This window comes from Leptosomus discolor, chromosome 2, assembly GCF_034619465.1.
Source record: "Leptosomus discolor isolate bLepDis1 chromosome 2, bLepDis1.hap2, whole genome shotgun sequence".
Lineage (NCBI taxonomy): Eukaryota > Metazoa > Chordata > Aves > Leptosomiformes > Leptosomidae > Leptosomus > Leptosomus discolor.
The window spans coordinates 47,576,615-47,648,703 of record NC_141392.1 but is presented as its reverse complement, the minus strand read 5'-3'; the positions used below and the strand labels follow the sequence as shown (position 1 = coordinate 47,648,703).

Sequence of the window (72,089 nt, the reverse complement as noted above, 5' to 3'; positions counted from 1 at the left end):
TGTCCGTTCTTGTGCCTTCAATCCCAACCTGTGCATTCTTGAATCCAGTTCCCAAATCCAGATTCCATCTGCTGCTGAGTCCAGTCTGGGACTTTCCCAGTGCCTGCACTGCAGCACCAGTGGTGACGTTACCATCATTGGGGTGGGGGTTCAATATTGGTTTTGTACATATTTGTATATATTTCATTATTTTCTTACTAATATGATAATATTTTCTTTTTTATTGTTATTGTTGTATTAAAGCCAGTTTAGGCGGGTTTTTTCCAATCCATAAGTCTCTGCCTTGTGCTCTTTCTCTTCTCCCTCTGGGAAAGAAGAAGGGTTAATAGAGAGCATCTGTCATTTATTTATCTCTAACCTGTGACAGGGAACATAAGTGACTCTTAGTTGTCGCACAGGCCTTGTGCAGCCCGTCAGAAGTAAACAATGGTTAGGGTTTATAGATATCTCTGTCCTAATTCAGGCAAAAACTCCCAGAATAGATATTGAGAGTTTTTTCACTCTCCTGAAATTCTCGAGTCCACTTTATGCCTGACCCAAGTACATCACATTATTTCAAGCTTCAGCCAAGTTCTTCTTCCTTTGCTTCCTCACTTCCTCTTGGCTTACAAATTGGCCTCACTCTATGTAAATGCAGTAGGGCAGTCACTGCTAGTAAAATTCATTTGGCTAATTTCAATCTTGAAAGGTGCAAGCCTACTTGGAAATTGATAAAATCGAAATTTTCTCATAGCTAATCTAATTTGACCGTGTAGCTTAGCAGCACAGACTGAATAACCAAGGTAAAATATATCACTGGCGAATTTCTGTACTGGATTACCCGCTTCGCAGATTAATTTTTGTGTGCTCCAGTAAAGACATTGATTAGTTTATTTTAATCAGATTTTAAAAACTGAAAATGAGGTAGGTGTTTTTCTAGGCTTGACCTAAGCACAAACAAAAATCTTTCTGAAAAAAAAAAAAAAATTTAAGGAGTTCGTCAATAATATATCTCAGGGATAAGGTTCAATGGAAAAACGGAGCACAAATACACACTAGAGAAATGAAAGAATCCAGAATAAAATGCATTTCTTGACTGCTTACCAGTCGAGCCCTGCTCCAGGCATCAGGGCCAACTGCTTTTGGCACAATAGGCTAAAGTTAAAATCCATGTAGTAGTTACTACTGTTCTGTTTGTGGATTTGGTTGGTTGGTTTTTTTTCAATATCCCCCTATGCATATGAAATAAATCATGTGAGCCCTTTACTAAATTGCATATTTATAGTGAAATAGATTGAAGTACAGACTCATGGAGACGCAGAGATGATGATAGATACTTTGTTTGGTTTTCACATGTTTTTAAAAACTTGCCTGGATTGTTTTGATGCTGCCTTGTGCAACAGGCTGAGCTTGTTTTTCCAAGTAGTTCATAAGTTTTAGTGTAAAATAGGAAAACAATGGCATTGCAGTAACCTAGTGAGAAAAGTGGAAAAAATTATGCAAAATCTTGTCTCTGTACAGTTCAAGCTTTATAGATTAACTTTGCAGGGGAGAATAGTATTTTTTTTTCATTAAACTTCATGTCAGCTAGTATTTTGAACATTAGTCCAGTGATGACTAACTCACTCTTTAAAGTTTAGTTAAGCTTTTTTTGTTGTTTTGAAGGATGAGCTTTGAAACTGGCATGACACTTTTCAGCTTCATGTTACAGCTAAACCAGAAGGATGATGAGGGCACTATTTTATTGTCTCTGCAGTTTTCCATATTTTTACTTTCACTTCTATAAATATCAGACAGTTATACTGGTTCGGTGTGAGGCATGCAAACTTTTTAGCCAGTAATAATAAGGAGTAACAGTGGACAGTACTCTCATCTGGGCACTTTTGACACACTGACCCAAAAACCCAGGTGCCCAGGAGGTAGCTTACAGCCTGAAACCAGAGCAATATTTCAGTTCAGCCCCAGTGGGTCTTCTGAGAAACAGTGTCCCTGTTTGGAAGTTTAAAAGCAGATGAAAAAGTGGAAGATGGACAGACAGAAGATCTGCCACTTCAGGGAGGGACACATGGCTCCACTACTTTCAAGGATGGCAGACAGGACATGCTGGTTTTCATCTGTCCTGTGGACTGAAATCTCATTGGCATTTTCAAGGCGCGGGACTTGCTTCTGGAGTGCATCTGCTGCTTTAGTTTCATTCAAACAGCACCAGGTTCACACACTCCAGGACAACTCTACAGCAAGAACCACAACATGGATAGTGGGAGTGATCAGGAGATTCCCATTAAAGGCACACTCCTGATCTCACCTAAGACACTAACACAGGTCAGTCTGAGTTAATTTCCTAGTGTTTTGACTTACAGCTTGCAAAATCTAGCAGATGCAGTTCCAGCAGTGCTACAGACAGGAGGGAAATAAAGTGATCTGAAACAATTGTCCCTCTCTCCTTCACTCACTAAATCTGTACAGACAAGGTTAAAATAAGAACTAGGAATTGGCTGGATGGTCGTATCCAGAGAGTAGTGGTCAATGGCTCGATGTCCAGATGGAAAATGGTGACAAGTGGTGTCCCTCAGGGGTCTTTACTGGGATCAGTGCTGTTTAATATCTTCATCAATGATATTGACAGTGGCATTGAGTACACCCTCAGCAAGTTTTCTGGTGGCACCAAGCTGGGTGGTGCAGTCGATATGACAGAGGGACCTGGACAGGCTGGAGAGGTGGGCCCAGGTGAACCTCATCAGGTTCGACAAGGCCAAGTGCAGGGTCCTGCACCTGGGCTGGGGCAACTGCTGGTATCAATACAGGCTGGGAGAAGACATGATAGAGAGCAGCCCTGTGGAAAAAGACTTGGGGGTACTGGTGGATGAGAAGCTGGACATGAGCCACCAACGTGCAATTTCAGCCCAGAAGAGGCCAATTGCATCCTGGGCTGCATCAAAAGAAGTGTGGCCAGCAGGTCGAGAGAGGTGATTCTGCCCCTCTACTCTGCCCTGAGACCCCACCTGGATTGCTGAGTTCAGCTCTGGAGCTCCCAACACAAGAAGGATGTCGACCTGTTGGAGTGGGTACAGAGGAGGGCCACGAAAATGATCAGAGGGCTAGAGCACCTCTCCTGTGAGGACAGACTGAGAGGGTTGGGGGTGTTCAGCCTGGAGAAGAGAAGGCTGGGGGGACCATATAGCGACCTTCCAATACCTGAAAGGGGCCTCTAAGAAGGCTGGGGAGGGACTGTTCACAAGGGTTTGTAGCAATAGGGTGAGGGGTAATCGTTTTAAGCTAGAAAAGGGTAGATTTAGGTTGGACATTAGGAAAAAGTTCTTTAATATGAGGGTGGTGGATCACTGGAACAGGTTGCCCAGAGAGGCAGTGGAAGCCCCATCCCTGGAGACATTCAAGGTCAGGCTTGATGGGGCTCTGAGCAACCTGACCTAGTTAGAGATGTACGTGCTTATTGTAGGGGGGCTGGACTAGATGGCCTTTAGTGGGCCCTTCCGACCCAATACATTCTATGATTCTATGGTTCTGTTATTCGACTCTTCCTTTTGTTAGAGCGTTATATAGTAGAGAGAAAAATCTGTGGACTGAGGATTGGTTCCAGCAGTAAACCATTTCTCAAGGGATCTTCAGGAATTACTATGGTTATAAAATTATGCTCTTTAGTTAACTTGTTCCTTTTGTTCCTTAACAAGTTCACCTGTCTGACTAGAGACACAGTTCCTTCAGTTCACCTTCACCACTCTCCTGCTTTCACCTTTCTCTGCCTTTGCTTTGTGTAATGTCTTTTTTTCCTTTCTTACCCACCACTGCTCTAGATCACATTTGATATACTGTCAAAGATAAAGTAAATAAACTCTAGCCAACACAATTAAAAGTCCCTCGTGGATAAAAACTGGAATTATAAAAAGTAATAATAATTCTGAAACAACAGATTTCTAAATCATCATGTGTCTTATGCATTTCTCCCCTTTCCTGAGCCTGCTTGTTTCCATCGCAGGACCTTTCAAGAGAAGAATCTCTCTTGCTCTCTGCTTACAGAATGGGCCCTACTGATCACTGGAACCTCCAAGAAATACTGCATTGCAATCAACAAGCAAAACAATAGTGCCCAAAAAGAGAAGAATGTGTCTATCAGACAGAAAGATCTAGTTCTTCTATCACTATTGCATAAATGTAATCAGAGTTGACTAAAATTTTTCATTTGAGTTTTCATTGCCAAGGAAGCTTTGATAGATTGTTTTGACCCAGACAAAACAATTACAGAATCGTCTGAACTATAAATATTCCTGTTTATTTCATCAACCTTGGCTTGCATTTCTTTTTCCTCTCCTTAAGCAATACTATTTCATTCTGAAAGGTTCAAGGGGAGTGAATCAAAAAACTAGTAAATAAAACAAATACAAGATAGATACATAACAGAACTCCAATATGGTTTATCTAACTCTCACTAGTCATGAGAAAAGAGTTCTGGGGTCTTACAAGGGTTATATCCCTCGGGTACGTTTCCAAAGATTATGAAGATTGAGACTATAGCCTTGACATGAATTAATGGATAGTGTTGTGCAACCCCCTCGCAGTATGATGTGTTTGTATGCTTATGAAGCAACTTGGGAGGTTAATGAGTACAAGTGCATACTACAGATTCTCCACATAATTTTAATCCCCTCAAGACAAGAAGAAGATGCAAAAAAGCTCTTAGCATGTCCTGATAAATGGTAGCAGAGAATTTTAAAGAAGGAGAACGTACTGCTCCAGGGCCCCCAGCAACCCAGACATGCCATTCTTTGTTACCCACTGCTGAAGACCAGTTAAGTTACAAGACGTATCTGCAGAGGGAAGCCATTCTTCCCCTTTCCAGAAAGCTTATTAAAGCACTTATGCAGTGCTTGCTCCAGCTGTCAGATACTCAGGGCATCTTCTTGCAAAAACTCTCAATCTAGCCAGCTATCCAAATCTCACTGTTCTTGGAAGCAAGTCTGATTTCACGATCAAGCTCTCCAAGGGCTGACGCCTGTTCCGGTGCCGAAGACAATACTTCAGGTTGAATACTGTGGAATCAGCAAGGCAATCTTCTTTTTGATGAGCAAATGAGACCTAGGTTAAAGAGTGTGGTAAATCAGATCAAGGAACTCTGGCAAACAGAAACATTTTCCTGTTTGCGTAGTAGAGAATGCAGCTGAAACTGGATTTGTGACCTCAAAAGTCACCAAAAAAAATCTTTTGTTTGTACTACATCTGCTGCTGGTTGCCTTTTCAGAAACCAAATTAACCCATGGAGAATGCTGACCAACTATACTAATTTCAATACTTACCTGTCTCAGAGATAGTCTAGTCTGAAAAAAAGCTGGATGAAATTCATCAGAACAAGCAATAGATAATCTCTGAGAGAAATAACCAAGCTGGAGAGCAAGATACAAGATGGAGAGCAACAACTAAAGGATGTGATGTGGTACTAACAGTTGGTAACCAGCTGAATCTGTCAGCACTGTTACACAGCTTCAAAAAAACCCCAAACAAACCATGACTGCATATTCAAGTAAGTGTCCAGCCTGCAAAATGAATGAAGTTGTTCTGCTTTCTGCTGCACTGTGTAGACATTGCTTAACAGAGTGCTATGTAATGGGTAGGGCTCTTTATTTCAGGAAAGATTTGAACTAACTGGAGACAGCTGAAAACTGACCAACTGCCTGGAAAATGGAAGTTAAAAGGAAAGATTAAACAAACATATTGGCAGAAAACAGGGGAAAACAACAGTCCTAAATGGCTTGTACAAAGAGTTTATTAGGAGTCTTTTTCCCAAGGGCCATAGTGGTAAACATCTATCACAACTGATAGAGTTAGTCCTGCCTTGAATGTGATGACATTTACTTTTCTACCCAAACATGGCCTAGAAATGACCACTGAATTAGAAATGACCAATGATTAATGTGCCTATACAATAATGAGCAAATCTATATAGTGTTTCAGTCCAATTGTGAATACTTCTGTCCCTTTGTTTCTTTTACAATGTCCTAAATTCAATCCATATTGTCTTCATTTAAATAATATAAAATTGCACTAATTGTTCATGAAATTTTATAGAATAATATGGCACATCTATATGTACATGTCATGTAAAGTTCATGAATGTTTGAAATACTTGAAAATTCATCTATTGACCTGAAAACAAAAACCACATGTTGTTGTGCATCTATGACTTTTGAAAGCATGTGTCATTGATTCCACTTTCCATTTAAACTAGTTCTTTTTGAAAAAGTAAAAATCAGTGCCCTTTGTCTGCATCTTTGACTTGTGCATCTAGTAAAAGATTTAAATACTTCCTAGTTACTACTATCCACTTATTTCTAAATACTATCAAAAAGAAAGTATTCGATGACAGTTTTCCCTAACAGCTTTATCTGTTGTTTGATTCTTTAGTCCCTACAACCCCAATCCCACCTCTACCTGTAGAGCTCTTTGGTCACAGGCTCATAATCTGAGATTGCTATTTATCTGCCAGTGCTCATATTAAACATTTTTATTGCCATATCGAAAGGAAACTATAAATGATACTGAAACACCTTGCTAAACCGTAAGTATCATCGATAGGTAGGGATTGGTTCACAGTAATTAGGCATGGCAAAAGTGTCCTAAGTCACATGTTATGTGATCATTTATTTAATATGTATTAATTTAACAATGTAAATATATACGTCTTCAAAATTAACCATATTTTGCACTGAAAAGAGGCTATTACAAAGACTTTCTGCACTCTTAAAAACACAGTGAGACTGCTGATCTGCAACTGCGCCCAGTTGTGGTGGAGTCCTTGTTTCACGCACAACCCTTTCAGAAGGTGTGCAGGGGTGCAGAGTGATCTCTTCATCCATCCGAACAGAGCTATAGGGCTGAGCTTTTCTTTCTGAGTGTGCATCAGTAAGAGCAGAGATGAGTGACATGAAAATGGGGAAACAATTTTTCATGACTTTTTAAATAAAACACTGATGTTTCTCCATGACAGAACTTCTTGAAGAAAATGGAGAAGCCTCAAGAAGACTGACCTGTGCCATTATCACAACTGGTCTGAAATAGCCAAGAGTCATCTTTAGTGGGATGCCAGCAAAGCTGAAGCTTCATTTCAACACAGCCTGTCTCAGTTAATTCCTTAGTGAAGAAGCAGCAGAAATTCATGCAGTGGGATGACTGCAGTCCAGCTGGAAGGCAAAGCTTGGTATTGAAACAGCACAGGGGGAAAAGCAGCTCTAGAGAACAGTTACAACTTCTGGCTCTAATTCCTATGTGGGATTACGCATCTGGTCTTCTGGTTTCTGATAAAGTGAGCATGAATGCATCTTTAAGTGATGTCTGTGGTTTGCAGATATCTTTCACACAGTCTTTGCAGCTCTGAGCCACCTGGTTTGGCAGGCAGGACTGCTTTTGTGTTTTCTTAAAAGACCAGCAGACTTCATAACCTGGTACGAACCACAAAATATCTAAAATTTTATGAAAGTGTCAGCCCTGCCAAGACTTCTAGACCAGAGAAGTTTGGAATAACAGTGGTGTGCGTCTGAATAACAACGATTTGTCAGGGCCCTGTGTGGTCTGTCTCCCTCCCTCACAGGGGTTCAGCCAGCAGCAGACAGGGCCATCACCCATGGCAGGAGCTGCTGCAAGGGAAGAGCTGGAAAATGCCCTGTTCAAGGCTGAACCCCCTTTCCTTGGGGGCTGCCTCAGACGAGGCTCCTACCCTCAGCCTCACCGTGTTTTCCCACAGCCATGGCTGATCGTGGTTCCCCTCACTGGGTCAAATCCCAAGCCTCACCTGCAGGGACATGTCCAGGCCCAGCCTCAGCCCATCCCCATCCCCAGGTGCCTGATGCCTGGGCTGCCCTGATGTCCCCCCTGGCTGCCCTGCTCCTGGCTGAGCACTAGGGCAAGCCCTGGCTGATCAGCCCTGCCCCAACAGATTCCCATGGGCAGAGCCCCCAGGGAGCTCCACATCAGCAAGCCCTGGCACTGAGCATGGCGCCCAGCCTCTTGCTCCCTCACACGGCTCCCTGCACTGCACAGCTGCAGGAGTGCAGGGTAAGACAGTGTCAGGCAAGACTGTGCCGGGCAAAAGCTGGCAGGTAGGAGAGGGGCAGCACCATTACAGGCAGGAGTAAGGACTGACAAATAGCAGTGACCGTGGAGTAATTGGAGGCTGACCATCCAAATCCTCCATGCTAAATTTCAGCATTTCTTTTTCTTGTCTAAATCCAGAGACTTCTTCAATTCACCATGCACACAAAAAAATCCAATTACAGTCACGTTAAAAAAAAGGCACTGGGAAATTGCGGGAAATGTTTAGGTTTGCTGGTGATTAAAGGGAGAACCAGGCAATCCCTTTCAATTATTTGTTCCTCTACTGATATCTCTGTTAAGTGACATGTAAATTTTGTTTGCTTAACTTTACAGTACCCTTTAAAATCACCACACTGTCAGAAAGATAGAAGTCAAAGATTTGGATCATGAGCATTAGGACTGCAAGACAACCATGAATTTTGTAATATAGGACTTAGTTTTCAAATACTCTCACTTTTCTGAGTAAATCTAGCTCAAAAGGTTTTGATGAGAGTAGCATTAAAAAACAAGTCCCTTTCATCAAGTTGCACAACAGCTTAGTGGCAAGTAAAAATGAAAATAATATACTACACATACTGGCATTGTTTATAGGATTTAGTACACTGAAAGTAATCCCATTATTGTATTCCTGACCTTACTAAAGATCTGTTGTGTATTAAAAAAAAAAAAAACAAACCCAAACCACCAGTACCAACATACATACATCCAGAAAGAACAATCACATTAAAGCATTCTTATAGGTAAATTTGCCTCATATATTTGTTTTACAAGCTTCAGCACCAGAATATCTGAAGCTCTTTTTCAGTCTTCTTTTAAAGTGAGAATATAGCCCATCCTTCCTGCACGGCTCCCCTACTTTTCAAGACCTCATCACCTTACACTTGTACATAATGGAGCTGTTTAACTGTGGCAGTAGGTGGTCTAATGTAATATTACCACACAATTTCTTCAAGGGCTCCTTTCCTTTCTCGTGTCATTTATCCTTCTCAAAATCATAGTGTTTACTTTGGACTGTTTTGCTGGAATTGCTTCTTGGTGCCTGATTGATTTGATGAAAATGAGGACAGGCCACCAATGCCCCTTGGCCCTGTTCGATAGCAGAAATGCTCTTCTGAGGTTGGCAGCCTGCGGTTGCTCTAGGCACTGCTCCAGGTTTTCTCTGAGGAGCAGCTCTCTGATGACACGTAGCCCACTCAGAGGAGTCCTGTTGACATCACCAGAATTGGCTTCCCTTGCACGCTGGCAGTAGGAGATGCAATTCAAAGAGACATAAAAGGCATGGGAGAGCTGGGAAGGAATGGTCTTCTGCGACTTGCAGATCAAATGCCTTGATTCTCCTTCAGAGTCGGAAGCCAAGCTATGGAATTGAGGCTGTTAGCCGGAGCACAGCTGGGACTCCAGCTCAGCTGCTGTTGTTTGTTTAGTAAGAACAATTGTTCTCAGCTAGGACCTTCAGAAATCAGTATGTTTTTGGAGAGGGAGGATGATGATGCTGTTACTGCAAAGTACCAAGTATTCTCATCTCCCCACTGTGATTGCAGCAGGAGCTGAGATCTCTCAGCACTTTGTTGGCAGTGATCATCACCTCGTGATAAGGTTGGTGGACAATTAAAGCTTTCAGATATTCCTACAGAGAAGTGATGAAAAGTTGCAAACATGAGGTTCTGATTCTCACTACTATTATGAAGTGTGACTGTTGAAACATTTATTTCCACTTCAAGTATTTGTCCACATGTGTAGTCCACTATTGGTATTTGTACACAGTATGGGATTGAAATTTGAAAACTTTGGCCAGCAGTATCTGCTGTGGACATTCCTTCTTCTTGCACCTTCTGTGATGCCAAAAGTGTAAAGGGCAGTTCAGGTACAATAGCACAGGTTCTTCTCAGTGTTCATGTTCTCCCAGTACAATCAGTTGTACTATAGTCAATATATGCAGTAGCGTTAGCTTAACAGCTCTTATCAGGTAGCTGTTCCCTGAAAGTTCTTTAGTCAGATTTAGTTTGTAGTCAGAAAGCAAATGAGCTTCCTTCTTTGTTCCTTGCTAGTACTGCTGAATTGAAACATTCCCCATCTTTTAAGACAGAATTACTTCTTACTTAAAGAAAGTACTTCTTTAGAAAGAAGGACCTCAGAAAATGCAAGAAGTAACCAAAAATGCTCTTTTCCTTTTTTTTTTTTTTTCCATACACCCTTCTCTATTCAGTACAACTAACCCTGTCTTTAAACCCACAGTTTAGAGCGGAAGTTCATCCCTAGTCCTGTGTTCTCAGGATTCTTCCTCACTCCTGGTTCAGCAAGCTCTGCTCACCCTCGTCACTTTTATCCTGAAGGGGATACCACTCTCAAAGCGTGTGGTTTTAGGACAGTAGTAACTAGATGAGCAATCTAGATGAAACAGGTATCTCTAATCAACTTTTGTTAAAGAAATCTGATTGGTTTACTCAATCTTGTAACAAAGGTACTCTGCAAAGAGAAGCACAGACTTCAGGAAATGAAAGAGACCTAGTCAGCTTCTGTAGCCATGCCCTTATCTAATTATCCCTGTGGAGACTGGAATAACTTCTAACATTGCTTACAGGGCCCAGTGGCTTTGTTAAGTCAGTAATAGAAAGGGCATCAGCACTGTACACATTTGCTCCATTAACTTATGTCCATGCTGGTCCAGAATGGAATTCATAGCACTGAGTAGGATCACAGTGACAAAGGACATACAGGCTTTGGAAAAAAAAAAAAAAAAAAAAAGAAAGAAAATCCAGTCACACCTGCTCTTAAATGGGCTGACCATTCCTCTAGTATGCCTGCAGCAGGGGACAACCTGATACAGACTAGTGGAAAAGCAACCAATTGTCCAAAAACAAAGCAGGTGGCACTGTACAGAAAAACACCTGTGTTTCATACTGGATGTTTATAAACTGGAATATGGTTTTGCAAGACAAAGCATGCAATCCTTCTGATTTCTTCATAATCAAATTTGGGTCCTATGCATGTAAAAAGTATAAGGCCCTTGAAAACAGTTTAAAAAATACTGTCTATTTTTTCATCTTCGGTTTTTATTCTACTATTCTAAATTTTAATTTAAGTCAATCTTTCTTTGATTTTATCTTTCTCACAATTTATGATTCAAGATTTTTGCACCCACTTGTATGAGCCTCTTCTGTCTAACTCTCCTCACCCTCCACCTACTCAGAGCCACTCTTACTCCTTGTGGTTTGACCCATATCACTTATCACACTGCCACCAGCAGTCTTTTCCCTACTTCTATGCATTCTGTGTGTTCCTCAACATCTGAGGTCCCATCTTCAAGACTCTCCATCATGATTCTGTCGTCTCCAGTATTAAAACTGTTTTGCAAAATGAACTTATTTCATTATCCCATCAGTGGCTAACCTTCATAAACCATATCTCTGAATCACCTTTCCTCATAGTAAGAAAAATCCTAGACAACATATTTGAAGTCACAAAACATGGGTGGTCTATCTGAGCAGTCCTTGAACAGTGGAATCTTCAAATCCAGGGCATTATTTCAGTCCCAACTATAATTACAGTAAAAGATCAGTCAGGGAAATAATAATAGAAGTATATAAAATGAGAAACTAGGAAATATGCTCAACTTCTTTGTGCTTATTTCCTTTTATGGAATGAGATGAATGAAGGGAAGAGTCATTGTGTGCTTTAGCAATTCACATACCAGTGAGAAGGGGAGAAATTCACCTAGGCTATTCAGGCACAGTAAGTGCCTATCTGAGATAATAAAGCCTCTTATCTAATGAAATTATCTAAAGTTAAATGTATTTGAATATCAGAATAGATACAAACAGCATCATTTCCTTAGTTCTGGATTAAAAGGCTTTGACAACCGATGAAAAATCAAAAAATCAGTTCATAATTATGCATTCTGTAAGTTTTTGCTTGGTTGATTTGTTGGTTGCAGGGGGGTGGGGCATGTTTTCTTCAGGGTGTCAAGAAGGAAGATGAAATAGCATAGTTGTCTAAGAGGTTAAAAAGAGCAAAAATGGCATAAAAGACCTCATGAAAGTCTGCCAGGGAACTACCAGACTGTTTGACTATTTCAGACTAGATTCCATTAAAATATAAAGAATACCAGATCCTTGAGTGGCATGATTTTTTTTCCCTAAATCTTTTCCTACCTTTTTCCCTGAATACATACTTGTTGCTTCCATCCATATTAGCATAGACAGCAATGTTTGTGTCCAACAACATGGAGGAAGACAATTAGTCTAAAAGACCTCACATGCTAGCCGACAAACTGAACTCATTCCTCTTGCCTTTCTAAATCCTGCCTAGGACTTTGTGTTAGAAGTTAATGAGAAAGAACAAAAAGTGACATTTAGGAAAATTATATTTTATTCTCAGGTCCTCACTGACCTTCTGTGGAAATGTGGGGAAAATCTCTTACATGTCTATTACACAATTCTCCACCTGCCCTTCCCTCCAATCATGACTGTCCTGGGTTACAGTGTTAAATGTGCCAAAAAAAAAAAAAAAAGTATTCTATTACCATCTTCAGGAGCTGTTGAGACCAGGTGGGGTGGTGCTCCCTGCCTCCCCCCTCTGGACTGTCTTCTGTTAATGGGCACAACAATGCCTTATCGCCTGACCCATCGATAACTCGCTCCTGGACTATCTCCCGTTAATGGCCCATCAAGGAACTGCCTCACGACTCCCCATCCCATTGTGAGATGCTCCGCCCGGGGGGGGGGGGGGGGGGGGGGGGGGGGGAAGGAGCCAAGCAGTCCATGCCAAATAAAAACTGAGATTTCGAACACCCTAGCAGCCTTCTTCCACTGGATTCCCAGAGGAGATTTCCCCCCCACTGGAGTTCCAGTGGACAAGACCTACCTACCTACCACTGGACCTTCGGAGGAAGACCAGACTCTTTTACCTGATTGCTGTTTCCACAGAACTACATCCATCACTTCAGGAGGACTGCAGACACCATCTTATCGGACTGCTACTGCCACCCTAACAGGGTGTCAGGTTGTATTTCTGACTCTGTCAGTGTAAACCAGTGGGTTGTTTGTTTTTTCTCTGCCTTGTGTTTTATATATATATATATATATATATATATATATTAGTAAAGAACTGTTATTCCTATTCCCCATATCTTTCCCTGAAGGCCCGTTAATTTCAAAATTATAATAATTTGGAGGGAAGGGCGTTGCACTTTTCATTTCAAGGGAGGCTCCTGCCTTCCTCCGCAGACACCTGTCTTTCAAACCAAGACAATGACTTCCACACATGCTTGCATACGTGTATCTTTAGTCTATCTTGACGATTTAACAGATTTTCCAGGACAACAAACTGCATCTTAAACTGTGCTTTTGTCATGCCTAGCAAGTAATTCCTCAAGCTTGGCTAGAGCTTTTAGTGCTAATATAGAACAAAGAAATGACAATAACGACAGGTTTTTGATTGTTTCAAATTCCTGTGAACAGGCCAGTCATATGAGGGCTCTCCCACTATTGCCAGCGACACAAGTAACTTCACAGGCACTCATACTAGTGACTGGCTTCCAATGCATTTGTGTCTTTTAGCCAGGTTTTTGCTGAATTTTGACTCATAAGCTTTACTCTTATTAGACATCAAAGAGAAAAAGATCAGAGATCTGCTGGTTATGAGAAAAGATTTCAGTCTTTTTGTGACTTACTAGTAAAAAGAGAATCCATTTGGAAGAGAAATCTTAATCGATCATATCTGTGCAAAAATCATATATACTTAATAATCTTTGAAATGTCTGACAAATTCAACTCTGGCAAGTCAATTAAAACTGGCCAATGAGCTTAAAAGTTCTGCTAGTGATTTACTAGCAGATGATAGACAGATGGACAACATGATCATGCCAGCTTAATTTCTTTGAGAAACTAGGATCGATAAAAAGCCTACTTCAATTTCTAGTTAATTTTTCACTGTAGAATTGGTCTAGTAGTTACAAATCGTGTTCTGTATCCTTAATGGTTTACTCTTTGTCACTGTTTTATTTTTTTTTTATATTTTATATTTTTCTTACTTAGACTACAGTCAAAGTAAATGGTTTTCAATCAGAGTAATAAAGAAGTGGAAGCCCTAGAGAAGAAGAATCATCTCAATATTCTGCAATTGTCTAATTTTCTGATGGAGACCGGGTATCTTGGGACCAATCAGGCAGTTCCATTAATGGTTAAACCCAGGGCCAGCTCTAGACATCTGCTAGACTAAATAGGACTGCACTGTCTTCCTGTGTTTCTCTAATAGAGTAGTCAGGACTGTCTTCCCACAGGACCTATGTAATTTGATGTCCTACATGTGTTACTAAATACAGGTTAAATATAAGATAACCATACAGCCTCACACATATTACTGTTCCCTTTTTTTAAAGTCAGATTTAAGCTCACCACTGAAATCCCAACCTACTTACACATTTTCTTGCTCACTCCAATTTGCTGTTGAAGCTCTGCCATTAATGATGAAGCACCTGAATCCAATGCTTCTAGCAGGCTATGTAAGAGCTCCTTTAATTTTCCATCGTCTTTTATAAAGTCACAGAGAGGCTGAGGTGAGAAGGGACCTCTGGAAATTGTCTAGCCCACCCCCCCCCGATCCAAGCAGAGCCAGCTGGAGCAGTTGCTCAGAACTGATTTTTGGTATAGTGATGAGGTTTCTTATGTCCCAGCAGTGGCCTGTATTTCAGAGCAGTCTTCCTAAATTTTTAGGAGATGATTTATATCTGTTCCAATATTGTTAATATCTCTCGAATTAGCAATGTCAAGTGAATGCAGCTGCTGGGATCCAGAATCACAACCATTTGGGTCCTTCTATCTGGCCAGAATCTTTTTGCTTAAGCTCAGAAATAAGGCATTAATGAGTCATTCTATTCAAACACCTCAACGCAGGGGTGTGAGTAAAGCAAAGGTTAACTTGGATGAAGTTGTTTCAGTGAATACAGGTTCTGAATTAACATAGTCAGGAACAAAAATTTGCTCTATTTGCCTGGGTAAAATTAAGTGCACCTTGAAAAACCTTTATGGAAGGATTTTTTTATACCCCACTAAAAGTGCATAAGAGAAATGTTCTCACTACAAGACCATACCAGAAAAATACAGAGTAACTATAGTGTTATAGTCATTTATGAGCGGATCACAACAGGAGACATGATTTCCTTCTGCATCCTAAAGAATAGTTTTGTAAGTGTATGCCTCTTTTGGCTTTGATCTGCAATTTTCAGATTTATTTGTCCTATTTTATACCTACATTAAAATAAAAATTTTGTTCTAGGAAAGCCTGTTCTTCTTCACTAACTGAAAAGGAAGTATAAAGAATTAAGCCAGGTGTAGTTATCTACTTCTCAGATGGTTAAATCCCATTTCTGGTTTGGGTTTTTTTTTCCCCATTTATTTACGAGAATATAATCTGTCTCACACATCTGGAAACAGAGCATTTCTTACAACTATAGCGGCAAGTGGGGCACTGTGATACACAGACCAAATGGCCAATCCTTTATGACCAGTATTCCTTTGGGAAATAACAGTTGCCCTCAGCTCACCATTAACAATCTCAAATGATTTCAGTTTCCATCTTTAAGAAGCCTCAGTATTTCTTGGGTATGAACATAGATCAGTGGCCTTCACTCTGTTCTGAAAGTATTAAGAAAACAAAAAAAATAATCTCCGGAACAAAAAGTATGTAAGTGAAAAATACCACTTTCATAAGCTCACTCTGAGGAACGTAACTTCAGTATTTCATGCATACATCTAATTCTTCAGCCTGCCTTTGCAGAAGTGAAGCAAGAATTTGGCTCTCTGGTTTTATAATCTACTTAATAAAAAATACACAGCAACAAAGAAAGGAAGAAAGACTAGCAGCTGACTTCTGCTGCACACAGCACTGTAATTCCCCAGGGGATTCTGCCAGGCATCTTAGGTGGTTCAGATACTGGCTGATGATCTCTGCAGACTAGATCCTACATTTCTGCAAGTACTGAATATGACTTTGAGCATGGTATTTTTCTCCCCCTGCCTGACTCTTTTGTGTGGTTTGTCAGTCCCTATAAAACTTTGTGTAATTTTATTGCTGCTGCTTTCCCCATGCTCATTCCTCTACGCCACATCTGATATGTTACATGTCTCCATCTGAGAGATTTCTGCTGGCTTTCCAACAGCTTCAGTAACGTGATATCGGCACAGGTACTTTAAAAAAGCAGAGGCCCCTTTGCAGCACAAATCATCACAATATGTCTCCACCTGCCACTGAGCCAGTAAGTTCAGTACTGAAAATGCTATGCTTTTGCTAACAGGAATTGTGCAAGAGGTTCATTTTCCGTTGTGAATTGCATGCAAACCCCTGTGCATACAAGCACTTACTTTGTCTATGTCTACATACAGGTTTGTCTATATGCAAGTGTACTTAAAAATGGATATAGGCACAAATGGTTTGTGACCTACCCAGGGTGAGAAAAATTAATGTCCTTGACACAATAATCAACTGAAAGCCTATATTAATAGACTTTAGTAATAGAGTTTCCCAAGGTTTTGTGCCTCACAGTTGAACCACACAAATTCAGATGCTCTCCCCACTCCTCACCCTGCATTATCTCTGTCTCATCACAAGGGTTGAATTATATTCTTCCTCCCATGGCAGCATCTCTGGCACTGACGAGGCTCTCTACTGCTTTCTGAAAAAATAAAAAAGCTCTCTTTGACAATTAAACAATTCTCTTTATAGTATGCAAATAGATATAGTATACAAATAAAATTTTTGCAATGTACTCCCTGAAGTTCTACCAATATCAAAAAGTGAAGAGTCATCGATGGAAGAGAAAGAAAACAAAAAAAATCCTTTGATAGGTCGTGTGACAAATACATTTAGCATTCACGGTTTCTTAATAGAAGAGTTTTAAAAAATCCCTTTGTCTTAATACACTTCAGGAAATCAACCTGAAGAAAATTTAGAAACCCCTAAAAGCCCCCATCAGGAGCTACTGTTTGGTGCTGTGGGCCCTGGCAAATAGCTGTACAGATTCCTACTGTCAGTCTTTTTGTCTTCATCCTTCTCCAGTTTCCTTCTCAGCACCTGCTGGTCTGTGACGGTGGGAAACTCTGCCTCCCACTGCCTTCATGTTGCTGTGCATTTCTGAGAGCTGTGGCAGGCAAAAAAAAGGGAGGATTTTCTACCTTTCCTATAGGTCATCCCTGGGAGAAATGGAACAATTTCTTGTGTAATAAGAACACCACAGTGCAGAGCGTAAACATGTGTCAAAGTCCCGGATGGATATGGACAAAAATATGGATATAGCAGGAAATTAAAATGTTCTGATATTGTTTCCTTTTGAATTAATAACTCTTTCCATGGCTTCAGTTTTATTTTACATTTCTAATGCAAAACACTTGCAACATAAGAAGTGTCAGGCTTTTTGCTAAAAGATGATGTGTGTGCCTCAAAATTATGAACATGTGTAAGAAAAACTGGTAGTCCTAACAAGGAAATTTGACAACACTGGTGTATCCCACATGGTCACGTCTATGCAGAGTAATGACTGAACAATAGAAGAGATAAAGATGTCTCAGATACTTGCCATTTCTTACTTCACTTATTAATCATTTCGGAGTGAAATGTTTATAGTTTCTTCCAAATATTAATCTTTCTTCTTGAGAAATACCAGTTCTGCATCTTGAATTATTTAGACATCACAGCTCAAGGGTTTTCTGAGCCACTTTTCAGCACTAAAATATTTCTAGAGTATTGCAGGAAAGGGGACACAAATCTACATTGATAAAATCTTTTCTATATCTTTCTGGAAGTGTCAACATTTTAAAATTTGTATTAATATTTAATCAAAACTAAAGAGAAAACTAAACTTTTTGTTTATAAGAAGGCCACATGTGCAAATAGCATTAATTTATTTCGAAGCTATAGAAATTACTGCAGTAGTTTTCCAAGTAATCTTTTATTTCTGAAAATACTGCAAACCCAACAGTGTCTCCACTGTGTTTTGAGGATTGGGCAGGACCTAAATAGCTGATATGAAGTAATAGCTAACATGAAATAGGCTGTGATTTACCAACTGCATTGTTAAATCACAATATTTCATGCTCTGCTGGGAGAAACAATACAGGGAAAAATGTATGTAATTATGGAGGTAAATAATGCATACTTTTTTGAGAAATAGCAGCCACCACATTATGAACTCATCCTGGACAGGAATGAAGAGGCAGAAGAGGCACAAGTAACAATCCGTCACAGTGCTACAACACCACAATGCTTTGCAGTGGAGTTTAAGAACTCTTTCAAAATATTCTTTTATGCTGTGGGACGTACAAGAGCATTATGAAGCCCCAGTTCATAGAAGAAAAATCAACACTGGCATGAATACTCCAGAAATACGCAAGTAAAACTGTTTAGTTTTAGTCTATATACGTCATAAGAAAAAAAATTCTTAAGCACAGCATTCAGGTGTTAAATCTGGAACCAGATTGTAGACAGATGCATTGGCATGAGGATAGGGGAAAGTATTTTAAGTACAGGCAACACAGCAGCCATAGAGCTGATCTGCAGACCTCAGTGTTTGAAGTAACTCTTTGTGGGCTTAGCACATTTTCCCCCTCTCCTCTGTAGGGGACTGTGCATGGGATAGCCACATGCAGGATTTCTTACCTTGGCTATTTCTTTGGCTGTCGCAGTGGGTCAAATGGAATCATGCCACAGGTGCCAGCTCCTGCTGTCAGTAACTCAGTTGTACTATTTCTCTCATCAGAAGGCAGTCAATGCCCACTGGTGGAGAAGAGTTCTTCCTCTCTGCGGAAGAGAGAAATAGTTCTGGCTAGAATTTTCCTTTCCAAGACGTGTGACTTCATCAAAAACTTAACCAGGCATTAGGTCTTCCATGCAGTTAAGAATGATTGCTAATAGCAAAAATCAGTTTCTCATTTTTATTCACAAAAAGTTTCCAAAGATAGAAACAGAACCAAAATAACCTAAGAGCTGAAAAGATTTTACACAGAAGACCCTTCAATCACTGCAGAAAAGTGGATGTTATCCACTCATGTTCAAATGTAATACAGTAAATATTTCCCCCCCCCCTTTGAAAATATTCCAGAAATAATACTTGTCTTACTAATAAACTCAGATAATACATTAAATACCTGGGTCTTTTGTCAAAGTAGCCATTAGTTCTGAAATATTGTTCTGTACCAAAAACCGGAGATACGTTTCAAAGTCTGGGCCTTCCAGTGTATATGCCTTGATCTGCCATATCTAACAAGTCAGCAGAAGAGCATTCTTTTGCTCTACCTCTTCAGCGTAGTGCCCCATGGTTGGATGAATAATCAGAACTTTCAGATGTAAATAAGGGAATACGGAAGCATTAAAACAAGATAATTTTTGTGATTGTCTGCCTTCATTTCTCTTAAAGGAAGGTTAATTCTTTGTTAGAAGGAGGTCCAAATAGGAAATAACGGGAGCTGATATTTCCATATTGCTGTCATAATGGCTCGTGCCTGTTTGTTTTGAAATGGATGGTCTTGTGATAAAGATATTGACCTAGTGCTCAGAAGACCTCTGCTTCATTTCTGTTCAGCCACAGTTTCCCTCTCCGTCATGTTTAAGAGGGAGAGAATATTATCTTCTCACACCACAGGAAAGGCTGATGCTAGGCATGAAGAGCTATAGGTTTCTTGATTGCCCAGTGATGAAAGATACAGTTTCTACTCAGGTTGGGCAATCTTCTTATCTATAACCACGAATGTCAATTTCTTTCCATTTAATGAACAATACTTATTTAAGGTCTATTTCAAGCTCTGAACACCAGTCTTCAATGGAGACATCATGCAAGATGATGTGAGGGAGTAATATATTATCTTTGACCATTTTAATATTGCTGAATAAACCAAGAAAACTATAAAGTCTTCAACTGAAAGCAAGGAATTTAATCCTATGGAAGGATTTGGTGCTATATAAATAATAGTCCTCCCAGTTCCCTCTGTGTACAAGAGGACACTTCCTTCTCAAACAAGTGGGAAATTTTTATTGAAGTATTAACGAAAAAAATGAATGCAGAGTGACTCTTGATATCTGCCTTTTTTCTGAACTTAATTAAAAAGAATCTCCAAGAAGAAAAAAACAAGAATGTAGTCTCTTGCCATTTTACTTCCCATGGATGCTCCATTTCTCTGAAAATTGTGCAAATCTTAATCTGAGCATTTAACAATGTTCTGGTTTTCTCCCTGCTCCTGATCTCCTTACAAATATTGGAACATCTCTCTTTAAATGGAAAAGCGCTGCTGTCTAGAGCAGTGGTTGCTAATATCTTTGTAACTGAATCTCGCTTGAGAAAGCTAGTGATCTTCCACATGTCACTGGTTTCAGCTCTAGACATTGTCCCATATCATCAAGGCTGAGCTACTGCATATAGTTAAACCCACTGAATTACGTCCACAACCAGCTGGGTAGTCCTTTACTTCTGACTGCAAAATCCTAGAGCAGAGACACTGCAGCTGAATCAGCTTGTGCTCCACGCTCTAACTCTAAAGTACTCGAGTCTCACCAGCAAGGAATGTCTTCACAATCGGTAGCCACTGCTCCTGAATATCTGTTAAAGCAAGCAGAGAGATTGCTTTTGCCATATCTTGAGTCATTGTCTCTTTATGATTGTCAGATACATCCCTAAAATTTCTGTTGGATGTTGTTGTTACTTTCAAGAAGGCAGCAGCAGTAGCTCCAGGAAGAAAACTGGATTGAATGAACAACCAGAAGACTATCTGAGAGAAACCTGCCTCACATGAAACTGAAAACTCTGGGTTTCATTTTCTTCACATATATAACAAGGCATCGGTCAAAGATTCCCCATTGCAGCAGCTGACAATGCCTGCAGCTTTCCACACTCTCCCTTATTTCCTTTTGTGTCAGTGTGATTTAAAGAGAAGAAATCAGCTCACAAAGAGAGTGTCAGGACTATACCTCCTAAAAGTTACTGAATGACTATGTAATCTCAACAACTAAAAACAATTTGTAAATTACAAGTTGCCTTATTGCAGCTGTTGCTGTAATAATTTGAAGTGTGATTTGCAATGCATGCCCCAGCATCCAGAGACTGATGCATTCAGCAGTGCTGAAAAGAGTCCAGAAATGTCAACAGATGTCTACACAAGGGCTAGATATGCAGGCTTGGAGAAGGCCATAACCATAGCTAGCATCCTGTACCTGAACAGAATTGCACGTCAGCTGATCTTTCCAGCAAGCAGAGGAAATTCTTCTACCTTTGATGTACTGCACAAACCCATTACAGACACATGCACATAAGCAGTAAAAGCAAAGCAGAATTTTTTTTCTAACATACAGTTTTATGATGAAATATATACTATTCACTCCTTCCCAAAGTCTGTGAGAAATAAAGCCTGTCAATGAAACTAAACAGTAACAGAGCTGAAATTGGTAAAAGGAAATTTATACTGTATACCATGTACAATCAACTTCCAGAACTCTCAATAGGCTGAGAAGGGTGATTAAAACCCCAAAATATTTATATGAATAACAGGAGTATTTGCAGTTATGTTAGTGCAAAATAAGCCATGCAGGCACAAAGGCAGAAACTACCCATTAACTTCCTGGGGCTAGGAATGATGTTTCCCATCTAGGCATGCTAATGTGCATTTTTTAATTATAAAGATTTTACACCTTGCTCTGGTGCCTTTGGTACTTGGAGCTTTCAAGAAGCAGAATAATGGATTAGAAGGACCTTTGGTTTAATCAGTCCCAGCTTTCTTTTGCTTCAAAAAAAGCAAAAAGTCCCCCTTCCAGATCTACAAGGGTGGTCTTCTCCACATTGGGAACAACCCTGTGCCAAGTTATTACATAGTTATTTACTTTTCAAATGGCTTTAGAGAGCAGATGTTCCCATGTGAGCATTTGAGCTCTTCCTCTATGGACATTTACAGCAGAAGTTGAACCCTGAATCTCATCCAGATACCCCTCAAGCCCATAGCAAAGCTCCCGCTGAGCTGACCAAGACGGGGATTTGGCCCACTGACTGTGACCGTCTGTTCAGCTCCTGCCGCCATCGTGTAGCTAGCAAGGAGTAGCCACAGATGCCAGCATTCATGATGTTAATATTTGTGCTGCTTGATGTGCGAAATCAGAGGTGTAATCTTTGGGTGGATTTTTTTCCTTCCTTTCTGGAAGAAACCATGGTAAATGTGCTACTCTTATAATGGACAAATCTTTGAATGTTGTGAGTTCAGCTTAACTGTCCAGAATTCAGAAGCTTATCTGAAGTCTGTCCGAAAAATCTGCGTTTTAAAAGTGGTCAAGAAGCATCAGAACTTAATTTCAAGGGGGTTTCAGGATTTCAGTATTTCCTGGATTTTATTTGGCTGGCCCAGCAACAATAAGATACATAAGACTTATCAAAATGATTTTAAAAGGGAGGAAATGTATCATTGACTTTTAGTATAGGGGAGCCTGGTGCTCAGAAAAATGAAAAAAATTCTGCCTAGTATCATGTAGAAGTCATGGCAGAACCAGCACCTGCTCTACTCTGCTTCCCCTTGTGAGAAAAACAGTCTCTCTCCAGGGATTTCAGGCTTTCTTCCATATCCCTCTGGGAACCAGAAGTGCAGAGCCTGCACAATTTTCAAATATGTCTGGTTTTCGGTTTTGTGGGTTTTTTTTTTTCACAAATTACCCAGATATTCCTGAATATCTTCAAAAGCCTGTAGTTTTTGAATGGACAGAGGTCTGAGGATGCCACTGCTTTACATGAACTGGCTTATTTAAGCATAGCATTTGCTCTTTTTGTCCTTCCCTCTCTGTTTTTCTCAGAGATCTTGTACTAGTACTGAAGTGCTGCTGTTACGGTTTCACATGTTTCCAGTCATTTTATATCCCTGGGTCCCTTTCGTAGGGTTTTGTTTGGTTGCCGTGAAGGGATTTTTTTTTTTTTTTTTCCTTTGAATCATCACTGTATTCATGCTCAAAACTTTCTTGCAGATCCATAACAGAGATGCAAATGGGACTCTTGAGAACACAGGTAACAAGGTTTTGATCACTATTACCTGAACAATGTCAATCATTGACATCCTTGCAGCATAAATAAAAGAAAGCCAGCTCTCCACAAGACTGAACATTTGTGTTAGTTAAAAGGACTCATCAAAAGATTGTGCTGAAGACTATGCAGCTTTCTTGTGTGATGTTCTGAGTACTTGCATTGGAACCAAAAGCCAAGGAATCTGAATAGCTGGGAGAGTTGTAAGGCTAATAAAAGTTAATAGTTGGGATATTTGTAAGAGTAGGACTTGAGTTCACACATCAAAATTAGCATTCTGGCATGCCAGACATTCTTACTTTTCCTATTTCAATTAAAATTGCCCTCCCTGGCAGCAGTTCATACTCATGGCAAAGATCTCTCACGCTAAGAATTTTATTCTGTTTGGTTAGTGACGATTCACTGGTTCCTGAAATTCTCCAGCAGGAAGACAATCCTCACTCACAGCAACATACCCGAGTGACTCAGATGGGGCTCACAGCAGAAGCAGCTACAGAATAGGATTGCACCAAACACAATGGACAAGACACAATACAGAGAATGTGTGTACGAGTCCAGCAAAAAGAAAAAAAAAAAGCAGGACCAAAACTTCTCGTTGCAATGCCATAGATAAAACAGATAAAGACTTCATGGGGAATGATGTGTTGTCAGAGAGACTAGGAAACCTGCTGTTTACAACCTTAGAAGACAGTTGGTGATTTGTAACCAAGCAACATAGTTGCTGGTTTGCTTGAAATGAACTGGTTTATAGCAAGGCAGGAGGTCGATTTAACTGAGGACTTTAGAGCATGGAATATTTTCTTTAAAGAAACAATTTAACTATAAAAAAAGGTAAAGAGAATTTTGTTTATAAAACCTTTTTACAGTTTATTTCCTATCATTAATTTCTTAATATATATATAAATGAGGATCTAACTAAATGAATCAGGACGTTAAATGATAAAGTTCCGTCCATGTAAACAAATAAATAATTATTTACAATCTTTGGCAAAACAAAATGAAATTTCATTGATCTCACTCTCACACACACTTGCAAGAAAAAATAAATGAAAAAGGTATTTAAAAAACCATCATAAATAATTTACATAGAATAGGAAAATTATGATACAGTCCAAATATTAACATCTTCATCCCAACACTGATGTCTCTCTCTGACAAAACAAAAAACCCTACACAGCCATTACAATCATTACATTTAATGAAGTCACCCTCCCTTCCACTTGTAACTTGGGGATACAATTTGAAACATCAGAAGTAAGAAACTGAAACATTTAGAAGCCTCATGAAGAGGATCTGCAAACAAAAACAAACAAACAAAAAAAACCACCACAAAACCAGAACCAAACAGCAACAAAACTGAAACAAAAAGATTTGATAATATGAACACTATGAAATGTGCAATAAAGCCAGCAACTGTGGATTCCTTTCTTATGAATACAGCAACAAAAATCTATTTCAAGGCAAAAAAAGTTGATTCAACATTTAGCTCACTGTGCCCTGTAAGAAGGCAGAGGTACTGTATTATTCCATTAGTTAACCCATCTATGAAAAAAAATTACACCAGCATGTGTTCTTTTTGTGAACAAAGCTCATACAACTTAAAAGAAAAAGTGTTAAACATGTTTATACTATTGTATATCTGAGTAACTGTTGTATCTGTTTAGAATAAACACTGGTATCCCTTCAGCATTATTTAAGAAGTTCTATATACAGCAGACATAGGTAACAATACAAAATATTAAAATTAGGGTAACTGGATATATATTAAGGTTCCATTTATAAATTCCTTATTATTATTCATTTAACTTTAAAGCATACATGAATATATTCCATGAAACTATACTTAGGTGTGTATCATGCTTTGACAGTATCTACATATTGCGATATGCTTTTAAAAATAGCTTTAAAATATCATTTCTGAATGTATTACTGATGCATTATATGACATGCTTTAAAATAAATTATCAGAGAAGATAGCTCAGTGTTATAATCGTAATAAATACTAACAAAATACTTATAAATGGAACCTTAAATTCATACGTTACCAAATTAAGTAATAGTGGCGTTGCCACCTTTTCAAAAACCCACATCAGGATTCAGGATGTCAAAGTGCTTTTTGCAGCAGAGGTGGGAAAGTGGTTCAGGTTCATTTTGCTCCACATAGTCATGGTATGTTCTTTATTACAAGGGAATGCAAAATATGATGGAAACAGAAAAACTGGAAATTTTTTTTTTTTTTGAAAGTCAAAACAATAGTTTTGGATGTTTGGAGTGAATCACTTTTCACTTTCATATGGCAGTTTCTAGTTCAATTCTGTTTGGCCTGAATTAAGCCTCTACTAGATAATGCTTTAGGTTGCAAATTTGACATTTCTACCAACTGTAACTTTAATGGGTGTTAAAAGCATCCTCATCAGCTAAAGAACATCCTTTTGGATCAAGAAATGTTCATAATTGATCTTTACTTTATTATCCAAAGGCATTTTCATTGTTATTATGGATACTGTTGGTGTGGCCCTCCATTACTTTGCTAAAAATAGACCCAGAGGCTTTGTGTTCCTGAAGTCCAGTCCTGATCAGAGCAAGGAAGTGTCAACCTTATACCTAAAAAGTTATTCAAATACATTTTTCCTTACTTAAAGACAATGACTGATAATTATCACCCCCCCTCTTTTTCTCATATATATATAAATACATTAAGTAATTACATTTTTTATATGTAAACGTCATTCCTTAAAAAAGACAAACAAACATGTTTTGCTAAGTTTTCACTTGACAAAAGTGTTCTAATGTGTCAATCTGGTTTTGCTTCAGTGGTGGGTTGGACGCTCACGTTTAGGTTTCATTAATCCTGGCTGTGAGAAGGCACTTAGGTGGAGGGATGGCTGAGGCACTCCTGGCAACAGGGAGGTACCTGGTGAGTGGAGCACGAGGACAGAGGACAGGAGGTACACGAAAATAAGAACTGGGAGTACCAGGATGTACTGAGGTGACTAGGTTGCATAGCATTTACAGTACTTTGCTAGTAATGCAGCAACCGTTGATCAAGCATCTGAAAGAAAAGGGAAAAAAATATTAATTGTGGTTGTTTTATTTGGTTAGGCAGTCAATCACACAAGGACAGAGCTCCATCATGACAGAGTACAGGTATGCAGCACAATGTTTCCCATTCTGCATTTTCCTACAAATGTGAGGAGATTTATATAAAAATAGGTATCTGCCTATATAGATAGAGACACGCACATACCTGTATGTGCACATATGTATCTAAATGTATTGAAAAAAATTATATATAAAAAACCTGGGAAAATATTTTCTGTATTTCAAAACATTTCAGACAAGGCACTATAGACAGACATGCTCATTAAAAATATCTGCTCTCTCCTTCATGCCTCTTGAAAGCAGGGTAATCCAGAAGCAGTGCTCTGCCCACAGGACACACTGAAATAGCCTACAGAGGGAAGTGAATATACAGAGAGAATTCTAAGTGCATCTCACTCAGAGATTTCTATCTCATTTTTTCCAGGTGAGTAGTATTAAACATCTGGGTTTTGTTATTCAAATTGAGATTACTACAGGGGCAAAGGGCATTCATGGTATTTCAACAAATCAAGGTTGACTCCATACTATGACATTACAGATTGCTTTCAGTAACTAGAGGACACTTCTCATTTCCATATTTCATGCCTCCTCCACAGGTTATCAAAGGCTTCAGCATTTTCAAGGCATCTTCTGTAACTAACCTCTGCATTCATATTTGAGGTCAGAGAAATAGACCATCTCTTGAGAGAAGACAAAAAGACCTAATCGTCCACCAGCAAAGGTTGTATCATAGATCGGTCCAGAATCCACCATGACTTGTTTCCCTTCATACACTAAAACTCTGTAAAGAAGAACATAATTTAAATTAGACAAGGAGGATAATGCAGTGTCCAGTGCTACAGGCTGGTAACAGTTCCCAAGAACTAAAACAGAATTAATTTTACCAAGACAGCAGAAAACCCAACTTCACTCTAAGGATCACTTCTAATCTGTATCTCACGCCCACCTGGCTGGCAGCCATAACACACTAATCAGAAGCAGCAGAGCTGTTCCATAAGCAATTTTATGCATACCATCTGCAAAAGATTTCCCAATTCTTTATTTAGAACAGTCATGTCTCCTGGAATGAACTATGTAATGTACTAGCATTCATTGATAAGCCCCTGTCCCTGTGAACTCAGAGGTTAGCACAAGACCTTGCCACATCATTTAGCAAAGTCATCTTTGCAGCTGTGTGAATGCCATTTATCTTTAGGTGCAAGGGCCAACATCAGAAATTGGAAGAACCATCCCTTTAGAGTCAAACAAAACATGAATTGGAAACATGCTGAATCTCAGTTTCAGACATTTTAAAAGCTTAATGAAAGCTGAAAGGACTTGGACACAAACAGCTAGACTAATAATAAACTAGAAAAGAAGGGAAACATGGGTTTTATTTTGTTTGGAGTTTTATTTTGTTGTTATAGTGTTTCAGGCATCCACCCTGGAGCCAGAAGACCTCTAAAGATGTCTCTTCATTCTCCTTCTCTATCAGATAGACTTCAGTCCCTTGAACTTGAATTCTCCACTTCTCACGGGAGACCTTGAGATAGTCAAGGTTATTGGGCTCTCAGTCTTTTAAAAAGCTTTTGGGCCAAATAAGAAATGACTCTATAGTCTGTTAATTAAAGCAGTCTCTGGAGAAAGGGTCTATGGTCCTGCTTCAACTGACAATACATTAGTTATACGAAGCAGGATGGCTTCACATGAGGATGAACGTACTTGAGCAACTTCTTATAACTCAAGGGGTAGGGACAGATTTCTACTTTAGGCAGAAATGCATCTCCAGCACTTGCTCTACCTTGAGGTGTTTTATTTTCCGAAAAGTGCCTAAAGATAAGTATGAAACTGCTCCCCAGAAAGAGTAATGGATGGTAGAAAAAACCAAACCAAAACAAAAAACGACCACACAGCAAAAAGAATGACAGGTTCACGTAACCCTATTTAACATAATTCTCAAAATTTCAAGAACAAAAACATATCTGAAGAAATTAATAAATTATTCATCCCACCAAACAAAAATTAAGCAGCTCTGATCATGTTAATACTAAATTGCTATTTCTGTACAAATAAAATGATTTCCTGACTATATTAGTGAAATAATTGATTTTATTTATTTTCTATAAAACCACCTCAAAGAATGAAGTAATTTAATGTCCTGGACCATAGAATTTGTCATGCTAGATTAATCTAATGGGACACCAGTTGAAACATGCTTTGTCTGACACCAAGCAGATTCTGAAAAGGAAGACACAGGTAACAGCAACATGAATGAAAAATTCAAGTTTCCTTTCAGTCAATACTTTGCACTGCAATACTTTAATGCATAAACTCTTTTCTTTCCAAGAAACAGATCACTTAGTCTATCCAAATTTGTCTACCCTCTATCTTTCACAGCCAAATGAAACTCCCCTGATCATAAGCACAAACAAGACCTTAAGAGACAAGGTCAGACTCTGCCCCATGAAAAATGTCCTTTACAGTTACAGCAGTTAGTAGAAGATAAAATTGACATGGACAGTTAATGCCCATTCTTTGGAACATCAGATAAGCAGCTGGGCTCTAAGGAAAGTCATATGCCATAGCTCCTTGTTGTGTGCATCACAGATGTGCTCATGGCTACTTTTGCAGCATCTCATATAAGCCACTATAGGAGACAGGATGCTGAAGTAGACAGGCTGTTGGCCTACTTCCCTGTGGCAATTCTGGTGTTTCTAATTAATTTCATTTATTCAAATTCCAGAGGCTGGGGAGGAATCTCGTGTTCTAATCTTGCACAAAGTTTTGCTCAGGAATTTTTGGTCCCTTTACAGAAGAGCTAGTGAGAAAGAATGTTACTTTTTCTTTAATTTAAGAATATTTAGCTGATATAAGTATTGAACTGTCTAGATTAAATTAAATACATCTGAAAAGGAAAAGAACTTATTCTAAAGACAACAAAACGTCCCCCAAAGTACTGGAACAACCTGTCACACAAGTATCATCATTATCAGAACTAACAAAGAAACTGATAACATAGGTCTTATATCAACGGAGACAAAAGTTTTGCTACTACAAAATAGAGGTGCAGAACCACTTCTTACTTTATTAATCCTGTTTTAGGTCTATGGATCAAATGCCACCTGTAAGCTGTATAATCTTTCCAGCCAATGTTCTTGGGATCATGCCACAAAGTACGCACCTACAGTAGGAATACAAATGCCTTATTAGAAGCAGATTGTGCTCCAGTAACTGTACACCCATTATAGTAACTGCACATGCAGCCAAATCTTATTTGCTGCAGAGCATGAAACTGAAAATAGTGTTTAACATTTGATGGTATGATTAGCAGACCTCTTTTATACAAGGGTGAGTAATGAAAATTTCTGTCTTTAATAATTATTAATCAGTTACTCATCTGTAGTTTCATAGCTGGACTCACTGAATACCACTACAGCATCGAACCTGACTTCTCTTAGGAAGTCCTGCCCCTGTTTGCACATACACACCCCGCTGCCAGAGTCGATGCTACTTTTCCTATCTGTATGTCTCCACCGAAGGAGAAGGACTGCAGCTCGCACAGATGTTACTGCCTGTGGCCTGCTCCTTGAAATCTCTCGCACTCAGTCAAGGTCCTTTTCCTGCAAGGAGCTCTGACGTGCTAAATTCCTATCCATATGCAAAGCCCCACTAACTTCATTTCCAAAAGGCACAAGTGTCTTCCATGGCTGGGCCCTATTTGGAACAGCAGCAGTTTTTCTCTCTTTGTTTTCATTTCTTTTCTCTTTGGCTGTCACTTGTTACTGAACTCTAAACCACGTACAATTCAAACAAGCTGGAATGCCAAAGAAGCAAGTGCCAATACAGAGGTCACAAAGGATTTACGGATAACTGAGACCTCTCACTCCTTTTTCTTTGGAACACACCACATCTTCCCATTTATACATGTAATTTTTTCCATTCAAGATTTTTTTTACACGTGTAATGTTTTCTTTGAAACACATGCAAATGTTATTATTGACACTAGTAATACAGAAATCGAAGAAAAGCTGACAAACATCTGCAAAAATTGAGGCATGGAGGGAAATTCTTTTCGAGACATCTCTCAAAATATTAGACATGCACTGTTGGCCTGAAGTTTCAAATCTCTCACCTGTCCAGGGGTGTTTCCTGTATGCCAGAGAGCATTTCTCAAGTGTTCGCCAGCACCAGTTGTTGAATTCACTACTTTGAGTGACACACCAGAATAGCCATAAGCCCTGGTGGGTTTGTCCTCCCAGTAGGTCTGAGTGACCTGCTTCCACATCAGAACATAAAACCGACTGCTGGACTGATAACCAAACACAAAGCCGGCATAGTCATCATCGCGGTCTGTGTTAACATAGAAAGTTCCACTGAAGTCAACGGAACTGAATTCATCGTAGCCTGGGAGAGGACAAAAAGAGACAAACCATTGAGTTACAATGCTGGGTCCGGCCACCCACACCCAAGAATCCCAGCTCTATCTTGAGTTTTGCCAGGTGTCATAAATTATCTTTTTCCATTTCCTTACCCATAGGAGAGGAGCTAATTACACTTGCCTACCTATTGCAAAAGGCTTCTGGAGGGACAAGGGTGTTAAAGATAGCAGGCACTATAGTTACACCAAGTTCTTCAACTGTGTATTTTGTGTATTACAGTCAGTGATGAGGCAAATGGTCAACAAAAGGCAAGCAGAATTGAAGTGTTTTTTATTTGAGCATATACACTGTCTCCATGTGTCACCCCAAAGCTTGCAGCACAAAAAAGGTGTTTATCTACTTTTTTTCCTCCTTTCCTTATCACCAGATCACTTGTTACTTTTCCAAGGACAATGGCTGACATCTGATACTCACCTACAGCTATTCCAGGATCAGAGTTGGCAGTCTGCACCAGTTCCTTGCCTTGGTGGCGAATAACCCAGTTAGGATCAATCTGAGCTGTTCCCTTGGGGTCCAGGGGGACCATCTGGAACTTTCTGAAGTCAGTTTCGCTGATGGCATTGTTTTCAGGGCATACATCATAAATATCCGGGACATTGTCATTGTCAAAGTCATCTTTGCAAATATCACCTCTGCCATCACCTATAAGCAATGTGAATAAGCAAATGCAATTGTTAGTAATTTATCCAGCCTACCTAACAGCTCTCCCACTGACAAAAGAAATTTACGATACATATGAGTACATTATTCTCTTGTCTCTCAAAGAACATTCCAAATGACTGCAAAAAAAACTTCGTTTTCTGAAAGTCCATTTGAAATGTTGCTGGTAATGACTGGAAGAAGTCATCAATTTAGATAGGGGCCAAAATTGCTCTTAATAAAACTATCCTCTCAGTAGTATATGACAATGATCTATTTGGCCCCAGTCTCTATGCTGCTTTGGAATCGGGGTGGGAAAAGTTGGAAGTTTGCTATGTTGATGTAATTCACTAATGCTTGTATTACATTTTCAGTCTGATTTGTCCCAGATGTGGATACAAGACCACATATTAGAAGTGGGCAGTGCAAATTAATTCAAACAATAGCGTCAAAGTCTTAATCTTCCTTCATATTACTAAATCCTTATATACTATTGAAGATATTCAACTTCTTTCAGACTTTTAACTCTGCCTTAAGATTCCTTCAGCAACAATCCATCTAAGGTGCTCCAGCTTGCAGAAGTATCACCTCTATGTCAAAAGAAAGTGGGGACAGTAGGACAGTATTGCAGTAAAATATGCATACGTGCTTAGTCACTGCTTCACTTGTGGGTAGAACAATTTGTCTTAAATGCTGTGCTTCAGAAAAATGTAAGAAAAAAAGCACTGTATCCAAAAGGACTAGCCTTGGAGGAATGGGAATATTAAGTTTTGTTATATGAATTTCAAGAAGTTTTTTAGAGAACTGTCCTGATTTCAACTGGAATGGAGTTAATTTCTTCCTAGTAGCTGGTACAGCGCTGTGTTTTGGATTTAGGATGAGAATAACACTGATAACACACTGATGTTTTAGCTGTTGCTAAGTAGTGCTTATCCTGAGTTAAGGATTTTTCAGTTTCCTGTGCTCTGCCCACGAAGATGTGCACAAGAAGCTGGGGGGGAGCATGGCCAGGACAGCTGAGCCAAATTAGCCAAAGGGATATTCCACACCACAGGACGTCATGCCCAGTATAAAAACTGGGGGCAGCTGGCCTGGAGGGGTGGGTCACTGCTGGGGATCAGTCAGTGGGTAGTGAGCAACTGCATTGTCCATCACTTGTCTTTTCTTGGGTTTGATTTCTCTCTGTGTTATCTTCCTTTTCATTACAATGATTTTGTATTATTATTATTATATTTTATCTCAATTAAACTGTTTTATCTCAACCCACGAGGTTTAGGTTTTTTTGGATTCTCCTCCCCTTTCCACCGGAGGGTGGGGGGAACAGTGAGTGAGCAGCCACATGGTGCTTAGCTGCCAGCTGAGGTTAAACCACAAGAACCTGAAAATACATCCATACCACTCTGCTACAGTTGTACTTCTGCTCACCACTTACTACACTCACTATTTAAAAAAAAAATTTCCTTTCTATTTACCCATAATATTAGCAGAAACAAGCAGGCATGACTTGCCTTGAATAGCAGGTGGTGAAAGGAGGCATCTAAAAAAAAATCTCTTTGCCAATGCCACTGTTATTCAGTAGCATACAATAGTATAAACACTTAAAAATAAAGCAGAAAAACTTGGCTAGTTAAGTATAGAAACAAATTCACAAATGGCTCCGACTTTTACAACAGAAATCACTGGATATTACACTGGATACTACTGTAAAACCACAATGGCCACCTAATTTGGTTCTATCCTCATGTAGCTGAGCATTGGCTTTTTTTTTTCAAAGTGTTTGTAACTGCTCTAAGAACATGAGAATTAACACAACGGGAAATAGCAATGATCCAGCTCATTCAATATTGACCTACTACTAGATGCTTCACAAATTAGAAAGCTACATCATTATGCCTAACCAGCACAGCATTATCCAAGTATGAAGCTTTCAGAGAGAAAGCAGAATGAGTTTTAGGCAACAGCCAAAAAAAGAAAAAATAGAGAAAACTAAAGCATCTAATATCTCAAACACTTTCTGCAGTTCAGATACATGGTAAAATGGTCCCATTTTCCACCCTGGCAATCAGCCATGGAGAACTCCAAATCCTGAGTTTTGGACCAGCTGTGTGCTCTTATACCTGTTTGTCTTAGTACTTATTGGAGAAAAGAGAATGAATTTCCAATTTTATTCCCTTTGCAAAGAGGTAATTCTTGAGTTACAGGAGAATCTAATTATTCTCTGAAAGTCCCACTGACATTCATTTGGTACTGAGCTGCTGCTGACAACATTGATTTTCTGTCAAGGAAAGTTAGAAAGCGTTTGTTTACCCAGCCATGTCCAACAGCTTTCTCCAGGGCCTCATCTTTACGTGCTATAGCTCACATCAAGAGCGTGGGAGCATCTTTTGGCTTTATTTATCGCTTTTTCAAGATTTCTGTTGGACCTGCTGCTAATGACAGTGACAAAGTGGCTAAACTGTTTAAATTTAAGCTTTTTGTGAAGCCTTACTCCATACATAAAGGTAGTCTCCCTTGCAAGATGCAAGTGACAGATGACTATAACAAACTCTCCCAGTTTGGAGGCACCCTTATTCTGGAATATTTCTGAACTTAAGGAGCTATTCCAGAGATTGGCAAGCAAAAAGATATTCCGAATATACAACTGGACTGAAGGGTTAAATAATTTAAGAACTACTACTGACTAAAAACCAGAAACCTTCTACTGCCAGCAGTTGTCTTACCAGGAAATCAGTCAGGACTCAGGATTTTATCTTTTTTAAAGTACAGAAAACTATATTGTGTAAGCACTAAATTCTGCTTTCAATTTCACCAGTGTAACCATGGAACAACTCCAGAAGCTGTATAACTCAGAACAGAAACTGCTCACCTGTATTTATTGCAAGGGCCATTATTTGTAGACATATTATGCTGGTTTATAAAGGATCATAAATGTTTTCTAAATTACATTTATAATTGTGAAACTATCACTATTTCATTACTGAAATACTGCCAAGCATAGAGAAGGACTGTTTGAGAGTGACCAGCCACATTTTACCACAAACCAGAGAAAAGAACAATTATGTATCCATTTTTTCAAGTGTGACATGTGCATCATCAAGACGTATTTAAAGCTGCCTATAAAGTACATTTGAGAAAAGCTGCTTAGAAATCTTTTTTACAAAAATAGTTAAAAATTAACAAGAATTTTAGACTTTAAAAACCTGGAGAAATAGTCTGTTATTAAAAAAAACCCAAACAAAACCAGAGCAGAAATCATATTTTGTTCCATTTTAATTTTCAAAAGATAACTTGTTTTGAGAGCAAAGCAGCTCATTTTTCATATTTAAAGACATGTGAAATTCAAGTTATTTGAAATATTTTCGCAGACATTTAATATTTCAATTCAAAGTGAAAATCAGAATCATAAAAAAGAATCATTTTTTCTTTTTAAATGTCAAAGGTGTTCTTTAAAAAAGCACGTGCATGTTTAAGCCCCTGTCAAAGAAGTTTCATAATGCTCTAACCCTGGACCAAACTGGCCAGTTCAGTTCCATTGAAGTCCACAGTGTCTTCAAATGTCAAAAGCAGCTCAGTTTGATCCGAAGTCTTTCTGTCCATCAGGTATTAATACTTCAAGATCAGAACTGGATACTAAGAACAAAATGAAATTCATACGTCATTGTTCTTACCATCAGAGTCCTCCTGCTCAGGGTTGTATCTGAGGCGACAATTGTCCCTGTCATCTGGGACACCATCATTGTCATCATCAGGATCACAGGCATCTCCTTTACCATCTTTATCATGGTCAGCCTGGTTAGCATTGGGGATGTAAGGGCAGTTATCCTGGTTGTTCTGGTGGCCATCTTCATCTATGTCCTCATTGTTGTCACACTGGTCACCAACAAGGTCATTATCTGCATCAGTCTACCAAAAAAAAAAAAGAGTAGATTTATTATTGTTACTAAATTCAAAAGTACGGACAGCCTGGTATTTAATTTCTCAAACACTTCTCTTCAAGGACTTCTCTGGAGACAAGTGTTATCATGATGACAACGATGCTTAAAGCACAAACATAATTTCAAAATAGCATGGCTACTTATTCTGCTATCAGTGCATAATATCTGGTCCCCAAGACATTTCCAGCGCAGGTCTTTGGCCACAATCTTCATTGCTGTCATTCTAGAGATCACAGGGGAGCGTCAGTCTGGGCAGCACATTTTCTGTTTGCTTCTGTATACCTGATATTACTTATGTGCACATGGACCAACAAATTCAGGCGTATCAAATGCAGCCCTCAGGCTGTACTCCCTTGCCATGAGGGAATAAAACAGTTTGCCAAAGGTCTGAACATGGATTAAAAGCATCACTCTATTTCCCTTTTATCTGATACAAAATGATCTGACAATCTGAGATGTGACAACGAGCAATACAGATCCACCTCTTCAGCTCTACAGTAAACAGGGACTGATAGCAATTCTTGTATTCTTTTCTCTGCCTTTGTTCTGACATTAGCATTAACGAAACAGTCTCCAACATTTACCTGGTCTGGATTATGCATCAACGGACAATTATCACACTGATCACCAACTCCATCACCATCTGTATCACTCTGGTCCGTGTTATAGACATAAGGGCAATTATCTCGTTCATTAAAAATGTCTATGAGGGGAAAAAAAAAAAAACACAACAAAAGATTAGAGAAATCAGAATGATGTAGCATCCAGCACAGACAATCCACAGAACACAGGTGCCACCAGTAAAGAAGTGAGGCTCTTAAGGGGTTCATAGACTTCGATTGCTACAACATGAAATAGTGAAAAGACTATCAGAAAGAAAAATTTTGGTATAATTTCCACATCTCTTGCTATGATAAAGTCTTCTATATTTGTTTTCCTAAGAAATGTTGTTAGAGTAAGGGCTAATTACGTCTTAAGCATTCATCCCTTTTTCACAGAATAACAGATAAAGGGGTGGGGTATTTTTCCTTTTTAAATAATTTGGTTTGGATTTTCTTCCCACGCTTTAAGAAATGGCATAGAATATACAGCTATATCATGGTGGAATTTCTGAAGAGTTTTGTATAGGAAAAACTCCATTAATGTTCAGTTGCCTCAGCACTTAATAATTCAATTTTATCAGAGCATGTGCATCATATGTTGTACAGCATGCCAAATTTTCCAGAGAAACTGTTTCTCCTCAGGAAACTTTATTACACAACCACAACCTCCTTCAAAATTATAATATGTTGAAAAGAAAAAAAAAAAAAACACAACCAAAAAAACAAGACATGTTGGCATATCTGTCTGGAAAGGATAAAAGGACCCTTTCCTACATTATAAGCATCCAAAAGTTTAAAGTGTTACTGAAGGAAATCCAAAACTAGAATTCTTCAACTTCTAGAACTTCTGGATTCTCATAAATTTGAAGCACTGCAGGGGTATGATTTCTGAAAGACATTTATGTGATTTTCCCTCTCCTTAATTCTGATCAAATCTGGCTCAGATAGGCATGTACTGGCAGATGAAATAAGCACCTTTAATAAAGTCTTAAGACACACAAAAAATGTGTATGTGAATTACTGTGGGCTTTGCATTACGTTCATAGAAAAGCAGATTACTCTCCTACAGATATTGTCTTAACAGCACAGATGTTCTGATGTTCTTTTCCCTCCCTAAAAAGGAAAAAAGTCAACAAAAGTGTTATATTAGACCCTGATTATTTTGGAACACAGATAAAGGAAAGAATTTTTAAGATTACACTGATAGAAGACCTGCTGTGATTTATTCTTCAATAATATCCATTGTAGTCATTTAGGGACTTATGGACAACTATACTACACAGGACACGTGAAACTCAGTCTTCTCTTTCTTCTCCTGCATTTTTGAGCTGCTAGACTCAATTTGATTCTGTGTATAAAAGCAGGTAGCCCATCTTACTGGACACAAAGCAAAGCGTACTTGTGGAATAGCACTTAATTCTCAAAACTGAAAGCGTACCATCTCCGTCAATATCCACAGCACATGAGTCACCCTCCCCATTATTATCTGTGTCAATCTGAGCAGGGTTGTGCACATAGGGGCAATTATCACAGCGGTCACCAACTTCATCCTTGTCATAATCAAACTGACGAGGGTTGAATAGAAGAGGGCAATTGTCCTAGTAAGAAGAAACAGAAGATTTCAGAATATAAATCACAACTCATGAGAGCATACTATGAAGTGGTAATTCCTCCTGTTCCTCTTGGACAGAGGCCAAAAATTAAAATATTAATCCATTATTTTTTAAATGGACAAGCTCTACCTACACTTAAGATCTTGGTGGTAACAGGACGGCATCTGGACAGCCTGGCTTACTGTCTGTTTTCATACAAGGCAGGTGAAATGTTTTCCAGATCTCACTAGGAGAGCAACAAGCATTTCAAATTGGATCTGTACTCAGATATTTCAACAGAAGTGTATCACTGGTACATGTGTTTTTTAAAAAAGCTAGAACATATTGCAAAATCAGGCCAATTTCAGCTGCATATAATATTTTTTTTGAAAAAAAAATAGAATTATTACTCTGACTTTTTTTGGAACAAACTAGTACCAGTATTCCACTTTTAAACCACATTTTGATTTTTCAATTTAAAATATTTTTTTCAATTTAAAATAATTTTTTGTGGATTGTGTAATATTGCATATGATAATAAAATGTAAAAAGTTTCAAAACACAAAGTTAAAATTAAATACTCTCATTGACCCAAAATATTTTTTCCCTGAAACCATTCCTTTTAGGAATTTTTAAAATTTCATTCCAGTTTAATCCCTAATTTGAAAGTCTGCCAGAACAAGAATTCTTACATTTCACACATACCCAAATTACACATGGACTTTTTCACAGGCACTGAGGAAGTACTCAGTGTGGAAAGCAAAGAAGAACAAAACCAAATCAAAGCAGTGGGAGTGAGGGCTACATCAGCATCATGGAATCTGAAGGGAGGTCATATGGAGAAAAAAAAAAATAAATGAATCTTTAAATTACTTTTCCTCTGCTAAAGCAAAAACCATTTACTAGGAAATATTTTTTTTAGCACATTTTAAACACCTCAGAAATACATTTTATATATTCTAGGACAAGATATAGAGGCAAGTTAAAGTTTTCTACTGCTCATAAAACAACTTCTGCCTACAATTTTTCAAATATGTACTAAATCTTACCATTTTATCAAATGATTCTTTGATTTTTGAAATATTATAGATAGAGGCTCCGTGAACACAGTTCTAACCCAGCTTTAACCATTTGAAGCCCTAGAGCACCTAGGCTCCCTCTGAAGGGAACAGAGGAACAGTAAATTCCTAAAACAAATTCACTCATCCCAAACACGTTCAGAAAAGGCAGGGTGAAGCCCACTCTGGAGCTGCCTCTCTCCTTCTGCCGAATGTACAGGGAGAAAATATTTAGACTAACTGCCTATCTTTTAGGGTTTGCAGGTAAACGAATTTCAGTCTTGTGGGCAGCTGTAAAGGAAAAGTATGAACCAGGCTAGGTACTTTCCTCCCATCATTTCCCCTTGATGATGTTGTGTTTGTAGCTATTATTATTCATCATAACTTGTTTCCATCATACCTCAGATATAATATTTACCAGCTTTTCAAATACAACGGACCTATCATTCTCCCACTGCAAAATAAAAAAATCCAATACCACTTGTCATTAAACTGTTTTCATGCACACAACTGAACACAGAACTGATACGGAGAACATAATTCAGCCCCAGGTTCCCCAGGCTGCTTTGCTCTGCACAGTGCTACTCTCCTTTGACCCAGTTCAGCTTTACTCTGCACCAGATATGATTCAGGGAAGGCAGTGCAAAATAACTCAGCTGAAGCTTTGAACAATAGCAGCTCATCTATTATAATGGTTTTCCTTGAAACCAGATGTTTAGGTCAAATATACTGAAGTACAGAAACGCATCTTACTTTGTCATCTTCGACACCATCATTGTCATCATCCTCGTCACAGGCATCTCCTTTGCCGTCTTTATCAAAGTCTTCTTGGCCAGAGTTAGGCAGAAGGGGGCAGTTATCCTGGACAAAAGACATAATCGATACAGTACATTTACATTATGTCAGAATGACTTGCCTGGGTGGAAGACTAGATATAGTACACCAGAGACTATAAAACAAGAATGATCAATCACAAATACTTTTTAAAGAGCCTGTTTGTTTGTTGCCAAAGATAGTAGTTCATTTGCTGCTTTCATATTGTAAAGTAAGTGAAATGCATCTGCAAATCATTCTATTTCCCAGCTCTCCTTCTGTTAAAGGGATGTTTCCAGTAAATTTTAGGTGAAACTATCTAGCAGAGAACAAATACACCACACACACACACTCATGCACTCTTACATCAACTTTTTATAGACAACTCATGAAGTATGTTTGAGGATTACATATAAAACGACCAGGTTTGGTTGCCAGAAAAATAAAGATACAAGCCAGAAGATGGTCTTCACAAAAGTTGTTCATATGGAAAGTTACTGGAATGAAGTAGTACACAGCAATGAAGGGAACACTGTAAGAAAGGGTTTTGAAAAACATGCCTTTACATTGTTCTGCAAAACAGTACCTTTGCACTCCCATGGCTTTGAAAATAAAAGGCAAATGTATCTCTATTTCGTATCACAGCTTTGTAAAGAATGATTATTTTAAATAAGCAAGTCTTAGGTTACACTGAAAAAATAAGAAGTGAAATACTTTGCCAAACTTTTAACATGTTCTCCTTTTTAAAATACTAAAATCAGCTAAAAATAGATTGCAGTTCTACTACTGGCTAAGAATACATCTATACCCCCCCCCCCTCCGTATTCTTATAGTCTGTATCTTCTTCAGAGCAAACTAAATCTGCCAGTAGAGTACAGAAATACCTTTTTTGTAACACATTCCCTAAGAAAACTAATGTTATAGTAAGATTCTTAGCCCTGTTTTCAATCTCAATGGTTCTAACAGTACAGATAATTTAAGAAAAAGATGAGGAGGTCCCCTTAAATGAAGTACTTGTGTCTATTAGATCAACACATGTATTATAGAAACCATGAATCAAGCTTTGGAAACAGGTTTTTTCTGAATGCATTCAGCATGTTGGGTTTTTAATGAAAGCTAATAATTTGCATTACATCTTGAGTCAATATGTTGCAGATTCTGATGATATGAACCGAAAAAGAATGTATGAACTGCAGTCGCTGAATTGGCTGGATCACAATGAACAGACATCAGCTATGGTGAAAGATGATCAACATTTGAGGCTCAAATTTCCATCCATGTCTGACACTCTTTTGCTAATAAAGCTCAGATTCACAACTTGAAGTGGATTATAGCTGAGTGACTTCTGATTCTCTCAAGTCTCTGAAGGGTAAGAGAGGCTGAATCTCCCACCCTCTTCTGAGCTTACACAATAAGGAGAACTCCCCTGCCTAATTACTCAAATTCATTCCCCTTTCAGGTTCCTATTGCCAAAAATTACCTCAGGCTCTGAATCCAGTTTTCACAGAGTGTGACCTGCTTAACTCTTTAAAAGGAAAGGGTAGCCCAGGAAAGGATTTAGAACTGTAAACCTTATGTGGCCATCAGTGTCTTGTTACAAGCCTTGCAGGTAGGATTTCATGCTCAACCACACCCAGAAATTCCTGTTTAGTTCTGACTAGCTGTGTGCTCCACACCCATGCTTTAGGCAGCTCCTGCTTGCTGTGTAACTCAGTTCACAAGCATCCCAACCTTCCATGTATTCTGAGTAGGAAGAAATCCTAAGCGGAGGGTGCTGGATTTCATTTTGAGAATCCCTTACTAGATCTAGTGTTAAGTGAACACACATTTCACAGCATCTAGAAAATGAGCATGCTCAGTCCAAGCTCAATGAAAGCAACCACCAGCTTGATACTGAAAAGTGTTATTCACAAGTACTTAGGGAAAAAAAAAAAAGAAAAATTCGTTATCACGTGTCATTTTTACCAACCCTTAACTTACCTTCACACAATGGTATGTTGCATTAGCAGCACAGACCAAGTTATTATTAGGCCAGCCATCCAAATCCGAATCCTCACCACAGATGCGTCCATCACCAGCATAACCTGTTCTACATTCACATTTGTACATAGGATCACTGAAATGGCCCAGATAGATGCACTCTGCAGACTTATGGCAGCTGTGTGTCTTGTCCTTGCATGGATTCTCAGGTTCACAGACCTGTAACAGATAGAGCATACTCACTGAAAATTGATGATATTCACAGCCAGCTGTGTGTGCCTCAACTTTGTCAAAATCAGGCCAGTTATTTAGATGCCTAAAGACAGAAGCTTTGTTTAAATTAAATTTGTGGCTAGTAAGCCATACTACTCTGTCTCTTCACAACTCCAGACAATGTGTACAATGAAAATAATTAAAACAAACCAATGGAAAAATTGGATGTTATTCAACAGGCAATGAAAGTGATTAACATTTTCAGAACTCTATCTGCTTTCTTCCAAATGTCATCAATGCCCAGAAATTAAGAGCAACTGAAAGCAGACTGTACTCGCCTCTTTCCTTTACCATTCTGCCTGTCAGTGTGCAAGGACTACCTTATTTCTTAAATCAAAAAGACCCTAATGCATTCTCACATTCCCCTCAAGTCAGTTTTTGTTACTTCTTTCTTATCACATTGCTTATTTTCATTGACAGTGCCTGAGAGTCTTACACAGATGTTTTACATTTAGACTTCAGATGTTGAGCTAACCATAGATCAATTCAACAGCAACAAAGAGAAGGCATCCCATGACATCTGTTTTAGTGGGTTTGTCTTGTCTATCAAACCATAGTCTTCAATATCACTTCCACTTCCTTCTGTCCTTCAACACTGATAGGTGTTGGTCCAATGGAATTTAGGGAATGAGAATTTCAGACATGTCTGATGACACCCACATTAACAGCATTATATTTACAGAGAGAACAATCCTGATTCTTCAGTTTCCAATCCCCAGAGTAGGTATATACACCTGACAGAAAGGAGTGCAAAGCAGGGGAATGTTTGCTCCTGGCATTTTACACTCATTTGGTGCAACAGTGCAGATACCTAGAGAAAATAAAAACCTTAAAAATCCAACCCCAAATTCAGTGTTTTCTTATTTGAAACAAAAATACCCTGGAACAGCAGTTATCTATTTCAGGTTACCTTTGTTTAGTACCCACGTTTATCACATGCTTTCATTCACAGATATTTTTAGGTGAGAAGTACTCAGTTTCAAAGCCATCAAATTCTCTTTGACATCACTTACTTGCTTCTCTGTTTTGGCAACTTCCAGCCCTACCCCATAGGGCTGACTTCCTTTATAGCGTGGAGGACATGGCAAGCAGTGGAATCCTGGATTTGTGTTCACACAGCGATGGACCTGATTCACCTTAAAGCAAACATCTGACACAGCTATACACTGCAGGAAAAGAAAGAAAATTAGATGACAGAAATAATGGAAATTTCACAGTGATTTCCTGATGCTAATGGAAACAAAGTCAATACCTCATCAAGATCCTCACAGACGGTACCATTGCCAAGATAACCTGCTGGGCATGGCCCACATGACCAAGACCCATCTGGGTAACTGTTGCATTCTGCTCCAGGAAAGCAAGGATTTGACAAACACCCATCTGGCAAAGACATGCATAAAAGGCATGTAAAACTTCATTTAAGAAACAGGTATTCTCTCTTCATTAGCTTAAATCACATCTGATGCAACAGACTTATATAACCCCTCAGAATCAGGGTTATTAAATGCATTTAAATTGATAGGATTATGCATTTAACACAAAAATATTACAGATGGCTACAGTAGCAGTTTGCTACTGTGTCATCAATGCAGTTGAATACATTACAGCATATTGAAGCCCCTCTAAGAAACAGATTCTTTTTCAGAAGTCAGTATTAAAGATATATATAAAATCCCACTGATCTAAACAGCACACAAAATGGTTAAATGTGCTTTCCTGAAACAAAGGTATAGTTAGTAGATTTCTGTCGTGTCAATACATAATTATCCATTGAAGAAATAACAGCAATAGTAATTACTCAGACTGAACAAAAAAATTACCGAATACCAACCAATTGGGCAATCCTTCTTATTGCACATATCATGCTGCCTGGTATCTCCCACACATGGCTTTCCTCCATACTGTGGCTCTGGACTGTTACAGAGGCGAGACCTCTCACGAATTCCTCCTCCACAGGTAACAGTGCAGGCAGACCATGGAGACCAAGGACCCCACCGGCCATTCACTAGGATATGCAGAAGTGAGAAGAGTGTCACAGGCAATATACTGGAGACAACATCTGGTGCCAATGATAACCCTTTCTTCAGATCCCCGACTCACTACACACATAGGAAGAAAGGTGCTGGCAAAGACACTTTGCAAATAGCAATATTTCAGAAACAAATGAAAAATACCCAACTGCTTTATAGTAATTTTTTGGCCAATACTTCAAAACAACATGCTGTGCCCACTGGCATGGCATATTTCCATTGAAGTTGATCAGAACAAGTACGGTGCCTTCAAAGCTCCCTACTAAGCTTTCACTTTGTACAGAAAGCAGGGTGTTACCACAGGATACAAACTTCTACTGAGCCAAACCCAAGCTCTGTAGGGTCTTTTTTATGGCAACAGTATGCTCAGTACAGTTGCAGCTATTATTCTTATTTTGTAATTCATTCATCAGTGTATCTTAATAATATTGCTTGATTCTGGGTAAATAACGTATGTCAATTATTATTTTGCACGTTTTATATTGCTACAACTATACTGATAGTGTTGTCATCAACTCTGAATTTTCTTGAAATACAAACATCTTTGAATCAAACTCTGTTAGTTCTTGGTACTGCAAAAGAATGTAAGGGTGATGGTGTGTTCTTAAACAAATAACTTTTTCACATGCACAAGTAATCAAAAAAATAGATGAAGTGTGTGTATCTATTTAAGTACTATTGGGTTAGAAGCTTGACATCACTTTCAAGCTCATATCCCATAAGTAGAAAGGAAATGCTGAACAAAGGAGGAAATGAAGATACACAAAGGGAAAAAAAATGAGGAAAAATTACATGAAAGGAGAGTGAAAGTGAGTGGATGGTCTCTAAAATGGATAAATAGTGTAGATGAAGAAGGAATTATAATAACAATTAAATGTGTTGAATGTGTAAAATATGTAAGCACATTTTTAAAGAAACTTGGCTATTGGGGGACTGTATGTCTGTTCCTAACATGTACAGTATCAGCTTCCTTTTAGATAGGAAGGGTTTGTATTTTTGACATGCAGAGATAAAACAGTAAGTTATAAACCAAAAATTTCTCAAACTTTTAATGTTTAAAGCCAAATCATAACTTGTGATGTTTACAAAACCTCCGACTGCATTGTTGTCTTCATTTTAAAAGCACCCTTGTGTGTTATTTCACCCCTAAGCTACAAATTATATTTTCCGTCATAGAAATTCCGTGTAATTCAGATCTGAATAAAGAGGAGAAGTTCAGCTGGAATATTATTGCATCACCTTGGATTCAAGACCACAGACATACCTGGACATGGAACCTTCTCACACTTCTCTGTTTCACGCCCATTTCCCACACAGTTTTTCCCACCCATCTGGGGGATCGGGGAATTACAGAGGCGGATGCGGGTGATATTTCCTACTCCGCAGGTAACTGAACAGGAAGACCAGGGAGACCAGTGACTCCAGCCACCATCTTGACGTACTGTCAGAGAAAAGAGCAAAACTCAAGGAAACAGCCCACCTGCAGGAGTAATACAAACTCACTTGTGAAGGTAGCCGCCTAATAAGCTTCTCACTACACCCGATGAATGTCCCATCTCTTTCCTACCACTGTCACTTACAAAGTCCAGCATGTCAGCTCAGGATTCAAGTATAGTTTTCTTAAGAATCTCAGTGACCAATATATGACTAACACGGATGTTAGATATCTTACTTGAAACTTGTTCCAATGAAACAAACACTTGTTTAAAATGCACACTTCAGCAATAGCCTTAGGTGCTACTGGATACAGCAGCTACCTGCCATAGTATTAACTACAGTTCTGGAGACAGAGTATGATCCTTCTAAGTGCCTTAAATATAAAAGCAGTTCGATATTTTGCAAAAGTCTTCTGTGATAACTGTATTCCTAAACACTGCTAAGCTAATGGAATGGGCCAATAATTGTGAATTAATGGCAGATCAAAACGTGGCCCCTTGTATCATGATTATGAACAGCGTTATCTCCAAACTGACCTCAAAGGACTCCAGTTTATAATGTTAAACACATCACCTACTATCTTTTTGTTTAACAGTCAAGCCCAGAATGCACATACCCATTAAATTGTCAGGAAACATATGTGAAGGGGGAAGATGACAAAGAACCTAATGATAGCTACTTTAGTTATGCATATATGAGTGTTCAAATACATACTGTCCTGACCACTGAGTATTCATAGAAAATACAGACCAAGCTTGTTTTTGCTTAGCAATGTTCAAAGCTTTAAAAAAGGGAGAAACTTCATTACTTACTGCGATGGTCACATTTTTTAAAGCTGCACATCCTTGTCTGGATGTGTGGGCCTGTACAAGCACTCCTGGTGACATCACACGACCTTCCTCTCATCTGAGTCCCAGAACCACAAGTAACTGAGCACTTTGTCCAGTCGGACCATGGTGACCAGCCTTCCTCACTGTCATCAGCTGCAGAGCAAAAGGTAAGAAAAAGTGCTTAGCATTCAAAGTCTCTCTGTTATCCTATTCAGAAGATTTTCACTTCTCTCTTTCTGTAGAACATGTACTTCACCCTTTAGCTCTCTCTTTTTCTAATTTTGCTTTCCCAAGCTGCCACTGAAGTTAGGGAATTATGGTTTAATGTAATGAGAGGTTAGCCCAGGTAAGAATCCTGGATCTTCATGAACTTGTGTGCAGTGTGTTTGTACACATGTAAGTTCTACATTTGATCTTACCTGCCTTGATCTTTTACTCTGTTTGACCTTTCCAATACACTAGTAGTGATTTCAAATATTGCCAAGAAATATCTTTCTCTTTGGCTAAATACTCACAATGAGAGCAGACTGGACAGCATTCACCTTCGACAAAAGATGGATCAGCACAGGAGACTGCTGGGCAGGTGATTTGATGGCACACAATTTTAGAATCCTACAGGCAAAGAAATCGACTTACTGACTTATGCTCACATACAGAGGCAAGTAAAGGTGTGCATCTGGGGAAGTTTCATGTGTGGAAATTCTTTGATTTGATCAAACTGTCATGGATATGGGGACTACTTTTTATAAATATCAAAAAGTCGAGGCCAAGCTTTGAGTCAATGTGACCCGACCTAGACAGTTGAGCTTGATTAAACCCACTATCGATTTCTGCAGAGAAGAGCGTTTCCAAAACCTTACCTGGCAGGTGCACTTGGTACAGCTATCTACAATCCAGCTTTCATTATCTGCAAACACACGGCCATCCTGCCAGCAAACTGACTGGTTCTTCAGGGTTTTGTTAGGTCCAATCAATTCCCACATAATTTGGTTCTCTTCAGACTAGAAGATGAAGTAAGTTAAAACAAATCACGTACTTTAAGCAAACAGTTTTAAATAAACAAAACTGAGATACTACTGGATTTAATTCTTCCATTAAAAAAAAGTATATTTTTACATATTTATATACAAAAAGATGATGATCTCAGCTACCGCAATACTGCATAGCAATTCTTCAGATGATAGTACAAACACAGTCATACAATGCTAACAGACATCTGTTCTTATCAGTTTTGCTTTCCTCTAGTACAGCTCATCCTTAGATGGGAAGCTTTTAGTGCTGAGACATGTGGCATAGTAATAAACTGCCCTCAGAAAGAATTAACTGATTCGGAATAAGAAGAGGGGCAGACTTCAGTAAAATGTCACCATCATACTTCAGCCATGAAAATCCCACACATTTACCTACAGTTTAGGTACCCTTTGTAGTCACTTGCTGATGTATTCATAAATGGTATAAGCAAGGTAACAACACTTTAACAGTACATATGCAAGGTTGGGTTTGCAAGCTTTCAATTTCCAAACCTGCAGTAACCTTTAAGAGGATTGATTTACCCTGTGTATGAGTGCATGTGTGCGTGCTCTTTTAAACCCAGTCTAAGAAAACCAAGCCTTCATTAAAGTGTTATACTCAACAACTACCTAACCAGTCACTTTGAAAACGCAGATCATCTCCACATTATGTAGATGTACCAACAGCCATACACATGTACATACAGAAATCTCTATTAACTGCCTCTGGTATAAAACAAATGAGGAAAGAGCACTGCATAGCAGATCTCTTCCAGTTCTTCAGATTTACAGTTACCTACCACTTTTTGGAGGTTATCAGCTAAGTTGTTCACCACGATGCGCAGGCCGGTGAGCTCTGTGAACATTGTCCCCAGTTCTTCACAGGAGCGGTCACAGAACTCAGCCTTCTTCTCTGACTTCTCACCCACATATTCAGTTGTGACAGAAGGGCTCAAGTGAAGGATTTCAGTGCTCTCGTTGATGGTGTTCACTTCAGCTGGTAGCAAGAGAGGGAAAGAGCAGCACATAGAAGGTTCTTCCACAGATTACAGATTCCTGCTGAAACCACGGACTGGCACCCATGGGTAGAGATTAAACACATCTATTTTGGCACAGATTCATGCTAGATTATACCCATGAATAAAAGACATGGGTTAGATGTCAGCTGGTTCCAATTATAGGCTTTCCCTTTTCAAAATTAAGAGCCAAGCTCTATGTCACACGGCCCTCATTTTAAAACACTGTTGGCACAGCAACATATTAATTTATGAATCAGGCTTAACAAAAGGTCACAGTATAAAAAAAAACAAACCCATTTTATCCACTCAGAGCCACGAAAGGTTTCACATTTTTTTTCATGACCTATCACATTTTCTCAATGCAGAGAAAAAGGCAGGAGAAATAGTTTCCTTGTAGAAAGTAATTGTCCTTGTTCTGCCCATAAATTCCATGGTTACTTGGATCAAATTTGGACCATTATGGACCAGTTTATACCAGACTCTGGGCTGCTCTATGTTGCACTGCCTGGTGTTAAACTCAGAGGAGCTGTTGTAATGATAGTTTAATTCTGAAGTGAAATGGAAGTCAAGCTAAGATCAGGCTGAATGTTTGATTTGTCACTCCAAACACTCCTCCATCAGGCAGATCATAACTATAATAGAACATTGCATGTACTATACAGGGAGAACTGGACATGTTCTACTATCAGTTTAAAAGACCTCTCTGTCTATACCAAATTCTTGAAAAAGAACATAATAGAAAGCATCATGAGTAATTAATAAAAAAAAAGAACTTAGATAACAGAATACAGACTGTTTTATTCAGTTAAGCATTTAAATCTGCACCAGGTAAACATCTTATGGATTCCATGGAAGCTTTCTCTACGGACTCTATCGTACACTCCAATTTGGTATCAGCTATGCAGAAATCCATACTGCCCTGTCTCTCATTAAAGACTTGTTTACCAGATACAATAGTGTTGTAATAACTGCAGGTTACCAAACAGAAACAAGAAGCAAAGGATATAGCAACTTAAGAAGAAATCAGCACAGGAACATGTGCCATAAAACATATGCTTCAAAGCACCCCAATATCGTTCAGTGTTGACAAGTCACAGAAGGTGGCAACACTTCAAAAATTTTGAGGGCTTGATTTGATGCTTGACTCTACAATGTAAAGTGTTACGTTTAAACATACAAATGATGAAAACAGGAGCAAAGTATTATTCATTCATTTAGAAAGCTGAAAATAAAAGATCAAAAAAACAACCCATAAGATGATAATAAACAATTACTGCTCAACCGTACTTAAAGTGATTGGCTTGATGTGCTTTCAAGTTAGCTATGAATTATCTGCCACCAGCCAAGGTCTACAAAAAATTGTTTGCAGTATTCCAGACTTGAAGTAATTGTCCATCTTCCCTTACAGGATGGAAGAAAACCAATATACCACATAGCAGATCAGAACTCTGTGTCATAACTGTTTACTTCAGCTGCTTTTTGATTCCCTGGAAAGAATGCAATTTTCCTACCGCATTGAAACACTAGGTTTCTCAGATTCCCCCATAGCACTTCTCAGGTCATTAATTTCATATTTTTCAAGCCAACATGGAGTGTGCCTTGACCGGAACATTCTGAGGACATTAATAAAGCTGCAATCTCAGCAGGAAACATAAACCAAAACTATGTTAGGAGAACTAAATCCACACTTCCTACTGGTACTTGGCAGTGACTGAAAGAAGATGCCTGGGGATCACTGGGAAATCAGTTCTCTGCTGCTGGCTTCCTGCTAATTTCCTAAGGACCACATGATTATCTTTAAAATGAGAAACCAGAAGAGCAGAATGTGCATCCTCTCACATATGCAAATGTTACTCTGTTGATCTAGCTGAAGAAGGGATTTTATTGAAGTGCCTATTTAGGCATGGTTTTGTCATCTCTCCTACCTAGGGCTGTATTAAGTCCTGCCTAAAGTATTTGCAGCCACCAGACTACAGAGATACTTTCCTACCCTCAACCCACCAGCAATCCCAAGCTACCATTTCACCATACTCCACATACTCATACTAGGATTAAAGATACAGCAGGAAAACACAGTCCTGTCTGAAAAAGCAGCAGTTGGTTTTTTTTTTTTTATTTTTTACTTTGTGGTCAGTAACATATCACCCATGGCTTTTCAGCTGTGATAATTAAGCTGGATAAGCAATGCCAGGAAATCAGCCATGCACATAACAAGCCTCTCAAGTAATTTTGATGGCCTCAAGCCACAGTGTGCTATTAGCCCTCTTCTGTTGTTGCACAAGTAATTTCCATCTTGTAGTGTTCTCTTGGTGTTGCAAAGTAAAAGTAAAAATATTGTGAATTAAACTATCTGCTAAATGCTTCCCAGGAAGGATTTAAAAAACCCAACTGTATCATTTATCAGACCTGAAAGTCTGGTAGTTGACAGATGTGATAAAAAATACATTAAGAAGACTATCTGTTGGTTATTGCTGCAACAGCTGAGGGGTATAAGAATCCTTCCTAAGGTATCTATCAGCATGCAGAACTCAATCATCCCTTTAGGTGCCCATCTTCATAGTAGAAGTACTGTAACATCCCATTTCTCCTTGGTGATATTTCAAAACATTTGCTGACACTACTTCCCTTTGTGGCAATCAACCAGTAATAACATAAAAGACTTATAGACACTGTCTTTTGTTGGTTTTGCTGATTCAACCCATCTACACCTAGGGATCCCATCCTCTTGACTGAGACTGTTCTGCCTTTGATTGCTGAATGTACCCTGAAGGTTCTACCTCAACTTCTGGGAATTTTGTTTCCACTGGTAAATGAAGAAGGATAGCTGAACTACATCCTTCCTGAAACCACCCTTCTCTTTTATTCAGATTACAATTAAAAACGCATTCTATTTTCCCACAGCAGTTCTGCTCCTCAAGCATTTTCTTCCACTAACAAAGCTGAAAACTAGTAATGAGAGTTTCTGAGTACAGAAAACAGCTTGTCTGGAAGAGACGCCAACCAACAAATGAGGGCATGTCTTCTTGCCTGTGCCATCGAAGGCTACTTCCATTCTAGCCCACATGACTCATTTCTAACACATCGTCACACTGGAGTCCAAGGTCCTGCACCAGGGCACGCCTCTGGAACATATGAAATAACCAATGCCCCTTATCAAGATTTAGACAGACTAGCAAGCTCAGTTAAATTTTTTGTGCATATACACATATACACACCCCTATGTAGATATCTAAATATATATATATATATACACACACACATTAATGTACCTCAAGAGATTTTTCATTACAAAATCTCAATACTTTGACCCCCTTTGAAGAAGTCAAGCCCTCCTTCTGGCTGAATTCCTGTGTTTTGCATAAACAAGGAAAAAAGTTGGAGTAGTCTGCTTAACTGATTTGCTCTGTCCTATGTTTTAGCAAAGTGACAGAAATAATGGCATTTCAGATACCAGGAGCTTCAAATAAAACCCTGAAGTCCTGATTGCCTTCTGCACCTACCACATTCCTCTAATACACTCAAGTTGTCTCTGATTCTTGATTGAGCTCTTGCCAGTTACAAATATTGGCAAGCAAAACAGCCAGCACCTCCCATGAGCAAAAGTACAAAACCTTAGTGCACACTTGACAAATTTTCATAACTCTTTCATGATGAATCAAATATACACCCACACACAGAGGGCTTCCCTCCTGGTGAGGTCAGCATGAACCGGACTAACTAGAAGACACACCAGTCTCTCACATACACACCTTCCATACCTCTTCAGGTTTTTTTTTCTTCTTTTCCTTAGGTTTCTTGTGCTTAAAGAATCACAGACATCTCATGGAAGAATGTAGATATTTTCACACTTCTATTTCTACTGCATTTTCACTTCTATTTCTATTAATTTGTTGCTTGACAGCTTTTCTCCCAACTTAAAAACAAAGGCTCAGAGTTATAAACCTAAGTAACAAGAACTAAAATAGTAGGCTAGAGAGTAGAAATGGTATCTCAAGATAGCGAAAAAACCATGTTCCTATTACCACCAAAAAGCAACACATTTTCTTTTTCATTTCAAAGGAATCTGTTGCATGGTTTTAGGATAATATGTCAGCACTCACATTTCATTTCCAGAGTCAATTCAATAGTATTAATGAGGTAAAAAAGCCTTACTTGACTGGCTTCTCTGGCATCCTTTTTTGCGCAGAACATCCTCTATCGAAGTATCAAAGATTAACTGAATATTTTGCAAAAGACCCTGTAATAATAATTAAAAAATAAAACCCAGATTAATTTGGGAGGGACAAATAACTGATCTGTCTCACTCCCATCCTACTGACTGGATTCATTTCTAAAAAACAATCTAAAAAGGTATTAAACGTGACACACACTGAAAATAAAGTGTTCACAGTTTTGTTATATACATTTTCAATACTATAAGCAAGAAAATTAGGTATGTTCTGAAATAAGTCATAACAAAAGTTACTAATCAGCTATGAGCTCGAATCTGCATTTTCATAGAGTGCATTTTAGGTTGTAGTTCTACAAGACATTCACCATGAGATCAAAGCAAACTTTCAAAGTTCCTGCCCCATCACACTTCCATCCTTAGCCAGTCATTCCCATGCACCGTACTTCATTGTCTCCTCAACTGTGCTGATGCTGCCCTGAGACAACACTATAAAACCAGACTGGTACCTGTTTCACTTTAAAAAAAAAAATCTCAAAGAAGAAAAAAAAATTACTTTAGAAACAGATTATTTCAGTGACTCGCTTAACTGTACAGCTCCAGAACCAGTTCTATGAGCACAACTGATGGAGAAATTTAATCATGGAGACAGGAACAGAGAGGCTGTGGGCAAGAACTTCTGGTTTCCCTGCCAAAACTGGTCATCCCATGGAACTACACTCCAGCATGTCACGCTCTGACTGACAACTAGATGGCGCAACAAACAGGATGAGAAAGAAGGCTTTTTTGAATTTTTGAAGCCATGAGTTCAATTTTGATCTCAGCTGTGTGTGAAAAGAAGCCATCCTTAAAGCACTTGGGCCAGATCGCATCACTACATGAGGCAGGAGGTAATTTTCATTTTATAGGAAAACCAGAAAGTTTTTAATTGCTTCATTTTAAAACAAAAGACACTAAAGTTTTCCACAAAAAGAAAAAATTAAGATCTCATTTACAGGACTGATGAAAACTTTTTTTTTTTTTGGGGTATAGATTGAAATGAAAGGTTATTCAAAATGGCAAACCAAGATCATAGAATCATAGAACATTTTTGTTTGGAAGAGACCTACAAAATCATTGAGTCCAACCTTTGTCCTAGCTCTATCAACACCACTAAACCATATCCCTAAGTACAACATCTACGCTTCTCTTAAACACCTCGAGGTATTCTGTTAGGAGATGGACCAACACCACATGCTTCAGCTCCATTAAAAAAAATTTTTTTTCCTTCCTCTTTCAAATAAAATTTAAAGATATTGACAGGGTCTTAAAACTTGAACAGATATATTGCAATTATTTCAATGGAAAAATAGTTCTTAAAGAAATTTCCAAAGAATTCTACATATGACCACAAAAATGCAACATGTTTAGAAGTCTTACATCTCAAAAAGAAAGTGGATGGTTGCATAGGAAAGACCATAAACTGCTTTTGTGGACTTTTCCTGGACCTAGACTTTGCTTTACCAGTCCTTCGCTTTCAGGAACCTCAAAGTCACACAACACAGATCCAACAATGAACAAGAACATGCTCTGGAGAAATTCTGCTTCAGAACTCTTGTGACCCCATCAAATCAAGAGGCGCTGGGAGAACAAAACTGTGCCTATTGCATCTTCTCAAACTACTTGCAGTTACTTTCTTACCTCACCAGAGAGGTGAGCTTCTCCAGGTTACCTACCCTGAAATGATTCTCCCGAATGGACCCTTTCGCCACATACATTCTGCTGTTCTCTGCTTTCAGCTGCTCATAGAAAGGCTCCTCCAGGATGAAGCTGTCAATAAGGTCACAGCCAACATAGAGGTTGTAGTTCTCCCCTGTTATTTGCACGGTGAGATTCTTCCACTGTGAGTCGGCAAGGTCCACATCTTCCAGGGAAATCACGTTCTGGAAGCCATCCACCCAATAAATAAGGTCCAGGGTGTTGGCCCGGCCATTGGAAATGATCTCAAACTGCCTCTCACTGATGCCAGGACCCTCTAAAGCAAGGATAGTGCCTCTAGATTGCCTGTCCTGTCTCAGGGTGGCTGAAAGTATAAAGCCCTCATTCTGCCGTATGAGTTTGACAATCTTTTTTAATTTCTCTGGTTTACATGGAGGTATATGATCAAACCGAATGAAACGATACGCTGGGATAGTGGGGTCTGGACCACGAAACAATTTTGCTCCAACTGTCTTTCGGTTTATGTTACTGATTTGAAGTAAATCAAAGGTAGTCTCCTCTTCCTTGTCACCATCTGAAAAAGTTAACAGTGTGTGACAATGTATCTACAAACAGTTTTACAAGAAACAACTCTGCACACTACACTTGGTCACTGCAATTATGACAGATTTAAGGATCAGCAGAGTAAACCCAGTACTTTCCTACTTCCACAAACAGAACTGTTCTTACTAGCATGCAAGTGAATCATATTTTCCACTTGGCATTTTTATTTACATAACAACTCTTTCCTACGTGGGTAGGTATAAATATGTTTAATTATATAATAAAAACATATGGCTGCATATGTTGCAGCACTATATAATACACACTTGTGTGTGCATATATATATACACACACACATGCTGTATGTCATGTATATGCTTAAGCATGGATACATGTAACAATGTACTCATTAAATATTTTAATATATATGAACAGATAAGGAAATTGAGCCAATTTCTATATTTTGACTATCAGCTAATAAAAATCAAATTATGAGAATCCATGTGGCCACATGACAACAGGAAGCAAGAGATTTGCTTTTTAAAGATTCAGGCCAAGGAGTGAGATGTAAATGAGGGTCTGGCACTACGCCAATTTACATTCTACTTATATTTGGTCTGTAGAGGTCTATTTCTCTACCTCCATCTTTATAAAATGGTACCTCACACACTGATTCTGTTTATGTTACCCTCATCATCTATTTCCACTGCAAAGAAAAGTATAACAGCATTCATTTCTGAGATTATATACATCTTGATCAATAATTTCTAAAGAAAGCAATTTTTTTATATTTATTGGGTAATCTTCATTTAGCTGTAGTAAGATGTATCTACCAAAAATACTGCCAGCAACGACTATTCCAGGCACTTCTAAAAAAATCATATATGATTACTTTGCCCACTGTAGCTTAGGTAAGCCAATGTATTACACCAACTTTTAGCTTTGGGAGTTAGTCTACATCTAGTTAAGAAGTGTCAGAACTTACCCTGAGCATTTGAGGAAACCCACAGGGTTATGAAGACAGCAAGCCACAACCACCCACTCCTGCGCAGCATAACTCCTATGAATAAGCCAAAAAGTAGTAAGTATCATGGAAATAATATTTATCAACTACAAACATTTTAATTTACCTTATGAAATGCCATAAACAGAACCTGCATTATAAGCAACTAAACATATAAAATCAAAATTTCTATCTTGTCTGATACTTGTAATACTTATTCTAGGGTTATTCTTGATGCCAGAAGTAAAGCATGATACCAAGTGAAGAGAAGAGGAATCCTAGATGGAAAGCTCCTTTTTATGTAAATGTCCTTAATAATAAAAAAGGAAACACATACAGAAAACATACGCTATTGTTTTCTCCACAATATTTCAGTAGCTGGCATAGTGACCACATGACACTACATGAGATACAGCATATGAGTAGCTGCATCTTTACTTTGGAGGAAAATGTTTAGCTGAAATTCCTTGTAGGATAATGAGATCTCACTAGATGTTGCTTCTGAGTACTAGGGGTACTTTTCAGTACCTTTTCCAGTGCCATCACACAAACTCATCTCTCTTTCCTGTATATATATATATATACACACACATATATATAAACACACACATTTACCCATTCTTACAATCCTCTGTACCCAGCCGTAGCTGGATAAAGTGACTTTTAACGTGATGCCATTTTTGCCCTGAAGCCCGATGCAGTTATAAGCCACATAATTGCATCTCCATATGTGTTTGCACTCACAATGAATGGAGCAGATGGCATTCACTGGAACGTGAAGACATTCATTTCTCTGGACACAGCCATATCACTTCAACACTGCTAAATTCACAGATTTTTGTGAGGACCCAGGGATGCCGCCTTTTACTGTCTTTTTCCTACAGGGACCTCTTATTATCTGTCACCCCGAGGTATCACCGCGACAGCCCATTACCGGCAAACGCCAGGAAGCCTCTCTCACCTCCCAAACCCAGCGCCTCCCCCGTGGGACCCTGCCCGGGCGGCCCCGGCGCAGCCCTCGTCGGCACGGCGGGCACGGCAGCGGGCAGGTGCCGCACACCGCCTCCGGCGAGCCCTCCCCGGGGCAGCTCCCTCCATCTTTCACCCCAAGTACCCGCGGGCGACGGCAGTGCGGCGGGGGGGCACCCTGCTGCTACTGCTGCCCACGGCGAGCTCCGTCCGGGCGGGAGGCGGGCGGCCGCAGCAGCCGCCGCAGCAGCCCCCGCCGCCTCCCCCGTCAGCCGCCCCCCCGAAGGTGGCTTCTCGGCGGGGCACGGCGCCTTCCCGCCTTGCGCCTCACCTGGCATGGGGGGAGCCGACGGCGCGCTGAGGCTCTGCCGGGGCGAGGCCGGTGGGGAGCGGAGCGCGATGCCCTGCCGCCGTCGCAAGTCCCTCCGCGGCCCCGCGCCCCGCGCCGCCGCCTTTATGGGCTGCGGGCCGGGCCCCGTTGTCAATCAGCGGCGCCGGGGCGCGCCCCCGGCTCGCCCCTCCGCGTCGGTGACATAACCCTCCCGCCGCCCCCTCCCCACCGGGCGGCCGGCGCTCGCCTACCTGCGAGGCCATTCCGGGCCGGGCCCTCCCCTGCACCGCCCCGCGACCACCCGGCCGCCCTCCGCGGGCTGTGCGGGGGCGGTGCGGGAGGCGGGCCGGGAGGTCGGGGCCTCCCCAAGGGGAGGGGAAAGCGGCGTGGAGGGGCGGGGAGAGGCGGCCGAGCGCGCTGTGTGCTCCTGGTTTCGCGGAGCGACGAGCGCGGCCGGTCGCCGGCGAGGCAGAGCCCCCGGGAGGCGGCGCCAGGCCCCGGCGGCGGGTACGCGAGCGCGGCCGGGACCCGCCGCCGGGGCCTCCCGAGCCCGGGACCCGCGGGCGGGGAGCGCGTCCTCGGCCCCTCCGGCCCGGCGCTTCGCGACGCCTCACCGGCTGAGGGCTTGGTGCTCCTGCCGCCGCTCGGCAAAACTCAGCTTTCCCGAGGACTGAATTCTCACATTTTCGTCTTTTTTATTTTTAAATTACATAGCAGCCCAAAGGCAAGACTTGCCCCCGTCACCTTGACAGACCCACCCCCCCCACACACTCCCACCCCCACCCCCATCGCTTGTAAAGTGCTAACTGGAGGTCAATCAGCAGCTTCTCAAGGGAGCCCAGCACCTCGGCCCCTCCGTTTCTCCGTAGGAAGCACTTTGATCTCTAGGAAGGCACAGTTGGCTTGCTTAGGCAGGCTCCTCCTCAGGGAGGGAGCCTTCCCTCGGGCTCACGAAAGCAGCACGTGAGAAATCTCATTCTTAGGCTGCTCCCAGCCTTGTTGGGAGAACTGGAAAGTATCTCCACAAGCAAGGACTCCAGTTCCAACCCTTGGACTAGTGGGTCACCATGACAAGGAGCAGCCAGCACGGCTGCAGGCACCATGCTCCATGTGGAGCAGGAGAATGGATCCCTGTGATGGGTCCTCAGAACCTGCCCTGATGTCTGTAAACGTTTCAGAAGTCAAGTGAGAAGACCAGGATCCTTGCTGCTGAGGCCTGAACTGGAGTTGCGGAATATCTGTGGAAGGATCCTGTAGCTGATGCAAAGAGGCATGGATTTGGCTGAGCTGCCTGCAGAATCCAAGAAATGGAGCGCTGTCAAATAAACAGTAGGTGTGTTTATTTGTGGGTAGGTGGATAAATACTACAAATGTTAATGAAACAAGATAAAGAAAAGATAAAAGAAAAAATAAAGAAGATTAAAAAAGGTAAAGAAAAAACAGCGTAGGAAGGCATCAACTTTGCTCATCACAATTTGAAATTCCAGTAGAAAAAGGTGTTGATGTTTTAGAACTCAGAAGACTTCAGAAGGCTCAGTCTGTCACAAGAGCAGAAAAAGCCAACGCAAGCATCGCTGCCTTTCCTTTTGCCATGGGAGCTCCTTCCAACTTGGCTGGCCTTGGCCTTGCAGGGTAGCGGGAGCCAAGGAACCTTCCCCTTTCTCACAGGGTCCAGGGGACTGAGCCAAGCTAGGAGGGAGAGGGCTTTTTTGTCTTCCTAAGACATTTGGTTTTCAGTTTTGCGAAACCTCAAGAATTTAAAAAAATAGCTAATGAAGTTCACAAAACCTCAAATTCTACTGAGTTTACTCATTCCCCCCACTATATTAAGACATAGTCTTTATATCTATATATGTAGCTGTATGGTGTGTTTTCCACGAGACTTGAAGAGCACTGGCACAACTCTCGTCAGGAAGCTGCTCTGGGTTTACAGTTGGAGAAGAGAGGGCAGCAACGTGTTTAAGAGACCTAGAAGGTGTCTTTGAGACGGTGCAGTTTACTATTGATACATTCATATACGAACACTTTTTACAGTGGAAATTTTGAAGTCAGTAAAAGGACAGTGGAAAGTAAAGAGACAAATTTTATCATGATTGCTTTTAACCAGCTACCTCATAACCAAACTCTTCTTTCCATCTCTGTGGGTGTTGCAGGAATGAAGGATTGAAAGCATATTGTTTCAAGCTGAGTGATTTATATATAGGATGATGACCTTTGAGAAGACAGATTTGGTTCTGTTCTTTCCATGACCATGAAAAGGCTCACTGCTCACTTTCCTCGGGCCACCTTGGAAGAGGTAAACATCCTCTACTTTCCAAGATTCCTGACGGAAAGGCTCACGGGAAGAAATACGCACTCTGCTTTCCCCAGCTAGCCAATGTACACATGCAAACATTGGAATTACATTCACGTCTCTCAATCTACCTGCATTTTAGTACAAGGTGAAAGTGAGCAATGGTAATTAGAGGGATGATAAAGTCAGATTTACTAACATTTAGAAATGCTAGTGAGGTAACAGTTCTCATACTAAGGGTTTTCTGTAGTGTTTTGCCTTTCCTTGTGTTTTGCTTCAGACTTGCACATCAGGCATGAGCACAGGTCCTTAACTTCTCATTTCTTCATGCTCCTCCCTTTGCCTTTTTCAGTCTACTGTTTTGGTTTTACTTTTTTCCCCTTCTGCACCAGCCCTAGGGAACTTTCCTGGGATCATGTGAGCATCATGCAAGGGTAACATGCATGATTCTGGTATGGGACCATCTCAGAAAGAACTGTGATTTGATGGATCTCCACCAAATAATCCCTGGTTTTGCCTAGGAGTTTATCACTAACATTCAGACTTAGCTTAGCTTGAGGCAAGACAAACTCTCCTACATTAGAAGGAATCCCACTAAATAAGTGGGAATATGCTATACATACTAGAATTATTTTCTTTCAATGGCTTTTCTGATAAAATTGAAGCTACTGTGGCATGGTGCCAGAAGACAAACTCCATGAGTTTTGCTGGGTGAAATCCTGATTGACTTTTTTTTTTTTTTTTTCTTTGCCCATAAAAGCATCCCCACTAATTGAAATGGATCTAATTGCACAGATATGATGGGAGTCCTTCAGGTCTTATCCTGCAGTCCTAGACGTTCACCTGATCCTGACAAACATTCTTTCTGAAATACTGTCCCACAGGCATGAAGACTTTTTCAGTTTTTTTCTTTCTGTGGTGAAGTTTGATTTTTATAATTCAGTATATCAGGGTTCCAAAACTGAAACAGATGACTTCAGGTTAGCGTGTGACTCAGCCATTCAGCTTGTAGTGACAGGGAGAGAGACCTGTGTGGTTCCTCAGACAACATGTTGTAAGTACTCTGGCTAAATGCAGATTTTGAATACTCTAATAGATTACCCAAGGGTCGGTGAATTCATCTATGATGAGGGAGAACGCTATTTTTGACAAAGCTTTATGTATGCTTTAGTTTAAGTTCTGCTGCATAAGTAGTCAGAAAAAATGGGCATCATAATCAGGCACTTAGGTTTCCATTCTTTGATTCGGAGGGAGAAGTGTTTTATTTCCAACCTTCCTAAAATAATTTCCAGGTATAAAATGTATCCAGATACAAATGCTAACACATTCTGCCAGAACAAATGGCCAAGGGCTGTACAAGTACCAGCTGGTATACTTTTACAATAATCTTGTCGAAGAGGGAAATCTCAGTACCAGCCATTTACAAACTTTGACTTTACTCACCAAAGTGCATATATACAAAAGCTTGTTCAGTGGTATCAGCAGGAGGACTTTGAGTTTAAAGCTAAGCACGTGTTTAAGTGTTTTGCTAAATGGGTTCCTACATGATTTAACTCATGTCATACAAAAACTTACAGAAGGAGCCGTAAGTGGAGCCCTAGGCTTCTAATTCATGGTCAGAAACTTTAATCTGAAAACTTTTTTCTCCCTGTCCTTACAGTACGTACGACAAAAAAAAAAAAAAAAAAAAAAAAATATCTGTCTACAAACAGTTAAATGTGTCCTTAACCATTTTACAGAATTTTTGTATTCTTTCCCCACACGTGAGCTGCTGAACGTGTTAGGGCTGCCAAATATTTTCAGCCTCCAAAAAGGAACATTCCCTACCAAATGCAATGCAAATGAGCACTGAAAAAGCTCAGTAAATCCCACGTTGTTGCTCTGGGCTCCAAAAAACCCCTTTTACTAGATTCAGAACAGATTTATTATCCAAAGACCTGCTTTTATTACAACTTTGTTACAGAGTTTCACAATCTATCACAAAGGTATTGATATTTTCACTTATAGCAGGAAAAGAATACATCACTACAGCACTGACTTTTAAACAGCTAAGACTATCTTTATTATCCAAGCCGTAATATATAATTTATTTTTTTTTTTTTATATGCAGCGCTGTGCTTTCTCTACATCAAATGGAATTTGGTCTGTGGTATTTACACATGTTCAAAGACAGCCCAAATCTCAAAGCTTTTAGATGGTTTGGATTCAATCCTTATTTAGAAGTAAAACATACTGAAGTTGATAGTCATTTTAGCTGATGAGCAAGTGAATACAACTAAAATGATAACTTCAGCGATCCAGCTGGATTATAAAAGTTGTTCAGGGGACCACATGCCATTCATTTCAGGGGGAGGTAGAGCCAAACTACATTTGAGGGCTTGGGCCTACCTTCTTTTCACTTATTTAGGTGAAATAAAGTACCAAACCGAGGGCTTAACAATTTAAAGCAAATGTCTGAATGACCTTAGCCTAAAAATAATTTTTTGTTGCAAGAAGACCCACGGTTGTGTTTCACCAGAATCATGCTGGGTCCTTGCCTTACCGCACAACTGCCCCATGAAATGTGGGTTATTCCCACTGCTGCATGCACTGACTGCTGGGAGAGCCCACCCTGAGGGGATTTTAGGTGCAAACATAGGAAGGGAGACCCTCTCCTGTCCAGACGTGCCCGAGGGTGGTGCCTCTGCCACTCCTTCCTCCCAGCAAGGGCCTGGGCATCTGCACCCTTCCCCTTGCCCTCCATTTTTCTATAGGTACAGCAGGGTGGCTGGCCGACAGCAAAGTATGGTCTCACCAGGTACAGTGCATCCCTGAAACATGGGAGTCACAGAATCTGAAGATATCAAGAGGCACAACTGGGAAAAAAAACATACTTAAAAGAACAGAAATTGATTGCAAAAAATTTGAAAGGCCACAGAGAACAGTCTGGGGGTTTGATATCTCTCCATATGTTCAAAACTCCCACAGATGGAGTCATGGGTCCCACAGGATGAAGTGAAGAGATGAAAGAAATCAATTCATGAAACTACTACAGCTGGCTGTGGGTCTCTAACTGGGAGAAAGAGCGTCATTCAGCTGTGTCCTGATAATGATTACGATGATTAAAGCTGAACAAATAATTCCTCTTTTTTTTTTTTACTCTAATACGTATTTTGCCTCTTTTTCCCCTCATAAGAACATCCACACACAGACCACAGCTTCTCCTAGCACATTAATTACTTGGGGGTGCTCATATAGCCATTACTTTCATTGTTGATGAATATTTAAAATCCAAATCATCTTACTTAGCTGTGAATGGTCAGAACAGTCAGATGGCAGCATTTCAGCTCGCCAGTCAGCACACCATCACTTCCTGAACAAATACTTGCGCATATGTGTTAACAGTGGGGCCTTTTATAGTATAGCAATCATGATTACAAGCATCATTTTGCTCTGAAATGGCTCTGAAAGCCATCATCCACACAGAATGAAACCATTTCAAAAACCCTCTGAAATAGTTCCAAGGTGAGGAAAATCGGTTTTGCTGTTATGTTCCTTGTTCCACTGTGGCTGTCCCTGGTACTCTTGGAAAAATGAACCGAGATAAATTTGCTCTGATGATAAACATAGATTACTCAATTTGGTATAGGCATATAATGAAATGCTGGGGAAATTATAGCAATGGGAAAAATACCTGTTACAGCATACACTAGAAACAAAACAATGTATCTCCACACACATTTGTTGCAGACTTGCCAGTTCTTGCAAGTTATTATGTTTTATTTATTTATTTGTAATTAGTTCTGTGTCTCACTCTACTCAAGAACTAACTGGCTTCACATCAATCAAAAGAGTACAAGGAAACTGCGATTTGTTCCCCTTCCTACAAAACGTACTCTTACTGTTTCTATCCTTGTTCTCTGGCAATAAAAATTATAAGCTAACCAAAAGTGATACAATTCAACCTATGAATGGTTTACTGATATTAATACTCTTGCTTGTTTACTTACCTTACAGCAATTAACTGCATTTCTCCCTAGTGACATTATTTTCTTAACATTGCTTCGTGTTCCTTTCCATGAATGCTCACAATGATGTGCTGGAAATGGGGCCACATAGATGGACTGATATTTATCAAATGAAGAGTAACATTAATATTTATTATTGTCTTGCATTTATTTAGTTATTTATTTTATGTTTTGGGAATATTCACTTCTAGGAAACCACGCAAGAACAAAGCTCGTTCTACTTCCAGAAAAGCTCTCCTGACCAGAAACTGTCTTACTTTTCTCTTGGCTAACCACACAATGCATCTTAAATTTCCGTGATAATTTGCATGTTTCACAACGTTAAGGAAAAGAGAAGAAGTAAACTTGATGTTTTGCGTTGTGGCATTTTTGCAATTTGTTATGGCATTTTTGCAGTTGGGTGAATGTTTTTGCAGAGTTGGGGATGAGCCTGTGTTGGTGTCACTGGTGGTGGATGCCTACGTGTCGGTGAGGTTTGCATGGTTTTCTATTAATGCATTTGTGTAAGCATAAGTATGTGACTGCTCAGAGATGTGTCCTTCTCTATGATATCTCTGCAAGATACCTGTATTATACTGGATTAAAGACGGTTCAGACACAGCTTGGGTAAAAATGTGTAGCTTTACTTCTATTTGTTTTGGTTAATCATATAGTACATGTTAATCCTGTCATCCGACACTCCTTGTTCAGATACAGCAGAATGCCTTTGATTTGTCTTTTAATTTGGATTTAATACATTTTTCTCAAAACTATAAAAGCAAACAAGAAATTCTTCACTTCATTTGAATTGTGCTTCCAGTTTTTCCTCATTCTTATGCCCCCGAATCCTTAATGAAGGTGACATTCAACAGTTGCTAAAAAAATACAGAAAATCTGGATTCAAGTCTAATCCCTTGCATATTTATCAAACTTCATCCAGAAACCACCTAGGAACCAGCTCAGTAACAACCTTCAGACAGCATCATGTTCAAGGCAGCTTACTAGCTACTTATCTGCCAACTCTTCATCCAAAAGTCCAGCTCTTGTAGCACTCTTCATTTCCTGCAGTTTAACTAATATTTCTCCATTTGCCACTGAGCTTAATGTTTTGCTAACAACTACAGAATTAGATGTTTTGCATTTTGCTTCTCTATAACGTCTATTTTAGCATGAAAGATACCATGATCTTCCTTTGGTAAATCCATCCTTCTTTTATCCATTTTTTATCCCTATCTTCACTTATTCTTTGTTTCAGTATTTATTCTCAATTCTTTGTTCATTAATACGATCTGATTTCCTCTCCCTTCTCCTTCATGACATATGTTTTTATTAATTTTCACCGTTTCCTGTGAGACTGTCCCAGATGAGACAAATTCACTCAAATTACTTGCAACTGGGTTTGAAACCTCCTATGTCAGTTTCTTCAGAGTCCTGGTACAGAGATTATTTGGTAATGTAAATTTTGAGCTAAATGTCTGAATCTGGGAGTTCTGGCTTTTCTTCCACCTCAGGTAGTATCATTCTTTTTCAATACCTTTTATTCCTTTTTCCTTTTCCTTTTCTTTTCTTTTTTACTTTTTTTTTCCTTTTCTGTTGTTTTTCCCTTGTTCTCAAAATCAATAGGTATTTTTCAAATATGAACACCAGAAATGGATATGTCTTTCAAGTCAAATGAGTGATACAATTATCCTCCCTGTTCTACTCAGTATTTGCCTATGTACCTGTGTCCAAGATTTACGTGTTTTTTCATAGTCCTAACATAGTGCTGCTTGTGTTGTTCGATTAATTATTGTATGATGACCCTTCACAAATATTTATTAGAGTCACTACTTCCTATATTCTCACATTTCATTGAATTAACATGTGTGTTCTTGAGGGAGACCACCTCAAATTTTTGTGTAATCTGAAAACCTCAGCAGTTGTAGTGTATTGTGTCAGGTACATACGGCTGTTGAACATAGCTGTATCGAGAAAAGCCTCTTGTAGGACGTCTCTGCGTTACTAACTCTCCAGCCACCCACAGTGAAGATCTTTCACTTACAACTTTTACTACAACTACAATAGTTATTATTCTCTGTTTACAACTGCTTTGTATCTATGATGGATCTATGTTGAAAATATTCTAGGAAAAATAACTGACAAACTTAATATACTTGACAGCAGAAGAGTTTAAATTTTGCTCAGAAAAACATTTCATTATTTTCTTGATCCTGCTCTCAAGGAAAATTAGATTTCTGTCCTTGAGATAATGAAAAAATTCTGAAACATACAGCATTGCAGTATTCATATGTTATAATCTGAAAGGAAACCAGGAAAAAAACCCAAAAATCTTTTTTGTTAAAAATCTTCCTGGTGTTTGGCAAGATCTACTTCTTTCTACCATGTCTGTAATACGTCTTACTTCATTCATGGAACTATTTATTACATAGATTAGCCACGCCTGAAGCCGTTCTTATATTTTGAAGTGGAAGACACCCTAAAAATCTAGATAATTTTAATTATGTACGGTTATGCAATAAATTATCTTAATGTTACTGTTAATTAATTATATTACTGTTACTGTTTACAGCTCAGACTGGGATCCACCTGGCTGGAGGGCAGGCCTGTGGAAAGGGACTTGGGGGTCTTGGTGAATGACAAGCTCAACATGAGTGAACAGTGTGCCGCAGCAGCAAAGAAAGCCAACAGGATGCTGGGTTGCATCAACAAGGGCATCACCAGCAGTGATAAAGAAGTCATTATCCTGCTCTGCTCAGCGCTGGTCAGATCACACCTTGAGTACTGCATTCAGTTTTGGTCCCCGCTATACAAAAAAGGTGTGGACAAGCTGGAAAGGGTCCAGAAAAGGGCCACGAAGATGAACAGAGGACTGGAAGACCTGCCGTATGAAGAAAGGCTGAGAAAACTGGGTTTGTTCAGCCTTGAGAAAAGAAGACTTAGGGGAGACCTTATTACCATGTACCAGTACATAAAGGGTGGCTATCAAGGGGATGGAGATTCCCTTTTTACAAGGAGTCACATGGAAAAGACAAGGGGTAATGGGTACAAGTTACTCCTGGGGACATTCTGATTGGACTCCAGAAGAAACTTTTTAACCATGAGGACAATTAGACATTGGAACAATCTCCCAAGGGAAGTGGTGGTTTCCCCTACGTTGGACAGTTTTAAGACTCAGCTTGACTGGGTGCTGGGCCATATAATTTAAACTATATTTTTACTTTGAAAGGTTGGACTAGATGATCTTTGAGGTCCCTTCCAACCTGGTATTCTATGATTCTATGATACGCCTACTACACTCATCAAGAGGAGGTGTTGACGGCTCTGTGTGCACATAGGTATTCTTGTCTCTGACTGAAATGCAACTTGATGTATAAATAAGGCTATGGTCTTGGATAAGAAACACCCATATAGAAAAAAAAAAGAAGAGAACATACTTTTGTACTAGCTTTCCTACTAAATTTCTTACTAAGTTCTCTCTTACTACTGAGATCATGTTTTTCTTTCTTCCAAAGTAAATAGCGTAACTTTGATATAAATATTTTTGTTAAATTATATAAATGTTCTCTTAGATTAGCTGTTGTTTGGCTTCTTCCTTCCTTTGGGTGCCAGAATTACTGTGGCAGTTTGATGTACTTAATGATGGCAGAGGGAGGTACCAAACTACCACCCTGTATGTCCCAGCAGAATTAAAGTGCTTTATACATAAAGTTGGCTATATATCTTTATTTATTCTTTCAGACATCCAAAATCATACTAAAATGCCATTTACTCCCACTTCAAAAGCCACTAGTAATTTGGCCTCTGTTTTTTAATCAACTTGACATACCTTCAGAGTGACTAGTTCCTAGAGAATAAGTGTATGGAAATGTAAAAATGTAATTCATTAGAAATAGTCTTCTATGTGGGGTTATTTTTTAATTTCTTTGTACAATTTGGGGCGGCAAGCGATATTTCTGCCACTGAATTTTGGATACTAGGTGAAAAATAAGATGGCTATTTGGAGTAGCTCCTTTTTAGGGCTTTTAGTTTAAAACTTCGGTTTTCTGTATGGCTCGCATAACACTACTGTGACAAGAAGAAGCTAGTAGATAGTCTATAGTCCTGTTCAGATTTGATCTTCAGGAAACATTCTTGATGAGCTGCAATACATTTCTCTTCAGACAGAAAATAGGCAGTAAGGCATATTCCCTGCGTCAATCTTTTTGACTAAGAACTGTAGCTATAACTTTCAATAAGTTATACCCATGTGAGTTCCCTTGAGACTACATTCTTATGTGAAATGAGGAGCCTTTTTCAATATAATAAACAAAATTTGTGTTTTCAAATTAAGTGAAAAGTTATTAGATATTTTAAAGTTGTTTATTTTTCACACCATCACAACTAAGTCCTATTTTGTGTCCTGTATTAATTCCTCGGTGCTCTCTTGCTGTTACGATTTTCTCAAATTCATTTCCAGTATATGTAAATTAGTGGAATATTTGGAGCGTGAATAGTTGTGTGTACATTTTGTATGCCAAAATTAGATTGAGCTTCTTTGTTGGAAATCAAGTTTTTGGTAATTAATAAAAACGTTACTTCCTGACCTTTGTTTAGAATTACTATTTCAACCTCTTGAATTACAAATTAAAGCTAGACACCACCTCTAAAAGAGTGGATTTCACTCTGTAAATGGAAATGGTGCAATCTCTTTGGCCAACTTGGGGTTCCTTTAGAGATATATGGACTATGGAGTAGGGTATGTTCAGCCAAATACTGCTTCCAGTCTCTTAAACCACCTTCTGAAGGGAGCTGATGAGTGGCACATAACCAGAGGATGAGATTATTTGCACCACGTGGCCTAAGTGGCTCTTGCAGAGATGCTTTTTGATGCTGAAGTGTAAGCTTGCCTTTTTCACCCTGCTTTCTCCTCAGAGGTGTGCATCAGGCTGGCGTGAACAGGATGTAAATTTGGGTTATGTATCTCTCTGTTCTTGTGTGTTGCTTAAAAGCCTGCTGTGAAATGATCAGCAGATGGACAGTTTTAACACGTCACAGAGAAACAGTAACAATTAAGCTTACAGGGGTTGTAGTTCAAACAAGTTGGAAAGACATCTGGCTAATGATGTCAGTCGTGTAGCCATAGGTATACAAGTTGTGCATTGACAATTACTACTATCTCAGTTAAGATGGTGTCTGTCATCTTTCTTTTAAACATACAATAGTGACTTCTGCTCCTGGTAGGACATAATTTGACCTTATCATATAAATCTGCAGTGATTAGTTTGGCCAGGAAAATCAGTAGCTTCCCACTGCCTTAGACATATGGCCATCCAGATCTACAGAGGAACGGCTGTGGTGCCACAAATGAAAATTATCTCAGATTATTGTTGGAAAAAAAGACAATGAAATCTTTTTTCTGAGGTTTGGCCTGGTTAGAATGCTGATTTTCTTAGAAATTCAGTCCCAGGTATAATTAAAACGTTGATTTCTCCATCATAAAAGTCTGTGTAAGGTTGAACACACGAGCACACAGCCAAAAGGAAATGTGTTTCAGAGCTTTCATAACACAAAGCCAGCCTGAGATCTTCTTTGATCTTCAGTGGATTGCTTTATAGACAACCTATTTCACAACTACATTTAGTCATCTGCCTTCATGATAAAAAGCATATTTTGGTATATGCCTGTGATTTGTGAGAGTGGTAAGCAGGTCATAGCACCGGATCATGGAATGGTGTCATCTTATGGACATTCCATATTTAGGTCTGCAACTTCCCTCTTTAGGTCTGCAACTTCAGAACAACTTACAAAGATGTCAAAGAACATCCTTTCCCAGGTAATTTTTTTTAAATAAATTAGGGTTTTTTTCTTATTTCCATGAGGAAAAGGAAGAGGTCCATAAGGAGAATTTTAAAACTAGTAGGATTGTGCTAGTTAAGGAAGAAAAAAATGTCAAGTAGGAAAGTGAGATTTTGGAAAATTCCAACTGTGATGGGTCGAGAGCTGCCCTAACTACAAAAATATATATTTTTCTCACTTAACTGAGAAGCTGGTTATGCAAGTTTTAGCTAGTCTTAGACTGACTCTTTCTGTGGTCAACACAAAGACACAGGCATTTCCAGAGGATGGCTCCTCCCTGCATAAAAGCAAGTCTAAAATGAACAAGATCCAGAGATCTTACCAAAAATGAACAAGATCCAGATTTCTTACCAAAAATGAACAAAACATGCCTTTAAAGGTTACAGTGACAGTAAATGACTGAGATCTCAGAGTTCACATGTTGTTCTGGTAAGTCTGAACAGTTTTTTTTTTTTCCTTAAGTGTTACCATCCATCTAACCTTTCCAAGATCCCTTTGCTCTTTCCTGCTTAAAGTCTCAATTAATATTTTGTTCTTTGACTAGCAAGTTATTACCTAACCTCACAGTTCAATGTGTAGCCAAAAAAAGAACGCGGAAAATGCAGATACTGAAAAGTAACAGTGAAGAGAAAAAAGAATGAGTACTTAAAATACCAGAGTGAACGAATGAGGACATTGAGCCCATCACAGAGAAACAGGGGAAGGTAGCATGTGCTAAATTCAGATATAGATCTGGATGTTTAAGTCAATGCTGGACTCATAAAAAACAGATTCTGAAGAGGATTTAATTTCTCATTGACCTTCCAAGCTCTATAACAGCAAGACAAACCAGTGAGACAGTCAGTCTGGCAGGGTAAAAAGAAAAAAATATTCTAGCTTTTATACCACACCTCATTATTTAGAGGTTCACAAAGTGATATAAGACCCATTGGAAACACCCAGAAATTCCTTCCTGTCAAACCACATTTACCCATAGGCTGGATCATCAGTACAGACTTTTGTCAGACATTGCAGAGACAGTGGAAAAAGCAGTGGCTGAGTAATGACTCGGGCTTTGGGCAAGGATGGTCCTACACTTTCCTACAGGTTTCACACATACCGCTTGGGAGCCATGGACTCGGACATTTAAAATTTGAGTTCTGCAGTGAGGGTGCTAAAACTATCTACAAGTATTCTTTAGCAAGCCAGCTTCTCTCTTGGACAACATTTCTTCTTCTCTTGCTACTATACTTCTCTGTCTTTCTCTTATCTAACCCACTCCCCTTATCTGTCCCCTGTATGTGACACCAATCACGAGATGTCCTTCCTGCCTTCATCTCTCTTGTGTAGTCCCCAGATCTGCTGTCCTTCAGCTATGTCCTGACCAACATTACTTTCCCACACTCCTGACTCCCCTGATCTGCTCTTCAAAGTAACTCCGAAACTGCTTTCTTGACATTTCCAAGTCAGGCTACTTCCTCTTTTAATTTAATTTTGAAATTTTATTCAAATAAAATGAGGACACAAAGCTTCCTCTAAATGGCTTTTAAGTATGAGTTGGGGATATCAAATGTAAGATGGGCTCATTCCAACCTCAGAAACCTTTCCAACTATTTTTTCTGAAGCTTCCTGAAAAATCAGCTCTGAGATGGCCTCAAAACTATAAAATTTTAGTTTAGTGTACTAGCATAGCAAAAACTTAAAAGCTAATGAAAAGAGAATCAGGTAGCCTTAACATAGAGATGTTATCTGTGTTGCCTGTAACATTCCTATCATGTATATAGCAGTTTCTGAATTCCTTGGGATAATCCACAAGTATCAGATTAACTACACTACCAAATATTAAGCAAACAGAAGAGATTTATGTCAGTAGAAAATAGAAGTTGACCCTCACCACGTAGGAATGTTCTTAGGAAGGGAGGATCAAGGAATTTTTCCTAGTCAGACCATGGTCTGTTGAGTGATTATTCTAATAAGAAGTTTCTCTCTAAATCTCTGAGTATTCCAAATGGTTGAAGTTAAGAATAATTGAGCAATGGAAAAAATCCTTTAATTCTGTACTGATTAAAATTTAATTTGGACATACATTATGGACAGGTACAAACTGAAAGGCATGAGTACAGTTTTCAGAAGCTTGAAGCATGAAATAAAAACCTCAGTAAATATATAGTTCATGTTTCAAGCAGGCAACAAGAGGATAAAATATGATGCTTGCTGTATAAACCTCTGGAAGTAGAAAGGAATCTTGTGGGAAAAGTTAGATCTTCCAGAGAAGTGGCATGCATAACAAAAAAACTTCCCACAAAGTATAGCTGATCCTTTATATTTTTCAGGAAAATGTTTCATGTCTGATATATTTTCATGCCAGTTTTATGTATCCAATTTATGTAACTGCTCAGCTAAGACTAAGATCTATCAGGGAAATGCCTGATGCTTCTTGCACCACAAACATAAGATTTTTTTGTTAGTTCTTTCACCCATGAGACCTGAGGAATTTCAAATGACAACTGCTAAACTGAATCCTAGAGACAGGCATGAAAAGAACTTCTTAACTTAAATGGATGGCCATAAGTAACTACTGATTACAGCTGCGTTTGGAAAGGAGTGTGAAGAGGTCACTAAACTATACATCAAACTGGTAAGTCTTGCCAGGAAAATATGCATTTCTGGAGTTGACATGGCAGCATGCAGTGTCTCAGCATTATAGTATATGAAACAAATTCTGATGTCCATAGTCAGTTTTTAATCATTCTGTACCCAAAAATGTCACAGAATTAAACAGGAAAAGTGCCAGAATAAAAACTGAGTTATAGTTGGGATTGACAGTGGTTTATTGTTTCAAAGATGACTATTTCAAGTACTCCAAAATTCACATATAACCCTGACGGTTTAGAAAATTGTTGGTCTCCTGAGGCTGCAAAGCAGGGTTAGTGTTCCAGGTTCAAGGTTATTTAAGCAATCGATTCCAAAGTGCCCCCCACCCTTGGGGGGAGCAGCATTCAAAGCCTCTTGATCCTTCATTTTATATGTACAACTGAGGCTCAAACCTTGGCTCAACCTTTCCCAAAATGAACCAAGACCTTCTGGATATGTCTCAAGCACACAACAGCCATGGCCTTTTAGGCAAACAGGTAACGGAAAGGGTTTCACATACAAAATTTCTCAAGGTTTACATTAAAAGCTCAAAGCCAGCCAGGAAAATGAGCTGAAAGAAGCATCACGTGAATGTTGAGGCTTAGTGTTTGTTGAGGAGCAAAGGAGCTCCACACGTGCACTGACTCAGTGCCTGGGAGGCTCAAAGGGACATACTGTTTCCAGTGACAGTAAGCTAAGCTTCATGTTTGGGGCCTCTGGAGAACCTGTACTATTCCTGCCTCCTGCCTAATGGGGGTCCTCTGGCTGGTTTCACGTGAGCATGCACAACTGCACAGAA

At 39.4% G+C, this 72,089-nt stretch overlaps 1 protein-coding gene across 1 annotated transcript; it reads right to left on the bottom strand.

The window, feature by feature from the left end:
• Positions 1 to 26,499: 26,499 nt before the first annotated feature.
• On the bottom strand, positions 26,500 to 55,315 carry THBS2 (thrombospondin 2). Its single transcript, XM_086460406.1, has 21 exons — positions 55,246 to 55,315; positions 53,735 to 54,291; positions 52,004 to 52,088; positions 47,633 to 47,829; positions 46,683 to 46,823; positions 46,338 to 46,434; positions 45,805 to 45,975; positions 44,820 to 44,996; positions 43,357 to 43,530; positions 42,778 to 42,905; positions 42,539 to 42,691; positions 41,253 to 41,471; positions 39,213 to 39,320; positions 37,248 to 37,407; positions 35,792 to 35,910; positions 34,941 to 35,175; positions 31,048 to 31,275; positions 30,327 to 30,598; positions 29,278 to 29,375; positions 26,857 to 26,996; positions 26,500 to 26,564 (listed from the first exon to the last, which is right to left on the bottom strand). The coding sequence occupies exons 1-21, from the start codon at positions 55,313 to 55,315 to the stop codon at positions 26,500 to 26,502; spliced, it is 3,594 nt and encodes a 1,197-aa protein (XP_086316532.1).
• Between the last annotated feature and the right edge of the window lie 16,774 nt (positions 55,316 to 72,089).

Excerpts from the sequence above, each read along its gene's own strand:
- THBS2 (XM_086460406.1), bottom strand. The coding sequence starts at position 55,315 with ATGCTGCGCAGGAGTGGGTGGTTGTGGCTTGCTGTCTTCATAACCCTG. Across the intron at positions 44,997-45,804 it reads TAAAAAATGTGACCATCGCA|TACGTCAAGATGGTGGCTGG; the intron begins GTAAGTAATGAA and ends TTTCTCTGACAG. Across the intron at positions 43,531-44,819 it reads TGAGAAGGTTCCATGTCCAG|TGAATGGCCGGTGGGGTCCT; the intron begins GTATGTCTGTGG and ends TGCATATCCTAG.